This window comes from Lates calcarifer, linkage group LG4, assembly GCF_001640805.2.
Source record: "Lates calcarifer isolate ASB-BC8 linkage group LG4, TLL_Latcal_v3, whole genome shotgun sequence".
NCBI classification, from domain to species: domain Eukaryota; kingdom Metazoa; phylum Chordata; class Actinopteri; family Centropomidae; genus Lates; species Lates calcarifer.
Window position 1 is genome coordinate 24,267,562 of NC_066836.1, and position 61,563 is coordinate 24,329,124.

At 38.1% G+C, this 61,563-nt stretch overlaps 2 protein-coding genes across 2 annotated transcripts in view; both read right to left on the reverse strand.

The window, feature by feature from the left end:
• LOC108896698 (choline transporter-like protein 5-A) overlaps window positions 1-25,761 on the reverse strand; it is a 31,219-nt gene extending 5,458 nt beyond the window's left edge. The window contains exons 1-13 of the mRNA XM_018695924.2: window positions 25,674-25,761; window positions 13,005-13,053; window positions 11,046-11,119; window positions 7,497-7,581; window positions 5,193-5,277; window positions 4,813-4,941; window positions 4,478-4,538; window positions 4,024-4,147; window positions 3,402-3,485; window positions 2,046-2,158; window positions 1,040-1,171; window positions 391-490; window positions 160-252 (exon numbers count right to left, since the gene is read on the reverse strand). Coding sequence (XP_018551440.1) covers window positions 160-252; window positions 391-490; window positions 1,040-1,171; window positions 2,046-2,158; window positions 3,402-3,485; window positions 4,024-4,147; window positions 4,478-4,538; window positions 4,813-4,941; window positions 5,193-5,277; window positions 7,497-7,581; window positions 11,046-11,119; window positions 13,005-13,053; window positions 25,674-25,761 — 1,217 coding nt within the window. The remainder of the gene's footprint in view (window positions 1-159; window positions 253-390; window positions 491-1,039; window positions 1,172-2,045; window positions 2,159-3,401; window positions 3,486-4,023; window positions 4,148-4,477; window positions 4,539-4,812; window positions 4,942-5,192; window positions 5,278-7,496; window positions 7,582-11,045; window positions 11,120-13,004; window positions 13,054-25,673) is intronic.
• A 6,693-nt stretch (window positions 25,762-32,454) lies between these two features.
• Window positions 32,455-60,365, reverse strand: LOC108896706 (epidermal retinol dehydrogenase 2-like). The gene is given in 7 exon segments (XM_018695946.2): window positions 32,455-34,404; window positions 50,362-50,487; window positions 54,559-54,703; window positions 57,444-57,543; window positions 57,997-58,128; window positions 60,028-60,156; window positions 60,158-60,365. Coding segments are annotated over 7 exon segments (921 nt in total). The 5' UTR covers window positions 60,350-60,365; the 3' UTR covers window positions 32,455-34,307.
• Between the last annotated feature and the right edge of the window lie 1,198 nt (window positions 60,366-61,563).

Consider the following 61,563-nt stretch of genomic DNA (forward strand, 5'->3'; position numbering starts at 1 on the left):
AAACTGGTTAGAAAGCTAGTGATATAGAAACTTTATCATAAATGTGACTTCTGCAAATGAATCCTTAAACTCTGAACCACAAAAAGTCAAACATGAAATGTAGAATGTGTTCCTGTTTCCATTCAGCCTCTTGTTGCTTGTGACCACTCTGAAGGATACACAGCAGTCACTGCCCAGTAGGAGATGCAAATAGTCAATAAGAGAAAGGTGACAACTGGAAAGAATAGTGTGGACATGATGTGTCCAATGGCTCTGCAACACAAAGAACAAACAGCTGTGATTATACAATATATTTTCATAAAAAAAAGAATAATTTAAAGGACAATCACACATCTAGTTTTTGTGATGTTGCTTTGCTGTTGCTGTTTTTGCTGCCTTCAGAGGTCATACTTGCTAGCCTCTCTGAGCAGGGCAATAGCCACTTGGACTCTTCTCCTTAAGAATATCAACATCGCCAAGAAGGAAGCTTCCGTTACTCCCAGAGACACCACTGACAAACACAGACAACAGATAGTTTAAGTTCACATTTTCATGACTAAGGTAGTTGCAGTTTCATTTGTTGCGTTTTTACCCTCTGCCTTCCCCCAAGTGAAATTCAGTCGTGACAAATTATTTGATTCCCATCAAAATAATTTAGTGATCTCAGTCTGAATTACTACAGCTCCCTTCCACACCTATCCATACAATAAAGAATGTATATAATTTGATATCTTGTTGGACGTGCAAAATATGGAGGAGAATTTGCTAAATCACAACCACAGATTAAAACAAAACCATTTTTTAAAACATATTTAGTGCACAAGTTATAACTTCTTGCCCTGTTGTTGGACTGTTGTTGGTTGGAATAACTAGTAACTTGAATGTCCATGAGTGAGTGAGTGATAGAGTGATTTTAACATTAACATAAACAGAACGTTCAAGCTCTTTTAAATGTTACAGAGATCTTAATTAAAGAACACGGACACTAAATATATAAACAGAAGAATCTGGATAATACTGATGGACAGATTCCCTGTGCAATCTGACGAAACAGACTTACATAAAATGATCCATGTCTGTCTGAGTTGAAGATAGACCTGAAGGTCAGTCTGCAGGCCGACTTCTACAATGGCAACCTCAGAGCCTGGTCTGTGTTTGAGCTGGGACCACTCCACAGAGCAGTACCACATACCTGTACACACACACATACACATTCAGTGAGGACTTTGAAAAGAAAAATGGTAATGGGAGGTTTCATAATTATCTTCACTGCCAGTGCAGGAATGATTCCTAAAAGCCAGTAATAAATTAGCATCAGATTAAATTAGATTAGATTAAATTAAATAGATTGTTCAGTAGATGTCTGAAATAAGGTCTGTGGTTAACACAAGCTCAAGACATTTTCACATTTTATTCTTTAACAGAACATATGTCACTAAATACCACACTTGATGTTTTTAAGCTTTCGTGTGTTTAAAAAAATGCAGAGGATGTCAACGTCATAATGCCAAAGTTTAAAGTGATCTACTGACCAGCCCACCTTTACAGCCTTGTTGCATTTATACTCTCCTGCAAACTGTTACATACATTCTAAGAAAGGCTTTTGTAGAGGAGGTAACTGCTCTAAATCAAATAGCTGTTTTGAAGCTTAGTGGTGATGACATTGAAGTCATATGAACATGGTGTAGTTGGTCTATAGCCTAACATTAGCTTCAAAAATCATAACAGTGCTGTTCACTTGTTAAGATCATCTTGCTGAACAACATCTTAAACTTTTGTTTATCACAAAGTTTATTTTCTGAAATAATCAAAAAGCTAGTTGAAAGATCCTATTAGTTCCCACTTACAAGTTTTAAATCTATTCTTAACAAGGAGTACACTCAATGGAAAAATCCCATTGGCTTTTTGTCGAGGGAATTAGGGTGATGTTAACTTCTGGGTTGGCCTATAAAAATATGTCATCCCTGCACCAGTGCAGTTCACTGATCATTTTTAGTATAAAAACAGTAAGATGTAAGATTCTTTTAGAGATCCCTTTAAAACAACGTTAAGCCCTGAGTACTCACCATATGCCAGCAGCAGTATGACAGTGATGATGGTAGTCCACAACAGCAACCCAGCTGTGAACCTCAGCAGCAGGATGAAGACCAGACTAACAGCCAAGGATATCAGCAGGCCTCTGTCACAGTGTTTTAAAAAGTACAGGGAAAAACAAAAAAAAATCATGTACTTTAAAGCAGCAACTAGATGATAAAATGTAGTCTGAGAGTAGCAAGAGAATAGGGGTGTAAAAAGCTATTATCTGCATCTCTACCTGTCAGCTTCACAATAGTCTAATATCTGTATTCTTATTTAAACCCAACTGGACCAGAAGAGTTGAAAATTTGTTGCATATCTCTTATTTATTAACAGTATCAGTGTTAAATTGTTGTAACTTGTCATCTGCTGTGTCAGGTGAAGGGCATCAATTCCACTGTGCTTGCAAACCTTTGTTTTCGGGTCTTTGTCTATAAAAACCTATACAGAATCAACAACGACAGAGTACTGACATTGTGTATTACATTAGCTACAGTGAAGAACAGGCTATGTCTTATGTAGTTAGCTAACTAGTTTGATGACATTAGCAAATTTAGCGAACAAATAATGGCAGGCCCAAACCGCTTAATGTTATGATGCACAGTTCTAGATAGCTGTGAATTTGAGCTTTGATTAGTGCTAGTCTAATAAATGTTATCTATAGCAGTCCCAGAAACCTACTCCTAGATGCCTAGCATTAGATAATGTGGTAACACTTTATAATAATGGTACAAATCATATACTGAAGTAATGCTACGTGACTCACGATGATTTAACTTCATGCATTATTTACCACAGGATGTATCATGAAATCCTGTCGCTCACATTAACAGATGATCAATTCACTGCGACTTTATGTGATTAGTTCAAACACATTTGCTCAGCCTCTTTGATAATATCTCTCATATTTCTATGAGAATTCTTCCCTTGCACAATGTAGTCTAATGTATTTCTATTTTACAAACGGCACACATGTTTAATTCTATTAATTTTGTACATATTGTGTATAGTATTGTCTGTCTGTTTTAGTATATTGTGTTTTTATCATTTTTGATTATTATGATAATCACCTCAGTGTCTTAGATAACTGTTAGCAACATTAGCCAGGCACTCAGTGTAGTGCCAGCACAGATTGATACAGTTGCTATTACTCTTTTTTAAACTGTTTGGAGGAGCTGCCAAAAACTGAATGAGACTGACACACACTGTGTTGTTAAAGCTTAACTCAAATATTAATATAAATATTGACAAAATATTAAGTGCGGACTAAATATCTCTGAGACGAGATTAGTTGCTGGGCTTTTACACAAATGCTGTTTTTCACTGTGTGTTGTTTGTATAGTTACATGAGTATCCATGCCCATGACTTGGAATAATCTTCCATTATCTTCATGCCCATCTCCTTAGTGTCCATTAGTCCTGTTATACCCCTGCATGGAGGAGAGAGAATGAGTGTTAATATGTAGACAAATGTTGAAATTCAACAATAAGTTAAAAGGGTCTGGAACAGAGAGAGAACACAGAGACTGGTCCCATCAGTGTTATATCAAAGACAAACATATAATCAAAAAAGATTTAAAAAATAGTTGGATCTGTGTACATCAGCTGGACGCTAACACTCAACTATATGCATATCTGGCCTGTTGTACAAAGGACTGTAAACTACCTACAGTAATACTTAATCACATCCCCTCTCTGCCTTACAAACTACAAAATAACACATTTGTTTCTGACAAAACACAGATGAGTTCTATGTGGTAGTCAAAATAGAAAACTGTAGAAGGTCTACTGTCACTATTTTACCAGTCAGTGAGTGACAAAAAGTAAGTAGTTGTCTGGGGTGAATTTTTTATTTTTATTTTTTGATAAAATGCCATTAGTTTAGCAGTGCTGTTGAGTGATTACTGTCACATCAAAACAGCTAAACAAAGAAGTTTTAAAAAGATTTAAAAGAAGAAGTATCAGTACTTGGCAGCATGTTGGAGTTCAGCAACACTGCGTGGCATTTCCAGAGCATCTTTAAACCTGGTTCTGTTAGCCACAGTCACAGTCCCATTCAGAGTGATGAAGTCTGGTAGACATCTCTGCAGAACTGACACATACACACACAAACTCTTTTACAAATTTTAGTGCATTATAGATAAAAATATTGAGGTGAGAGTGACCTGAAATTTTGAGAACTCATACTAATACACATTTGCACTATGGTTTTCCACTGTCCAATTTTCTATTGCTTAACTATTTTCAGGAAAAAAAAAGCTCAGAATAATGACTCATAAGCAAAGTCTTCCTCTGAAACTGCGTTACAGGATCGTAATCAATTACGATTACAATTATATTACCTGCTTTTAAATTGTAAACATTGACATAATTAGTTGAAGTTTTGCCTTAGTTGTGGGAGAAAGAGACGTCTAAGTCTTACATGGTCGACTAGGTATGATCATGGAGGGACAGTCCTCATCACGTAGAACCTGAGATACTGGCTGGAAGAAACAGAGCGAGACAGGGATTCAGGGTTACAACCAGATTATCATCACCAGAGACACAGACATTTGGTTCTGAGGTCACTGTAGTGGACTCTTTTTGGTTATACCTTGAGATTCCATCCTCATAATTTCAAACAGGACCCACTTTGACTCTTACAACACTGTATTACTGCACTGTATTCTGTACATTACTGTTTTTTTTTTGTTTAACCACAGTTTATCACACGTGTACATGTTTGTAAAAAGTAAATGTATGTGTCAGTATTGGTACCTTGTCAGGGTTATTAAATCCAGGCTTGCAGAACTGTTTATAGTATTGCCAGTAACTCTTGTTGAGTTTGTGTTGCAGTTGCATCTCAGTGTAGGTGGCAAACTTGTCTGGGCACTGTGACACACACATCTGGAAGAAAATCAACACAGACACTATGTGTTTATTTAGCGAAGATATGAACATATGGATCACACTGATACATTAGATTCATCAACGGCAGTGCAAATTTGCAGTCAGCTAAACACCAAGCTGCCTTCAGAGACTATACAGCCTCTGAAGGCAGCTTGGTGACCATCACAATCCTAAAGTTAATGACCATTAGACAATACAGTGTTACTGCAGCAGATACACATATACATAATTATCAGTTGACAGAGTACCTGAGTTGTAGGGCATTGTAGGTTGATGAGTATAGTTGGGTTGGTACATTTTAAGATGTTGAAATAGAATAGGATGGGTTTCTTCCTGCAAAAAAAGTGCTAATGTTAAATCATGTGCATTCAGTATATAATCAGACAGTGACATTGAACAAGTCCAGAGTTATCCTGCAGTTAAATGTCATTTCACCAGAGTTTTGCAGGGTAGAAGCACCTACAGTATAAACACTGTTGGCTGACCTCCTGGTCTGTCAAAATCTAGATTTTAATGGTCCCTGTTGATGGCTCAATCTCACAACCTTGTGTTTGCAGCCACCCTGTTCATATCACCAGAATTGTACTTGAAATGACTGTAAACTGTGTCCTAAAGTTAAAAAAAAAAAGAAAAAGAAAAAGAAAAAAATGAAAACTGAAAATTGAAAATTGAAAATTGAAATCTGAAAATAAAATTGAAACTGAGTGTTGGAAGCAGCAAGTACAACAGAATCTCTAAATTATCTGAATGCACCCTCTACATCAGACAGGAAGTTAGTAATTGTCTTTTGGCTGTTGATTTGGCCAGCTGATCAAGATGGTCAACAGCTCTCTGAGTTATAAATAATATAACAACATTTTTAGACCCAGTGTGACTTACACTTCCCAAGGATGTCAGTATCTTCAATGCAAATAAATATCCATAAATCTGCTCAGAAATCAGAAAAAAGACACCTCTTAAAACTATCAAAATTATCTAAGGGGTGGCCACAGTGTCAACCCCTGACATACAGAATCAAGATGAACCTGTATGTTACTGTCAGTAACAATATGGCAGAACACAACTCTTCAGCATGTAACAACAAGAAATCACCGGTAGATGGCAGTGCAAGCTAGGGAAACAAACTGTGTATGTCTGTGTTACTTCTCCAGTGTTTAGGGGTATATCTCTCAGTCACATATCACACTGCTGACAAACACACACTGTTATCACTGTCCTGCTGCCTGACAAGAAGACACTTTCATTTGTCACTGTAGTAGCATCAGCTTCTTTTTGGGCACATGGAGAATCAAATGTCATCAGGGACAATGCTTAGCTTTTAGTTTTCCTTCCATAGAGGCTTTGTAAATATGTGCTGTGTCCTGAATTCATCAAAACAACTTGATAAAGTCCCATACCAAAGACTGATTCACATGCAGCCAAGAAATGCAGCTCTCTTTTACCAGAACTTGGAGGACACAACCAGTATGTTTTTAGCAGCCTTCATGCATGTCTGTGTACACTGTGGGATTAGTGGATTCATGTTGTTACTCACAGAGATACAGAGACTAACCTGCTACACTATTTGTCAGTATGTTAAAACGAAAGAAGAGAACAAAACTGTAAATTTAGATTTCATGAAACTTGGCCCAGTTATTACTGATACCACTTTAGAGGACCGCTATGTGCAGATTATTTGGGGAATAGGTAAAGGTTCACTCTGGTTCTGAGGCTCTCTGAAAAATCCAACATATGATAATTCTGTTTTTTTCAACATCTAGATTAATGTTTAAGCAAAACCATTTTAACTGCCTGAAAAGCCATTTTAACTGCCAACTGTATCCAAAATATTCTCAGTTATGATATTTATTATGTATTCACGACATTGCATCTACATTATACAGTACCACTGATGCTAATTTCTTTGTTAAGAATTGCCAAATTGTTATATGATGATGCCAGAAGATACTTTTAGACTATAAAAATAAAGTTTCATATTCATTCAGTTCGTATTTCTGAGTCTAAAAAAATCAGAATCTTTTCTAAAAAACCTCTTCAACAATCACTGAGTTATCAGCATTTAATTATGTATGATGTTGTGAATTCTGGGGGGTATTTTCCAAACCATGTTCACTACTGTTAGTATTAGTGCTACTACTTTTCACCACTGTTCACCTGTAATTCAAGATCAGCCATTGTGGTCAGAGATGTGGTCCATCTCTGATGGAATGGAGCTTCCTCTCTGTCCGCAGCTTTGTGAAATCTGTATTAAAACCCTTACCCTACACTTATTAGTCAGTCAGTTGGTTAGTTTATTGAACCGCACGCAATTATTACATTTACACAAAAGCATTAGGTTTACAAAATATTTCACACACAATACAGTTCTGTCAACACGTAGAAGAAAGACTAACATTGTCGTGTTTCAGTGTCTTCAGGCAGATAGACACAACATGACTAAGACTCTAATGAGTTTGGTTTAATGGCATTCAGCATTCTGTGACTTCTTATGTATGCTGAACCCCAGACTAACAAAGGAATCTGGTGTGTTTAGTATAATAACAGTCACTTACGCATTGGAAGTTCCCTTCTGACCACAGAACTGGCCATAGCTGTCTGTTGGATAAAGTACCTTCCTGGGGTCCCCATGTAACCAGGCTGGACAGACAGAGCATACAAAACACATTAGTAACAGACACATTACATCAAATCAAAATGTAAAATCTGTATGAAATGTAAAATAAAATGTACATGGAGTTATTTTAAAGAGATAAGCTTTCTGCTTCATGCAGACACTCATACTGATTTTGTAGTTTTTCTATGCAAACAATATGGAAGATAAAAACTGACTATCCTCCTTGGCTCCTTCAAGACCTGCCCATCCAGCATCTTTGCATTTTACAGATTACTAGTACCTTGCTCATCAATGAAACATTCATATATCTACAATGCAGCAAAATGGTTGATGTTATTAATGGCAGTGTAATGAGTGAAGAGAGACGAGATTGTGTTTATATTTTACATTTTCTGCATGAGTATGTGTGCCGCTGATGAAAGGAAGGATGAGAAAAAAGAGATGGAGGCTACAAAGTACAGACAGGGGGTATGCATGAGAGAGTGAGGGTGATGTCATTGGGAATGATGTCATCCATGTCTGGTAGTAGCAGTGCTGGAGTGAAGTGATTTTGGAAACAGTCTTTGTTCTAGTAGGTGTGCACCTGTGAGTGTGACCATTTTGTATGTGCACGCACTATTCAGTCACCCATACAACCACGTGCAGTATATGCACACAGGTAAAAGTGTGTGTGTGTGTGTGTGTGTGTGTGTGTGTATGTGTGGTTAGTGCATGCATGTCTGTGTACACTGTGGGATTAGTGGATTCATATCCTCTTTATAGGATGATGTTATCAGTAACCCCACTTGCACACATTAGAAACAGGAGCAGTTGAGTTAGCAGGAGTAGGAGTAGTAGTAGGAACTGCTATCCAGTAGTAGTAGTACCAGACAATTCTAGCTCTAGCTGTGTCTGCCTATCTGTAATCATATATACCCAAATGATAGAAAAAAGCAAGTAGGAGAGAAATAGGTGGTAAGGTCTGCAGTTCTGTCTGTGATGGTTTCAATCAGAAACATTACACACTGAAAGTGTGAAAAATTTAGCTGTAATACTGAATAGTTTGGACGTTTTTGCCCATGTCATGTAAAAGCAAAAAGAAATGAGATCAGCAATGGTGACCTCACCCCTGGGTGACATCATACTAGTAAATGGGATTTAAGGACTGTCTGTAGAGACAGGGATGATCTTATACTCATCCACTGCTGAAGCAGAAGCTCTGCCTGCTGTTTGAGAATAGACTAAACAACACAGTGCAACTAGACCTTCAGGAGTTTCTTATATTAAAACTGCCTTTAGGGAGGTTGATAATAACACACAGCAAATCTAGCTTTTCTGTCTTTGCCAAAGACTTGAGTTGACCCAGAATACAAGTGAACACAGAGAGCAGGAGGAGGTTTAACCAGCTGAGACTCAGTAGGGGAACTCAGCGGTTGGCTGAGATGCAAATGTTTTTCTTGACACACAAAAAAAGAAAATCTTAACTCCAGGTCCACTCACTGGGATTTCTCAGAGCTGTCAACAACACTTCACTGTAGAGATAACTCAGGTGTCGTCACGTGACCCAATTATGGAACTTTGGTCACATGTAAGGGGGAGAAAGTAACCTTAACCATGGCTTGATCTGGAAGAGTTGGCCACCATAATTTCAAAATCAAATCCTTGGGTAATGCTCTGATGTGTCTGAACAGTATCAGAGTTTTAGCATGTCAGCCCATGAGCGAGAGAAGGTGCATGATGTAGAAACTGGACTCCACTTATGGTTTCATATGGGACTGTGAACTCCAGAAAATCACTTTTCTTACAGCTCTCACATGAAATGCTTTAATGCAGCTTCCTCCTTGACTTCCTGCTGTGACTTCAGGAGCCACTGAGAATATCAGTCAGCTTTGGCAACAAAGAGATTTCCTTCGCCGTTTTATTGTCTTCCCCACTGCCTCGATTTTTCACACCTTGTGTGAAAGGACAAAATATAGATAAGCCTCCAAATGACGTGCTGTCTCTCCCTTTCTCACTTTCTCTCTCCTCTCTTTTCTTAGTCTCTCTATTTTTCTCTTCCCCTCCAAACCACTATCTACTTGCACAATCAATTTGACTGTGGCACAGAGAGAGAGGAGTTAAATCAAGGAAACCAGTGCTCTCCACAGTGAAAGGTTGAAAGCCAACTGACAAGGGAGACAGAGAGAGAGAGAGAGAGAGAATGAGAGGAGAGAAAAAGAGAGAAACGTCTTCTGGTCCATATCTGCAGAGGCATGATCAACGATTTCATTTGAATATTTGCAGTTTTTAACCCATGGAACCCAACCCAACCGGTCAAGGCAGATGGCTGCCCACCCTGAGTCTGGTTCTGTTCGAGGTTTCTGCCTCTTAAAAGGAAGTTTTTCCTTGCCACTGTCTCCTAGTGCTGCTCATGGTGGGATCTGTTGGGTCTCTCTCTGTAATTACCTATTTTAAAGAGTATGCTCTAGACCTGCTCTGTATGAAAAGAAATGTGTATATTTCTCTCCTCTGACACTTAAGTAAATAAATAAATAAGTACATAATTAAAAAAAAAAATATCTGTGAGAACAACAAACTGGGAGAGAACAAGCAAAGCAAATGACATCAGAAAGCTCAGCTGTAATTAGTCGGGATAGTGTTATTAGTGACATGAATAATGAGCAGCATTCTCGCTTTCAGATCTTAACTTTTAAAGCTGCATCAGTTGATTTTTGGCCACATGGGGGCAGCAGAGCAAGCTGTAAGCAGCATCTGACAAATGATCATGTGGGGTGCATCATTTTCTCACTTGTACAGTTCATATCAGAGCACATTCATTTGTAGTTTCAGGAAACAAAGGTCTAAATCCGAATTGGATGTTCTATCTTTGCTAACATTACTGCTTCAAACAGCCTCTGAAGTGATCCTGAATGGAGATCATGGCAACATATTGTGCAGCTTTAGAATACAGACACATGCATTAACAATGTGTTATTAGAGGACCTTTTAGTCTCCCTGAATATTTTTGGGGAAAAGTGCTGTTTTTGTCCTTGATGATCATGAATAAATTATCATTGCATTATAAGCATTGATTTAAATTACAGGATCTGCTCAGGTAAAACCTGGGGAGTTTCATGGATGTAGAGCATCCTATATGTTTCTGTTTAAACCAGTGAATACTGGATATCTGATATATCATTCGAAGTGAGTATTTGTATACATGTGTTTCCAGCTGCTACACAGGTGTGAGAACATTCACCTATAGAGGTCAGAGCAGACCTGCTTTCTTTCCTACAAGACTAAATGGAATTGCTATTTTATAAATGCATGCAAACACACTTATAGTACCATGGTGTGTGTGGCTCAGAGTGAGAGATCAAGAGGAAACAAGACCATATGTGTGTATATAGTCACTAGAGAATACAGTGCAAGAAGAATCTGATCAAAGAGGCTTTTCCCCACACTCAGGGTTTGTGTGTGTGTGTGTGTGTGTGTGTGTGTGTGTGTGTGTGTGTGTGTATGCACTCACCCACTATCCCCAGGGCCACATATGAGAGGATGACAATGATGAAGATCAAACAACATAAGACATCAGTGCAATTTCTGGAAAGACAGAGAAGCAGTGAATTGTAAACCACTGAAGCAAGATTCATAAAAAGTCTGTTTATACTTTTGGATCCATGATTGTTATTCTGCCTATTTGCCACTGTATACAGCAGACAAAGATTTTGTCTGTTCAGATACAGATTGACCTGTGTAAAGTCATCATGAGGGGAACGTTGCAGTGTTTAGAGTACTGATGGTGAAGAGGAAACATGACAGATAATACATTTATTGCTATACTTCAGTTCTTCATTCTTTAATTACTTCAGCCTGTGGCGCTGGTGTGGACAAGATAAAGAAAGAAAAAAGAACTGAGAGGAACAGTGTCTGGGCAGAGCAAGAGAGCTTAGAGTTTAATGAAGAAGAGGGAGAGAGGAGTTATTACTCTTCAGGAAAAGAATGAGAGAGGAATTAAAGAGAGAATAAGAAGAATAAGAGAATAATTGCAGATTTCCACACAGTGGGACAGTTGAAAAGATCCAATTATAGATCAACATTATATGAGTTTGTGAATTTGTGGATGTGTGACCAGCTACCACACTGTGTTTGTGCTAATAATGACATCTGAAATCAGATTTCTGGTTGATATAAAATAAGAATAATAATTTAATTCCACTACAGATTAATTCATCAGAAATTCATTTAATATAAGGAAGTATAACAAAGCCTGCGTTAAAACTGGGGAGTGGATTTGAAAGATAAGTTGCATCATTAGAAATGTCGAATTTATCACATTCTCTTTTCTGTAATCTGTGTCTCACAGGTCCCCAAGACCTGCAAACTTTTATCATTAGAAACATGACATGAAACACTAAACTGCAGATGTACAGTCCCTTACTGTTGCATACTGTGCATTCTATGTTAAAACATAGAATTAAAAGCCACTGGTATATCATCTTGGCTGTGATACTCTATAATACTTTATATTTATGGCTATACAAGCAACAAGCAAACTTATGGTTTGGAGAAAAACTCAGTTGGCCAGGTCATGGTATTTCTAAATACCATATGAATATAAGTACCATAGAACTGAACAGTTCTAATTGACTGGTGGGGAGTTCCAAGGCATTTAACCTCTTATGGGTTCAGAAACACCTGAAGATATTGGTAATTGAAAATAGGGAGAAAATGTAAGGGCTATAATTTCTACATTATTTATCTGATGTGGATGTAGACATTTAAAATCCAATCTGACAGAGTGCAGAGCCTAAAAATAAATGAATAAAAAGTCATTGACTGTGCACATGTGATTGGCAGTAGTCAACATGATATCCCGCCCCTCTCTGCTGGATATTTAACAGAAAATGCTACATGATGCTCTCAATTATTCAGAAAATTATTAAATACATTCACTGTGTGCATATTTTATCTTCACCTCAAAAGATCCCATTCTCTTTGAAAGTCAATCATCTATCCTATTAACTTACTTCTTTAACTACCTGACATCAAGGCCATCAGTGGTGCATTTCTTCCCCTCTTAAAACCTGGCAGAAACTGATAAATGTAAGTGCCTGGAAACAGAATATACAGCACGGTGGTGGAACTGAAGGGTGGAAGCTCTTTCATCCATTTCCCCTTGACTACAGTCAGTGCGAAGAGCTCACCCTCACAACTGGAGGAAATGTCTAAATCAAATGTTCTTTTACTGTTTCTTAAGTAAAATCTTAACAAGAATGAGATCATGTAATAGTAAGTTTCAAACATGTAAAAGAGGTGTTTGTGAACTAAGCACTTTAAACAATTTATTGCTCTTCAACGTCAGTTAAAGAACAATAAAAGGTCTGTTTCCATATTTTGATGGTTGTGGGTGGGAGTGGTTTGATACATAGGCTATTGATACATAGACTCTGCTACTTTATATGCAAAGAAGGAGGTGTGGAGTTACCTTCTGCGGACTGGACCTCTGAAGGAAGGATCAAACTTATGTGGTTCTCCTGGAAAAAAACAAAATAAATAAAACCTTTAATGACTTAAGAACAAACCAAACCAAATCCACACCATCTCACCAGTCCATGGCAGGGCAACAACCATTCACACTCACATTCACATGTATGAGCAATTTAGAGTCAGCAGTTAACCTGCATGTTGGTCTGTGGGAGGAAACTGGAGAACCTGAAGAGAACCCACACAGGCACAGGGAGAACATGCAAACTCCACACAGAGAAGCCCCGGGTTCGAACTGGGGCTCAAACCCAGAACCTTCTCGCTGTGAGGCGACAGTGCTAACCACTGCACCAACAATTATTTTCATTATTAACACATCTGAGATTTAGTTTCTTTATTAACTGATTAATTGTAATGAAATATTAGATCAGTTTATTTGACCAACAGCCCCAAATAAAAAATAAAAAAAGATAGAGAAAAGATGGTATAAAAAGATACCAGTAAAAGCTGGTATTAGTGAACTTTTGACCTTTTATCATCAGTCATCAAAATAGTTAGCAATTAATTTGCTGTCAGTCAAGTAAGATATAAATCAACATTTCAGCTGTAGAAGACTGGTTAGTTTCTGGATGCCTGAGGAAGAATGAAATGAATACCTGGACAGTGAAAAACTGATAATATTGCAGGAGTGGTTTGAGAAATTTTGATGAAGTGATAAATTAAATTTGCCATAACATGATGCGTTAGAAAAAGGTCAAAATAATAGACTTGTTTATCCTTCAGTCCATGTTCCTTATTCCTGCTGCTCCGTGGGTTGGACATTTAGGGGACATACTGCTTAACATTCTTAAAGATCATCTTTCAGTCAAAATGATCCTATAAGTAACATAGCTCCTCAGCTCAACTGATACATGACAATGTATCTGCCTCAACAAATAAACTCCTGTCTCTGATTGCATTGTCCAGCACTCACTGTTGTGATTCTTGTCCACATACCTGCTGAAGGTTGTGCAGCCCAAAAGTTAAATCAGTGAACCAGTAGTAAGTGAGAAAGAGGGATGAAGGGTGAAAGGATGCAGAGGGAGGTTCAGACAGCTCATATTTTCCTTTGTCTCAGCCACTAACAAGGGACACCAAAAGACACAAGCAATTCAATTTTAAAACAAAATTTTAGAGTTAATTTAGATACTTTTGTATTACACAAATAGTGTCATCATGATCATATTTAGTATCTTTACTATTCCTTCTGCCATTAATAACTACAGGAAGAACCCTGATAATCCCACCACTGATATTCTCCAACTCCTTCTGCTAACAAATTCAATTCAGGTTGGGGCAGCAACTCACTGAAAACTACAGACTACTATCTAGTGTTCAAAAGAGTTGTCCATCCTGTGTATGTGAATTTGTGAGTCAGTCAGTCAGTGTCCCATTCAGTAGGTCACTAACTTTGTAGATAATAATAAGAGAACAACCTCTTTCCCACTCTTCAGTCACATGATGACATCTGAAATCCCTGTAGAATTTTCTACAGGACACATTAATTACAACAAAACACTGTGTCTGTCCTTGAAGTCTAACACATGTTGAATGCATTTCCTTCATAATTTTTTTAGAAATGTTTAGAGCCTTTTTCTTCAGGATTTTCTTCACTTTTAAAGGAATAGCTGATAGTGTAGAAGCAGACAGAGAATGAGAAAAGAGAGAGGGACGTGCAACAAAGGTCCTTAGTATCAAACAAATCTATGGCATTCCCAAGTTCCATCCATCCATCCATTATTTATACTGCTTATCCTTAAGGGTTGTGGGGTGCTGGAGTTGGGTGAGAGGTAGGATATGTGCTGGACAGATCACCAGTCCATCGCAGGGCCAACAGATATAGACAAACAACCATTCACACTCACATTCACACCTACGGGACAGTTTAGAGTCACCAGTTAACCTGCATGTCTTTGGACTGTGGGAGGAAGCTGGAGAACCTGGAGAGAACCCACACAGACACAGAGAGAACATGGAAACTCTACACAAACCTCCAGGTGAACCTGGGAATGTTCTTGCTGTGAGGTGACGGTGCTAACCATTGCACCCAAAGTGTTCTATATTAAATAGAAGAATAATTATGAAATAAATAATCTGTTTAATTATGAAGTGTTATTTTATCCTTTTTATGTTCATAACATAGTTTCATCTTATTTCATCATAGACATTTTTAGATTTCAAAATGCCCTTTTTCAAAATGCTGGTTTTATTTCATTATGGCATTTCTTATTTCAGTTTTTATTTCATCAAGCCACTTGTCATCAGTGGCAAAGCCCCTGCCCTGCTACCTTTTAGCCAATCAGAACAACAACTGCTACCAGAATTAGCCAGTTAGCACAATGGCTAACATCTGTTAGCCAGATCAGCAACAATTAAATCAGTCACAGCACACAGACACAGAAACAGGCCAGCCATGTTGTGGGAGGGGATTTGGAGTTGGAGGACAGCAGTGTCAGAGAGGAGAATGTTGTCTAAGATAAGAACAGTATTAGACGACCATTCACACCCTGTCCATGATGTGCTGGTCAGCCATAGAGGCACATTTTGCAATAGACTAATCCCACTACGTTGCACCACAGAGCACTACAGAAAATCATTCCTGCCAGTGGCCATCAACCTATTCAACTCCTCCCTCTGAGGATCAATCTGTCAGTTGATTGAACCCTGGACACTTTCTCCACCTATCTGCAATAATCTGCTAACTATCCCGTACTGATGGGGTATAGGCTGTACTGATGGGGTATAAGCTAAATAGCACTGTCACCTCACAGCAAGAAGGTTCTGGGTTCAGGCTTTTCTGTGTAGAGTTTCCATGTTCTCCCTGTGTCTGTGTGGATTCTCTCCAGTTCTCTGGCTTTCTCCCACAGTCCACAGACATGCAGGTTAACTGGTGACTGTGAAAAGTTGGTTGTCTACATGTGTTGGCCTTGTGATGGACTGGTGATCTGTCCAGGGTGTACCCCACCTCTTGCCCAATGTCAGCTGGGATAGGCTCCAGAATGAATTAATGAATTAGTATTATTTGTTTTCTTTCCCTACAGTTATGTACAGACAACTGTAACTGTAACACTGAAGGCCTGATGATTCTCAGGCAATACTTCAGATATGAGGAGCATCTCTTTCTAAGGGTGATTATGGATGTTTTTTTGACTTCCTGAGGATATCAAGAAGGGTAAGTCTTTTTGGCACATTACTTAAACATCACATCTGTGTGATTGGAACATACTACTAAATAAATAAATAAAACTTAATCTTAAACTTAAATGAATCTTGTATACTGTATAATGCAACATAATTGGTGACACATCTTTTAAGGATGTACAAATGTGCCTAATGCATAATGTAGTCTAATGTAATTTATGTGACTTTTTGCTTTGAGAGTTTATTTGGACAGCTGAGGTTTACAGCTGAACATGCAAATGAGAGTGTAATTTATTCTCTCTCTTCTCTCTTTGACTCTTTGAATATGTTTCTTTTTCCTCCCTCCTTCACAGAGACGCTGAGTGTTGTTGAAGATATAGATATGGAAATGAGATGTTGCTTGTCAAGATTTAAACATCAGCTGCATCATACTTCATATTCACAACACACCCACCCACACACACATAATGACAACACAGGCACATACACACATAATGAAAGAGACGTGCACACACACACACACACACACACACACACACACACACACACACACACACTTTCTCTCAAGTTTACATCTCAGGGCTAACAGGAAATATTTAGAAGGAGGACAATGTTTCATCCTTCTGCTTCCTGTCAGCCATCAAAGTCACGGCTTGTTACGTAATGTCCAATCAGAGCCCATGTTGTTTTCCTCAGCAAAACTGACTTCCTGTCTGGCAAAGCAGTGGTAGACTAGCTGAAAGTGTACTTTATTACTCCTGCATCCAACTTCATTTTCTTCTTCATCTTGTTTTTCTAAGAGATTTACAGTGGTGAAATATAACCGTTTTGTATTTTCATTCCTCCTGTTCTGTTCTCACTGCATACACATATCATGAGTTCTTACAGTGCTATTATTAAAATATCAGTATTCACCATGGTCATATTTATATTGTTTTCTTTTTTAAATCCTTAAAATAGTTTGATCATGCTTTAGCTGCTACGAGTGGACAGTGTTTTACAAGATCACATACTGTCTTAAACTTAAATAAAACACATAGTGAAGATTTTACAGAGAACATTTTGAGACTTGCCTGATTTATTTTAGTAATTACAATGTTTCTTCATTATGTTGAAAAATAATCCAGCATTACATTTCCTTCAAAATGTATTTGCAGTAGCAACAAAATAGTATGTATTTATTTATTTATATATATATATATATATAACTAACTACGGCAAACTCAACTTAGGCTTAGTTTAATATATTCATCCTCATTTATTTGAATATACAAATTACACTGAGGTTGCTGTTAATTCCACTTGGCTGCTGCTTGTAAACGGAACACACACACACACACACACACACACTGTAATAGCAGTGATATGTGATGATTTACAGTCAGGTCTCCTCCTCTGCTCTGAACTAGGTCAGTCCCACATCAATAGGGAATCCTCTCTTTTCTGTTTCTCTTTTGCTCACTTATTTTTTCTCTTTCTCTCTGTATAGGCATAAAGGCAGTAGAACAATCTTTGATGAAACAAAGCACAGAAAAGGGCAACTGGCAATTTCATCACTGCAGTCTTCCAACATGGGTTTGGTGTATGCAGAGGGTTTTGATCCCTCGCTCCCAACACCTTTACAGGGATCAGTGCGGAATCAGACTCAGGTTAGGGGAGTTTGATTCTGGTTCTGAGAGGCCTGGAAATATTCTTCAACATTGTACTGTACCTCCAGCTCTGTAACTTGTCATACATTGAGATGAATAAGATGCCACTCCAAACTGGCTTCAAGGATGAGGTGTGTCAGCATCCTGTCAGTCAGAGGAATGATTGTGTTTGGCCCTCTGATATTTGTTCATCTGATGTTCACAGTTCTGTTCAGGCTTGATTTTTATTTGACATTGCCTCATAAGAGTGCTCTGAACTGTCATTTTTTTTTGTGGAAATCTGCAATAATTAGCATTTTTTTGTAAAATGCTATTTTTTTTTAACAAATATTGTAGGGACTGCAGAGAGTGCATCATTTTATTTCACTGGTGCATTTTGGTGCCAAATAATAGGTCAAGGAAAGTGCTGTGCTGGTTAGTCAAATATGCGCAAGTGCACTTTAGATCCTGGTAGAATACAATACTTTGTAACATGAAATCATCATTCTTGAGACAGAGGATAAAATGACTCTCTGGTCTCATGAAATAAATAAACCTGTGCAGTGTTTTGGTGCCTAATATGTCTTCATTCTTATGGAAGATTTAAAATGCCTAAATAAAAACTAATCAATCAAAGGAATAAAGTAAAAAACAATACACATTGTCATTTCCTGTTTTATCATATTTTAACATTTGTTAAATCACAATTATTTAGCTTTTTGTCTTTGATAATTCATTTTTTCCCATTGTGACATAAATTTTCCACGCCACGTTAAAATCAAAATGATGAGGTGTACCGCATCTCAGCGCTGTCCAGCAGAGGGCAGCATAGACCTGCTAAAAATAATGCAAGGCACTGTCATTACTTTCATAAGGAGGTGCAAGAAAACTTTTTATTAAACTTATTAAACACACTGTTGATGCCATCATGAAGAACAATCAACTGTCCAATCACAGATCGGGGGAGGATGTTACTGTCGCTGACATGAGCTGATGACAGCCAGCCTTTCACATTTCAAATATTCCATTTGCACAGTACTCTTAGATCTGTTCCTCAAACTGGTTTTCCAGCAAAGACTCTGCTGTTGCTTTTTTTTGCTTTTTTAGTGCCGTGCTGTTTGTTGTATGAATGCCTGGGGATAGACACAGACATACAGAGAGAAATAAGTGAGTATTGTTTGAATGAAAGAAGCGGTTTGAGATACTCCTATCAGACACACACACACACATACACACACACACTTTGCAGAGTGACTACTAGTTTACAAGGGAAGCACAAGAGACAGAATCTAAAATGAAGACAGCCCCTGATGTTGCCTGTCAGACAGTCCTTCCGAGAATCAGTGAGGGCTTAAGTGTGTGTGTGTGTGTGTGTGTAGGATTTGTCTAAGAAGAGAAACAATTGATAAAAAGACAGAAAGGACAGAGAGGTGGGAAGGGGGGGGGGAATGAGATGGAAATATATTCATATTATTCAGCAGTAAAAAAGAGGAAATTTCAAGGAGCAGTGGAGTGAAGGGGTGAGAGAGGAGGAGATATGAGAGATAGAAAGAAGACGACACAGGAAGGGCAGGGTTATATAATGTGTTGATGGCCTTCATACCTCTCAAAGTACAAACCAAGAAGACTCAAAAAACCACATACACAATCATACACATACACAATCAATGTTTCTCAAAAAACTTGTGAGTGACTTGAGTGTGTGTTTAGATTGTTAGACATACAGTACATGTTGCCAACCATGGAAAGTGCACCAAGTATTCTCACTGACACCAGTGAGTTCTGACCTGATGTGAAGACAGTGTTGTTATGCTGATGTAGCTCAGGTCAGGTTCAACAGATGCTTATTTTATTTTATGGAGCAAGTTTTAATCTTAGGCGGCACGGTGATGCAGTGGTTAGCACTGTTGCCTCACAGCAAGAGGGTTCTGGTTCACCCGGGGCTTCTCTGTGTGGAGTTTGCATGTTCTCCCTGTTCCTGTGTGGGTTCTCTCCAGGTACTCTGGCTTCCTCCCACAGTCCAAACACATGCAGGTTAACTGGTGACCCCTGCAATGGACTGGCGATCTGTACAGGGTGTACCCCACCTCTTGCCCAATGTCAGCTGAGATAGGCTCCAGCCCCCCCGCGACCCTTAACAGATAAGCGGTATGGATGGATGGGTGGAAGTTTTAATCTAGTTTATAATTTTTATATAACCTGAATTATACCACATGACATATTTGCAAAAAATTTGACCTGTTGGTGCTTAGCAAACACAATCAAAAACAAAAGAAGATGTGAAAATTGAAACATTACTGAAAGAACTAAAGAATCTGACAATAACATTTTGAATAAGCAGATAGATCAGACAGAAACAAGCACATCTCCATACCTAGTCTTAGGTGAACCATGCCTGACACAGCAAACACTAGAGAAGTTTATCTGTGAACACACTCCTCTCTCTCCTCTCTGAGAGGCCATCTGGTGAACATAATGGAACACTTACTGGCAGAAGATATTTCCCTAAGCAGTTGGCATGGACCAAAAACAGAGCTAAAAGAACAATGATTACAGAAACCAAACACTGTCAATGTATGTGAGTGTTTTATCACTTCTACACTTGAAACTGTACTGTCTAATGACAAAGACATTTTATCATAATAAGTTAGAATTTTCAGTTTTAAAGTCACGATGTTCACATTGAACTGTACTATTTATAGACCACCTACAATTGAGCTCCCAGTGAATTTACTCTTTGCACCTAAATATGAAATACATACAACAGATGTTTTTTCCTCTTGTACTGATACATACATACATACATACATAACACACATACATAAATACAGTGAATAAATATGTATCTTTGAAATGTTTTTTAATCATCAGGTTTGTGTAAAGGTTGTAAATTGGCCTTAATTCTATAATAACATAGTGAATCAAACTGTAAATTCTCAAGTTGCACTAATGTAATTCATCTGCAGAATAATCAGAAAACAGAACCCTGAATAGCTGTCTGTCTGTTATCTTGCTTAAGATCTCTTTTCCCTTCCTATCATCTTCATCACACACACACACACACACACACACCACACACACACACACACACACCACACACACACACACACAATGTGCTGACAGTCTGTGACTCCAGTGGCAGATCAGTTATGTAACATATACAGAGGGAGAAATCTGAACTTGAGATCTTTCTCTCACCCTCCACCCCCACCCCCAAATCAAGTACTGTACTGTCAGAATCCAAGATCAGTGCTACTACTACTGCATGTATGTGTTTGTGTGTGTGTGTGCCAGTTCAGCTTTCTTTAGATCTGTTTTCATTGTGAGATCCCACAGATTGATTGGAGACTATCTGCTTGTGCTCAAACCCACAATTTTTAAAGTCTGTCGTAAAACAACAGTCTGACTGAGATCACTTCATATCTGTTTTGTATAAAAAATGTTAATGTGAAGCTTCAGCAGTCACATTTAGCCAAATCAAGTGGGTGTCTGTGGGGGAGTTTAATTCTTTAGATTAATCTGTGGAATATACTCACTTCATTTGTCTAACTCTGTTGAAACTTCTTCAGAGAGACTTTGGAATGCATTTTCACACACATCACAGACCTTATCCCCCATCACTTAGACTGGAAACACATCAAGAAGGGATCTTTTGATAGCCAAGAAGAATGATTACAGCAAGTAAAAACTGTTAAATGTAAATCTTAATTGACAAGAACTTAACAGCAACAGGGACAGTGATTAGAATTAAAAGTCAAAGGAACTAGTAAACGACAACAATATTAGTGAGAGGAGAAAGTGTTTTCAGCAGACAGGTCAGTGTGGCATGACTCTGTTGTACTGATTGAATTGATGCCGTGGAAATAGATATATTGAATTTCAAAATGTGTTGACTTTGCATCAACAGCAAATCTAAAGAGAGGTGGATCAGAAAACAGAGAGGCTTCTCACCAAAACTATAACCTGGATGACTGAGAATCTTCACAGACGACATTAAAAATCTTTTCTTGTTCACAAGGACATTTTCTGCAGCTTCTAGCTGTTTGAAAGATTTCAGTTTGGTCGTAAGGCCCATCACAGTACAGAAACAGGTCTAGTCAGAATGAACAGTGATGCAAAAACCTCTCTGTGCTTGTCCTATTAGGCCTCGGTGCTGTATTTGCTGTATTTGGTTTATCTCTGTTTAACATGAATGACTCACAACTTACAGCTGATCTAAGATTAAATTGAGATTTTAGCTATCACAGCAAAAGCTGAGTAAGAGAACCTGTCTGAAGACTTGAAGTCATTACACTGAGCAACTGGTAAAAAACCTCAGTGTCACCTGAAGTTTAAGTATCTCATTGGAACTGTGACTTTTGTCTCTAGCAGGCTGGAATATTGTAATACTCTTGAGTCTGGTGTGTCTTAAACCCCATGTGGGCAGGATTAACAGAACAGGGAGAGGTGGGGAATTGAGTGGTCACTGCACTCCTCAGTAATTTAACAGGGTTCTGGGCAGCATTTCAGCTTTCAAGAAATTACTGCATATGACAAAGATACTGTATGAGGTGACTTTGAATCAAAACCCATTATTTTCTAAGTCATTACTCTTAACACACACAAAACACATTATTCAAATTACACTTCCTGAGGTTAGCAATATGTCTGATGTCCATCGAGGATAAACATCCAAAAATCTTAGAAATCATAGAAAAAGACAGTCCAGAACATGTCTTACTATCATCACATGTTGAAGTTTTCCTCAGTATCAATACCAGCACCTACCTGTGGCTGACTTTACAACAGCCCATTTAATGAGCTTTCACAGGATCTGACTCCTGTGTCAGCGTGTTGAGCTAACGTTAGCAGCAGCTCGGTTATCAGGCCATGAAACTACTAAAACAATAGCTCTTGCGAAGACCATTAAGCAACAAAAGCAAAAACATATGTTGACTATGTTTACTGTGTAGATTAATCGACTAATCACATCCTAGTATTTACTGATGTATTTTATGTAGTACAATAAAATGTGAAAATGTCTTGAGATGGTGATAAAACCACAGACTTCATCTCAGCCATCTGACCAAGAACCCATTGCCTTTGGGACCAGAGAAGTGCAAACATGCTAACTTACTTACTTTTAGGACTCATTCCTGCACCGCTCTATTGTGGAAGGACCAATGAGTTCACAGAAAAACAGTAGGTGATTGCTACTGTAATTACTAGAGAAAAGCATCCAGTGCAGATGGCATTTAAGAAAACTTTTGAAGGTTCTTAAATCATTGAATGGCTTTACTCCATCTTATCTGTCTGATATGGCCAGGATAGGTGCCTGTTAGGTCACTTATGTCCTCTGAACTATGTAACTGTAAAGAGTTAAAAGGATTCTAAATCTTCAGACACATCTTTTTAACATTGTTTTCTCCTGAAGTGTTTTTCTTTGAGAATAATTTTGCATTACCTTGTGTTTTTGTAATGTATCTTTATCCTGTTTCAATGCATTTATACACAGCCCCTGACAAGTCACAGTGGGAATTTTATCTGAAATTCTTTTTGTCTTTTGGACAAGTTTGCCAAACATTAAGTGAGGTAAGGCAAAAACAATGCAAAGGAACACAATATTTATTGTGAGAAAACACAAAAGCAGTATTTTGTACTGTTTTTAGCATCAAAGTCATTTCCCTGCTTAGTTTTCCACCTTTTAAAAACCACTGCACTCTTCTACTCAACATGTTATACGTTGTACTCCACGTCTTACCTCTGCACCTCTCTACTTCACAGACCTTCTCCCTAGTCTGAGAACTTGAAATTCAACTATCAAGAGAACCAGAATACAAAGACACTATGAAGTTCATATTCTAAGCACTGGTCCCATTGGCACTGTACTGTGTTCTATACTTTGAAACCAACTCAGTGTGAGTAGTTGTCTCTAATGACTGGAGACTTTTAAATGACTCTGAAAGTCTGAAAACTCTTCAAGAAACTACAGAGAAGATGCTGGAGCTATTTCCTGAATGGAGGTGCACAATGACATCTGTAGTGACAAATTACTTTAAGTCCTGCCCTGCAACATAACTTGCTAAAGTTGTGCGCTTTACTTCATATGCTTTGACAGGGATGGGGCACTTTTTAATAAATGATGTAATATTGTTATTTATTTCATAGTCATATTTTCCAGTTCCTGTAACAAAACACACACATGTTGTGTTTTCAGGGTACTGTCACACCAAATCTGCCTGCTTTGATTCAAATAAACAGTTTTAACAGTTTAGGCTGGTGTGAAAGCTGTCAATCAGACTCTGGTCCTGACAAACCAACCCTGGCCCGAGACTATATGAGAAGGAGGGTCTCTGTTTTTGCTGTGTATAAACAAATGCACCAACCACAGTATTTTATGATAATATATAATTAATCAGTTCAGGAAGTCATTTTAAATGATCTGTATGTACTTCTGCAAATCATTTGGTAACCATGGTAATACATGGATTTTCTCTGATTATAGTAACAGTCAAATGCATTTACAGCCTATGTGTCAAGCTTTATACTACTCCCTGTACTCTGACAAAAGACTGACTTAGCAATCCAACAGTGATCCAGCAGTGACAGTGCTGTACTAGTCATCCATTTTCATCCTGTCCCATATTCCATATTCACACACATCACTTTAAAGCCACTGGAATTCATGTGAACACACACACACACACACACACACACACACACACACACGGGTAAGAAAGTAGAATAGTATCACTAATAAATGCAAAATGCAACTTTGGTTATATGTCAAAATCTTCTCTATTATTAAGCATATATAAATTATTCTTTTTTTGTCAAACTGGTACTGTAGGCAGTTCATATAGGAGAAGAAAGGCTGAGTGAGAAGCATCCTTGTTGAAAAAAAAAAACAGACCTGAGGGCAGCTGATGGCATTAGTGGACAGTAATACTCAGCTAATCTTTATCCTGCCGCTGACCAAAATAGCCACAGCCTGCTCAGTACAACCAGCAACACATTTGTTGGCATTGTTGTTATTGGCTATTTCTAAACTACTCATCAGGCATCTGCAGCATTGACATGTTAAAAACAAAAACTGTGACATTTTCATCTGAAGACCACATCACACAGCGTCCTCTGAGTTGGTCACTGTTGACTACAGTAGGAACGATGATGTCAGTCAAGACTAAATCACTTGTTACTAAAAGTGAAAATCAGTATAAGCCACAGTAAAGCACAGGGGCTGCAGGTTGTTTGCCAAATACAATTATAGTTTTTGTTTTTGATAATGTACAGCAGCCTGTGTGTTTGACTGTGGCCTTGTTTTCAGCATCAATACATGATCACTGGAGATAAAATATTTGAGATCAAATCATTATTGTGTTTTTCATATGTCAACATAAACTTCTCTTTAAAAAATATTTTCTAAATAACAAGTATGAAGTCTTTTATAGGCACTGTTCATCTCTACAGCTTTCAGTGCTGGATATTAAAACTTTAACTTCATCCAGTCAGCGAGGGAATCCATACCAACTGTTTTTGCAAACCTGCCCATAACAAGGAGGGTTTATTTATAAGTCAACAGCCCTCCTCCACAACATGCCTGCAGTCAGCGCAGTGTCTGCAAGATGAAAGGAAGGGACAGAGATACCAGATCATACTTTTTATGCCTAATGACATTGATGTTATTTGTCTACAAGCTGAGCTGAGCTCTGAAAACACTCACACTGTGGTTTGGTTGCAATCTCTTATATAATAATAACCCATGCAAATAATAATGTTAATTAAACTACTAATACGCCTGGTCATAACACTGAGGAAAGCTGCCTATTGTTAACAGTGTCCGCAGTGACGCTGTCAGCCGTCAGGACCGGTCCGGTACTCACCGTAGTAGGGACCCGGTGTTGCAGCTCCAGCGGCTCTCTCGCCCTGAACGGCGGCTGAGCTGCTCGGGATGTACCGGTGAGGCGCCATGGCGCTGTCCAACAAAGGAAAAGATGAATGAAGAGGCAGCTGAATGTGCAGTAGTTTATAGTAACCCCCCCCCCCCCCCCGGCTGCTCAACGTCACACCTACTCCAACACTCTCCGGGGAAACGTCACGCCAAATAGTAAAACCGGCATCTGATCATGTTCTGAACCCGACTACACCTACCACCATACCCCCTATCCACCAGGATATATTCAGTCATAATAATCATACTGATTAACTGTACACTATATTATATATGTGATGGATGTATCAACATGTAGATGGATGGATCGGATTTTTTTTTCTTGTCTCGTCATCATCCCTTATTATGATGCTACACCTACACTGAAGTCATTGACCCGTAGACTGGAGTGAGTCCACACCTCTGTGGTCTTAACCAACCACTTAAACATTGGGCTCCACTGTAGCCACTGTCTCTCCCTGGTCAGCTCAGTTTGGTCAGCACTGCCCCCTGCAGGTACAACAGCAGTAACACACTTGGTCATGTCCTGCAGACTTAACTACAGCTAACTACCAGGCTGTATGGTTTAATGCAGAGTAAATTTCACAGAAAACAGTTACCAGACTGTTGAGTCATGGTGGAAGTCGAACATTTGTCAGCAAATTCTAACTTAGTAGAGTCAGTAGATATACAGCAAATTTTAATCAAATCTCATGAAGATTTTGAAAACTTTGAAATAGAATTACAGATATTTTAATGAGCCCTGTGATTGATTGGTGATCTGTCCGGACAGTGTCAGCTGGGATAGGCTCCAGCCCCCCCACAACCCTTAAAGGATGAGCGGTATACATAATGGATGGATGGATGGATGGATGGATATCTTTATGTATAGAATGTTAATAATATGAATATCCCCTTAGTATAATTGCCTATGTCAAGAGTGTGACTTTTTTAGTTTTAATTTGCCTAAGTTATTTAATTCTCTCATGTTCCATGTTTGACTGACCTTGTTGTTTGTATGTCAATAGGCATCTGTTGTTATAACTGTTTTGATTAAAATTGTTAGTAAATATCATATATTCAACAAGTGGTTTAGTTTTTTGTGTTTCCTGAAAAATCTGAAAAAATGACTTATTATGACTTATTATTATTTTAAGAGGGTGACGAAATGTAACATTACTGTCTTAAAACTTAATCAAGCAAAAGCATTCTTCCAGAGGCTTTAGGAAGGATGGATGGATTGAAAACAGGGCTCTCACCCAGGAGACTGGGGCATAAAATCCCATTTTAACTACTGACTTATTAACTTTTTATTTTTATTTCAAATCCTAGAAGTTTGCCTTTACCTTGAGAAACTAAAATAGGTAAAAACTGAAAATATTTAGTTAACTATAGTACCAGTCAAAAAGTTTGGACACACCTTCTCATTCAGTGGTTTTGCTTTATTTTTAGTATTTTCCACATTGTAGATTAATACTGAAGACATCAAAACTATGAAGGAACATGTATGGAATTACGTAGTAAACAAAAAAGTGTTAAACAAACCAGAATATGTTTTAGAGTTTAGATTCTTTGAAATCTAAAATGCTTTGATGACAGCTTTCACTCTTGGCATTCTCTCAGTCAGATTCATGAGGTATTCACCTGGAATGGTTTTCCAACAGTCTTGAAGGAGTTCCCAGAAGTGCAGAGCACTTGTTGGCTGCTTTTCCTTCATTCTACAGTCCAACTCATCCCAAACCATCTGCCCCATGGAGGGCAGGTCATCTGACGCAGCACTCCATCACTCTACTTCTTGGTCAAATAGCCCTTACATAGCCAGGAAGTGTGTTTGGAGTCAAGCTAATGATGCTCCCACTAAGCTCAAACCAGATGGAATGGCATGTTGCTGCAGAGTGCTGTGGTAGCCATGCTGGTTAAGTGTGCTGGTAACAGAGTCACGAGCAAAGTCCATTCCAGTCCATTCTCAAAGCCTCTCTGGCAGAAAGTCACACACACACACACACACACCCAAAAAAACAAGGCAAGTGAAAAAACTTTTTTTTTTTTTTTTACTTGTCTCTCAGAACAGAATGGTGAAAAAAATAACTAAACTTGTGCCTGGAAAAAAAAAATCACTTGCCTCTCAGGGCTTGAAAAAACTTTACTGCATATTAAATTCAAGGATTCAAGGATTCAAGGAGCTTTATTGTCATTCCAACACATGTGAACATGAGGTGAAACGAAATAGGATACTCTGGTCCTGGTGCAAGCCAATTACAGAATAAATAACTAACTAAGTATAAAATAGAATATGCAGTAATATCACTATAGAAAAAGGAAATAAATGAAATGACATAACAACAATATCCAAAGTCCTTACCATTGAGGTAGTGTGCAAAAAGTTAAAGTGACATAAACAATATGTGCAGATATGTTTGTCAGTGGGTGTCGGGGGTGTGGTGGGGGGGTTGCAGGGGCTACAGGGGTCCTCCAGAATTCAGCAGTCTCACAGTTTCCAGGAAGAAGCTGTTCCTCAGTCTGGTGGTCCTGCTCTTAATGCTCCGTAGCCTCCTGCCTGAGGGGAGAGGGGAAAACAGAGTGTGTGCGGGGTGAGTGGGGTCCTTCAGGATGCAGGCGGCCCGTTTTCTTCATCTGGTGGTGTAGATGTCCGTGGTGGTGGACAGGCTGCGTCCCACAGTCCTCTGTGCAGCTTTCACCACCCTCTGCAGCTGCCGTGCCACACGATGATGCAGGAGGACAGGACGCTCTCCACCACACATCTGTAGAAGGAGGTCAGGACTAAGGAAGTAGAGGCGCTTATGTTTTTAATGTAATTAATTGAAAAAGAAAAAGGAAATAGAATTAGAGAGGATTGAAGCTAAATTTTTCTCTCTGCATGTCCTACGATGGGTTCAGATGGAGAGGGATGTCACACCGAGTGCTGCCACATGGTGGCATTAGCAGTACACACACAGCAAGTAAGAACTTTCGGCACAATCCTTGAATGACAATCATGATTCTTACACCACAATTTAATATTGTACATTTAAAGCTTTTTATCACAGTAATGTGTACACTTCTCACAGATTTCACACAGATGTCTAATATATGACTGTTATCTTAATTTGGTCTTGTTTTTTTGTTTAGTATTTTGTCCTTTTTGTTGTTGCTCTCAGTCATAAAAGCCACACTTGGGTGGTCGTTGTATAAATCCCTTCATGCTGCAGACAGAAATGTTTTAGTCATCTGGTACAGTAGTGTCATATCAGAGACTTGGTGACAGGTAAATCATTCTCTATTTCTTGGGGCCACCAATGACATTTTGCCATGTTTAGCCTTACAGTTGCAATTCTTGAACTATCTGTTCAGTTTTACACAGGCAGCACAATTCCTGATCAGCTCATGAAAGAAGGAAGCTGGGTAAGTATAGTGTAGTCAGAGAGAGAGGTGATGGACTGAAGAAGGCATGCTGCTTATGAGGACATCACACCATAAATTAATTTAATTGAATTAATTTAGTTAAATGTATTGACTGATTTGTGACCTTCATTGGTCAAATAAAATGCTAACGTTAAACGGCATGATTAAAAATTTTACAATTGGTTTTGCACATTTCTCTATTCAAAGTATTAGTCAGGTCAGCTCTTCAACCCAACTAGAATATACCTTTGAATGGTTAGTCAAACAAATTCCATAGGATGGCAGTAGCAGTCCAGCTAAGAGACAGACTAATCACTGTGCAGTGAAACTGAGCTTCCCTCCACGTCTTCCTCTGCTCCCAGTCAGCAGGGGCTTTTAACTAATAGCTGTAATAGGTCCCCACTTTCTTTGTACGGTGCCATTCTTTAGCCAGTTTTTCAAATACATTCTCAGCTCCTGTCCCAGGTATACACTGCAGTTCTAACACTGTTTAATGTCAGATTTACATTATCATTGGCAGGTCCACTTTGAGCAATGTTTGTCACAGCTATCCTGTCATTTTCCTCAATGAATTCACAAACTGTGAACTCTATAAGCCCCGATTCGAAACACATACAACATTAGATCTTAGAGATCTAGATACAACAATAAAAAAGCATAACACAGACGGATGGAGCTACAGCAACAAATGGTCCTGGCAGGATCAGTAGAATAATAGTGAGAAACATCAGGTTATAATGGCTGTTCTGTACACCTGCATGACTATGATTGGATATCAATTGATCAACTTAGAGCCAAGCAGCTAATGAATAAGCCCCGATGGTGAAGCATGGATGACATAGCTCACACCGGTGCTTTTTCTGAACTTACACTAAATTCACTCTAAATTTTCTCAGAGAAGAAAGGCATGGATCGGACAATACCCAACATCACAGTCAGATGACCACACCTAGCTGTGATGTCACACTGCACATTTGAGTGTTGTGTGTTCTGTATGTTGTGGACAGAACACACACTGGATGGCAGCACACAAATAATTTTTGGCCCGGATGTAGTTATTCTAAAGATTTTAGTAAAATGGGATGTCTGAATAAACTATGCCTCACTATGTAATATTATATAAGAAACCATATGAGAAACAGGCTGTATGAACTGTTCAGCTGTTCTGAATAAAATATCAACAACAGGAAAGAAACCATGACTGTTGTACAGTTTTTAGATAAAAGAATAGAAAGACAGTGATGTTGTGTAATGTGTCAATCACAAAAGGCCTGTGGAGCCTGCAGTGGTAGTGTGTGTGTGTGTGGCAGCAGTTCAGTAACTGGCTCAGCATGGTCTTCTTTGTGATTGTTGCATTTCTGCACAGTGGTCAGTTGCTGCTGCTGCTTCTTTCATGATCCTCTTGAAACCTCAAGATCCTCCTCTGAGACTGTCACTGTTTCCCATTCGTGCAGACTGTGTGTGGTTGCACACATTTGAGGAAACTATCAGAGACCAACTCAGTAGCTGCTGTATGTAGCAGAAAAATGTAGCTTTCTTTCATTGAAACCTGGAGGTCACATCCAGTGCATCTTTCACAGCCCAAAATGTACTGTAGTCTCACTGTTCAGGCAGGCTTTGTACATTCATAAAATTTGGAAATATTTCTTGACTAAATCAAATTAATCAGCTAGCTTCTATGAAGTTATTTAGCTATAATTCTCCTGTTAATGCTCATCCAGCTGATTTGGTTCTTCAAAAGCAGATTTGATGGCAACACTTTGTATTTTAGAATAGGAAACATATTCTGACTTACAGAGACTTCATTTAGACTTATTTACTAACACAGAATAGACCATAATTATCAAGTGTTAATAAGGGAGAATTACTGTTCTCGTGTTACTGCTACCTTATAAGGTCCATACTGAACAAAGCACATTAAGATCATAAGTCATGTACAACGACTGCCTTACTTATTATCAATAAGCAGTAATTAGGAGGTTATTGAGGGAAAACTCTTAGTTAATGGACTAGTAACTGTAGAATATGATGCAGTAGTAAGGGATAAATAAGTACTTAATAATGACCAATAAAGAGTTAACAGGTGATTAAATATAGCCTAAAATCAAGTGTTACAGGTTTGATTTGTTAATCTTGGTTGAATTTGTCCTGAATAATGGTGTTGTCTTATTTTTAAGTAAAGCCACATAGCTAAGGTATTCAGGAGAGCTTGTGTGGGACAGACCAAACATTTTACCTTAAACACACTAAATATGAAACAAAACACTGCCAGAAAAGCAGATTAGAAGTGCTGTGATTACAGGGTATGAAACTTGTAAAAAGTGTACTTAAGCACTTAAAGCAAATTTCACACATGTTCATGTTCAGTTCTTGTAACTAAATGCCATGTTTTCTGGTTTCACTCTTCTGGTAACAGAAACATTTAATTCTTGCTCTTAATATCTTAAACTTTCTATTCAGCTCTTTAATGTAAAAATAAAATGATGTGGCTATGAAGAGATCTTGATGACTTCTCTTTAATAAGCTATATGTTCATTCATCTATTCAGTATCATTGCATAATTATAATTCACAGGTTCTGGTCTAAAATCACAATTAAATTAGCAGCATATAATGATATTTTGTAGATTACAGTATCAAGAAGGTCAGTCAAGTCGGAAATTAGTTCATTGTGTGGGGATCACTAAACAGTATTGGTTCTGATCCTAACTGTAAATGAACCTGGCCTTTTGCTCTCTTTTGAACTTAATGGATTGATACTCTAACAACAGCTATAACTGGTACTCACCGTTTCATTGGCTGTTTGAAGGCTATGTCCCTAAGATAACACTCATTTTACATCCACATAAGAGATGATGAGAATGTATCATTTTTTTGGCTTTTGTGAGAAAGAGCAGGACACTGATATGAAAATGTGGTAAATCATACGCCTGCTAGGTCCTTCTGCAGAGGCAGTCCTGAAGCTGCGGCAGGTTGTGGCTGAGTGTGTTTTGAAAAGGAAAGATTTGTTTTGCTCATCATGTTGTTTTATCCTTTTAGATTTGTATCTTAAAAAAAAAAAAAAACACAGAATAACTTTGACAATCAAAGGACAACCAGTAAGTACTCCTTGATTCAAACTAATGTTTGTAGCAATAACAATATAAGTCTTATTATGATAATCATTAATCACTGAATTTAATTATGACCAAACAAGGCTTTACACTGACTAATAACATGAGGGGACTGTGATTTTTTAGGATAAGAGGATAAGATAAAGTATAAGGTTGTCTTATGGGAAATATGACGTAACTCACTTCAGTCATAATGTTGAAAACGAGACTCAACTCAACATTTGAAATGGGAAAATTTAATGATCAGAATTTTCCAAATTACAGTTCCAGGAAGTTCACTTTCAAACACAATTGCTACATTACTGACATTCCTTTTACTGATTTGATTACAGTATTTTCTTTTTGAGTTCTTTAAAGGTTTACATGATTAAGGCAACAGGTGTATACTGTTCATTACAATGTATTAGGTAAATCACTAAATTTATACTGAAGATGAGAAATTAATACAAATTACATATGATGGCATTCAGTTACAGACACATTAATAATGACACAAAGCTGAATAATGATTTATAATAGACATGTACCCAGCTACATGTATTATAATCTTCATAATATTTCTCTAATATTACAGACAGTATAAGTGAGAGTGTTAATGGTAGTAAATGTGCTTTAAAAGTTTGAGGATAGGACCATTAAAATCTAAGTGGAAATTAATATGCTGTGCAAAATATGGCAAATCAAAAAACAGAGGAAAAAAACAAAGAATGATTACTTCAGGGTATTTCAGAATTTTGGAAATGTTGAAAGAGTTATTTCACACATTAATGAAGATATAATATTCAAGCTCTGAATGACTTTTCTAACACAGTGCTACCTAGATCAAGACCATGGCCACATATAGGCATTATTGAAATGTTTAAGTACAATTGTTAGTATTGCTAGAAAACTAGACTACAAGGTGAAAAGAAGAAAGAGGACGACACTACAAGAAGAAAAGTTAAGTGGTCTCAATTCATACATTAACTAGCTGTAACAGGCTAGCCAAGTACTAGCTAATTACAGCTAATGTTTTAACAGTCAGTATAGTTACTGTTTGCAAACACAGACATTAAGAACAATCAAGCTTTCAGACTCATGAGATTAAAACAGAGTGGTCTGGACGAACAAGCTTCATAAAGTGAGGTATCACATATCTAAGAAACCCTTTACAAAGGGTTCACTATACCTGAGTATGAGTGCCTGGCCCCGGTGCTTGGATTTTAACAACAAAACTTTTTAACCCATAAAACCCAAAAATAATGAGGCTTCTTCAGTTGTCAGCATTGGTAAACTGTCACTGTTATGTTACCATAGTCACGAACAAAGGAGAAGGGTTTACCCATGAGAGGAATTTATATGGTTATTTCTCTTTAAAGCTGAAGAAGTGCTTATTCAGTTCCACTGAATCACCACTTCACACTTGGCAAAGTGGCTCCTATCAAATAATATTTCTGTCTATTACTCTGTTTTGAAGCAATAGCAGTTGTGGCTACAGTATGAGTTTCTGTGGTTTGGCATTTGCTGTGGAGGAACACAGCACAAAGCACAAACATGTCATAACACAGAGAGGACACATTTACACTGAATTAGGGAGTTTCAGAACAACATCATAATTGAGGTAAGCGTTTGACCTGGCTGTTCATGGACGTCCCTGATGATACATCTTTATATCATCAGGATTGGTCTTCAGAGGTCAGAAACACTGGCTGGCTGAATTCATGACCACTTGCAAAAATGTTTGACACCAACACGGAAACTTAAAAATGTCCATAACCCATCAGGAGGGGTCCATCTATCACCTGTCAATCTTTGAAAACACATATTTTAGTGTTATTTTGAAAACAAGCACATTGAGGATATTTATACTTAAAGATGGATTATACAGTGTTAGATATAGAGAAACTATTAGGTATTCAATATTTGTATTCAATTTGTGGTTAATCCAACCTTTGCCACTACTGCTCTGCCCTACTCTCTGCTATTACACTTGTACATTAGGAAGATTAAAATTAAGAGGCGTTGATATGGATGGCTTCAGTACACCTTTGTCTCCTTCCATTTCAGTCATCCTTCACTTCTTATTCTCCTCTCTCACTCCTGTTTTCTGGAGCGTCCCCTGAACTTGTCCATGAGGTTGAAAGCTCCCAGGTACTGCCCCAGCAGAATGCCCTGCTTCATGGGGAGGATGCTGTGAAGAGAAACACAACAAAGAAATCAGCTGCTAATTAAGACTTTTTGACTGGTCCTTGTGCTTTCAAAATTTCAGGCTTGCTAGCTGGGGGTTGGGTTTAGATTTAAAAACAAGTTTAGATGCCATAAGACAAGATTCAACCTTGTTGAGCGTTGGGTTTGAGTTTTAAATAGATTAACTGCAGTATGATAAGATCATGCCTGCGCCTTATCTCCAAGGTGGAGACTACTTTATCTCTGTTTATTCTGGTGAACCAACATAATATAAGTGTTAATTATTCACAACAATAAAATTACACAAGTATTATTCAGAAAACACCCAAATGTACCTTGTTCTGTCACCAGTGCTTCAACAAATATACTTAAATTAACTATTTAATGAACAAATCATCCATCACATCAACCATCACATGTGCCCAAATTCAAAATCAGCCAATTACAGACAAAACCGAGATAATTACTTTTGGTGCAGAAGATTATTATCTGTAATATCTTTGTATCTGTTCAAAATTCCCAGTAAGTTAAGGCTGGTTTCTGGCTTTGTAAAAGGAGAGCTGCCCTAAAATGCCAATGATGTCAACTGGTGATTCAAGTGAAGCAGTGTCAGCAACACCAACAAACACAATGATTACAATTCTACAGCTGTTGTTACAGTGTTGTGATTTTGCTACAGCTCTTATTTGGGACTCTGACTGGCTTCTGCTTCCACTGTTAGAGTCAGTATTGTTACCTTATCAAGGATAGTCCACTATTTCTATGTTGAGGTGGCATTTAGAATGCCATTTAAAAACTGAGATGAGAAATTAGAGTGAGGGAAACTACTTCAGTAACTAGCGCTTCCTCCTATTACACAGCGCTTTAGAAAACATTATTTTATGGGAAATATACTGTTTGTTTCTGTGGTTTGATCAGTAGTAGCCACTACAGTTGAGCACCAATTTAAAAGTAAACAAACATTCCAGGAGTGGATGCCTCTGTCAGTGCCAACAATAAGAGTGAATTTCTCAAACAGCTCCTAATGGAACAATGTATTTGTGCTAATGTAAATAGGCTTTGTTCAATAATTTGTTAGATCCAGAGTGATGCCTTCCTGCATCGCTTCCTAAATCAGCCCATGTTAGCAGCTTTTGGATGACTAACAATCCTCTGACTAACAATGACTGTCTTCAAAGAGAGAGAAGAGACAGGGCTAGATAATACAACAACACATTATTAAAAGCTTGAATACAATGGCTTTTATGTAAAATGAACAGAGGTGACAGGCGAGGCACTATCTCCATTTGTGTGAGCTGTGTTCCAGAGACGAAAAGCTTTCTAATAGAGAATAATGGCTCTGTCCTCAGACAAATGGACCAGAGAAAGAAAAAAGAACAAGGAGAAAAAACATCTCCAGAAAGCTCTCTTATCAAACATAATTAAAGGGCAAAAGAACTGAGCTGAGGCTCTGAGGGTTTTAGCTCTCTGAGGCACGAAGATCAGAAACGCTTTCATTTCCATTACCAATCTTACTGCAGAGATATTACACATTTTATTCATTTGAGTCAAGTGATGGTTAACTGGCATCAGTTAAGAGTCAGTTAGAGAATCTACTGTGTTACTTTATGGGAAATGTAGGCACCGTGACTAAGCCTACCTGACTCTTAAAAAGGGTGTGTCAGTTTATACGGACCTCCAGTCAGTGTGATAAAAACGACAATATGCTTACATGATCCCCAGACTGTGTGTGGCTCAGACAACTTCAACCCAACTCTACAACCCAATTTGTCAAAACAAACTAATTTTTAAGCAAGCAGTGTTTTCATAAAGTGACAACATATTCAAAGGTGAGATTGGAACTGACTGCCCTCACCACAGGTTAATGTGAAATACATACTTGTCTGCCTAAAGCTCACACGACTCTGCTCCCAAAATATCCTAGAAATAACTGGCAGAGCAAGAACTCTTCAAGGCAACTGGAGTGTATCTGGCTTGGAGTGGGACAGTACCTGGGCCATGTTTCACAAGTTCATGAGATTGGAAGCTAAAAAATTCCTGAGGTTACAAAAGGTGAGAAGAAAAAATAGAAAATTAAGAGGAAAGAAAAAAAACCTGTCTTTGGAACATTCATTTTGAAAATAAGAAATAGAACGACATCTTGTTATATGTAATGTCTCATTTAACTAGGAAAACTGTAAATTAACATTCGTAAAAATATATTTTCTAATTTCACTTATTTGAACAAAATACAGTAAATGTGACAAACTATATGCTACTTCATTAATGAATCTAAGCGAATCAGCATTAAGAAGTTGATTACTGTATTAACCAACAAACATACATTTAGGTCAAATGAGTTACCTATCTACCTCTTGACTAACTCAGGTGAAAAGGAGGTAGTGAGAAGAGAGAGGAAAAGAGAGAAAAAATAAAGCTACAGAAAAATAATGTGAATAGGAAAGGACCAGGAATAATGATGAAAGAGCAAGAGAGGAAGAATGATGATGATGTGACGTAGTGGTGAGGAGATGAGAGAGGGATAGATGACGAGGGGAGATAAGAAGAATCATGAAAGTGAAGACAGCACACAGAGAGTCACTGAGCTACCCCAGAGGTCTAACAGAGAGGAGACCACTTGTCAAGCAATCAGAAGGCCTTTGTTCACAGTGGTGGTCAAGGTGGGTGTCTGCTGACTAGCCGAACCTGATGAAACTCTCCATGAAGAAGCCTGGACCTCACATACATCTGCTGTGGAACTGCGTTCTGGCTAAAAGCTAAAAGCATTCATCTCATTCTGCTGCCTGCTCTCTGACCACTCTGAGTAGTTTGGGGCAGGATGGGGGATAGATAGGACTTGATTGTGTAGTGAAAGTGGTGTGCTTCTTGGCAACATGGAGCTGAGATACTGCTGAAAGATCACATGTTAAATATACTATTCATGACTGAGGAGTTTGCTTCTCTCCTGGAGGCCAATGATACAAATGTCTGCCTAGTGCTGTGACAAAATGGAAATAGCTGTTCTAAAAGAAAGAAAAACTAATCTGACTTTACCTTTAAAATTAAAAACACAAAAATTTAAAACACTTTAAAACAGTAAACTTTGGCCTGGAACCTGGAAGCCATGCCAGCAACACCATAAAAAAAAGCTTAAGACTGAATGAATGTCCAATCAAATCCCAATCCTGAGCACTGTGTAGACCTGATGTGCAAGAAAAAACACATGGAAACAATGTATTTAGAAGTACAGAAGCCCAGATTTAATAATTGTAGACTGTAGTTTAACATGGTTACCTCAGCATTAAACAATATACATGTATATAATCTATGAAAAATATACTGAACTGCTACTATTGGGAGGAGGAGGAGGAGAGATTGTTGTGGTGGCTCAGAGTTTGATGGTGGCTCTGAAACAATGAGCAGTCTATCCAAAAATGAAAACACAGGCTGTTAAAATGTTGATTCTACATGCAAAAGCTAAACTTAGTCTATTTTTACTGACACCCTGTTGCTGTGATTGCATTATTAAGTGTATCTGACTAAACCTGTCTGCACCCTTACAGGCTGCTGCTGTTGTATTTTGATAAGCAGCCTTTTTTTAAATGTAGATGTAACCAGTGTATGAGGATGTAGAGGATGTATGTTCCATCCTATCAAACTGCATGGACACACCTTGTTGTTCCACTAATAGCCCATCAGTATGATCTCAGAGACAGCAAGGATCCCGCAGCACCCACACTTGAATCCTCAACTGTGAACTGATGCTGAAATAAAATAAATGACTCAGAAATGAATTCCATCTTAGTGTAAAATGTTTAAACTCACTGAAATATAAAGCTACAAAACCTTCACTAGAAGTTAGCAAAAACAAAATAAACCGAAATTATAGAGCACCTCAGACTCACTCCCACAGTAGTTAGTTACAGCTTGATGCTGCACTACTTCAGATCCTTCTGACAAAATCATTGGCAGAGGATCACAGACCTCAGACCTCAGACCCAGCTCTTCACACACATCAGGCAGCATGGCTTCAGACATTAGGATTTAGTGGTTACTGTCCTGCACTTCTCCAAACACCATTTTCTATTTGCTGAATGATAAAAGGACTGATTTTATTCATTCATTTTATTCATTAGAGTTTTAGGAGGAACAGAACAGCAGACTTTAAATGTACTGATTAGCCTATATGTATAGTTTTTTTTGTCACCCTACCACAGCTTCCAAGTAATGAAGATTGATGTTATATGTTATATATACCTCATGACTAACCCATCAGAATCACATATCCAGACAAAGACTGTAAGGGAACCTTTTTCAGGTGAGTGTGTCAAACCACACCAATAATATGATTACATGATTTGGTTTTACATGCATTGTTTTATGTATAAAAAAGCTGCAAATGTTGTCTTGGTAATAGTTAAATAACTGTGGAGGAGGAAATGATGAACTTGAATTATACTGTAGGTTAACTTCATATGATATTTTGTGTTGTCTGATAAGCTGCTTTAGGCAAGTGAAAAATGATGCGCCTCACTCCCTCGCCTGCAGGTAACAAGTGTTAAATATTTCCATTATTTTAACACTGGGTCAGCCATGTTGTAAGAGATCTAAGCTAAATGTAAACAGATTATGATGATTTATCTAGTGCAGCTCCTATACAAAATACAGTGAGACACTTCACAAGCTGCTTTGGGGCTGCTCTCTGCATCAACATGAGTAAAAATGAGGGAGCAACTTTATGACTCCATAAAAGGGAACGGCATGTTGAATTCAATGAGGTTGGAAGACACTATGTGCTTATTGAGGCGACACCAAGGATAAGCTGCAATCCAACCGCGATGGAGCACACTTTTAAGTGCTACCATTGTATTAACAAACACAAATAAACCAGTCCTGATATGCAAAACCGGTGGAGTCGACCTTTAAGCGACAATAAACTGACTATCAATAGGGTGATGAACTGACATTTCTAAATCAGATAAGAGATGTACCTTTATTTATCCTCTGTAGGAATTGGCAGCTCATTAAAAACAGCTCCAAGTGAGTAAAAAAAGGAAATAAATCCACAAATATTCATTATAGAGTTCAGTCTCCATGAAATGTTATGCTTAATTTATACACAAGGTGTATGGTTATACATATAACTACACATAAAGCAGTAGTTGAAATCACACAATTGTAGGTGGTGTGTACTCGAAACAGATTTGTTCTACATCAGCTAAAAAACAGCTCCTGACAAGAACATTATCATGCTTCATAAGTTGTATATAGCCAGACACTTGTGCCCACTGCCATAAAGACACCCAGTATCTCTATAAAACTGATGGTCTTTGATGGCTCCAACTGCCGGAGCTATATAAAAGGCAGCTTGAGGCCTGTGTTTGGTTCCACTGAAGGTCATAAACACTCAGTAGACAGAGAGCAGCCAGCTGATTTACTTCTCATATTATGTCTGTGTTCATTGTTTCTGCTGGGTGTTTGTCCAGTTTGTACCCACTCAACTATGCATTTGAAAACAGTTTCAAATGGATCACCTTAGATGTTCCCTGGGTGTGCAGCAATTTTGCTCCTAGATCCATCAATCCATCCACGCTTTATTGATCCATTCAGTGATGCTTCTGTCATTGTGGCAGAAACATGCAGGTTGGCAATCTAAATGTTTTCCTCCTTTGCTGCCATGAAGTAAAAGCATTACAAAAAAAACATCAGAGAACTAGCTGTCAGAGAGCACAGTGGTTGAACATCAGACACAATGACTGGCTGTCAGTCACAGCTGCCAGCTGACTGATACTTACATAGAATACATAGATACTATACATAGAACCATGCTGACTGGCCTCTGAAGCTATTTACACCAGTTTTTAACAGATCCTGTATTGCAGGAATGCTTCAACTAGGGGTGTGAATCTCCGTGGTGTTACTAATGTTATGACCCCAGCATTGAAGAACACCCTCTCCTCTACAATGAAAGTACCAAGGAGATCCACCATTATTCACAATGTTGTATGGACACAATATTTGAGAAAAAGACTGCTGCTTTGCTTTTGATATTTCAACAGTGTTAAAGGAGATCAATGCTAAAACTGTGGAAAACTACTCTCATAATGTTAGCTAATCTTTTATTTCAAACCATGAATCAATGCAAAGTGGTAGAAGAACCCAGTCCCCCCCCCCCCCCATCCCTAAAGCAATCTGCTAAGACACGTGTGTCAAACTCAAGGCCCGCATGACAAAATCTATTTACCATTAGAGCTGGCCGCCGGTATATCGCACACACCACCATAATACTACAAATCCCACAATGCACTGCCCGTGCATCAGCATGTCAATAACGGGCCAGGAAAGCGCACCCCACTCCATCATCAGCAGTCTTATGGTATTACACATCGCTTGTGCCAACTTTCAACTATTCTTCTCCCCAAAAAATGGCTCAGAGTAGTGAACATCATAGAGCAGCAAATGGTGCTTTGACGCATTTTCAGTTTTTAATGCAGTTTCATTTTTACATTTTATTTTCTCTTGCTACTACAGGACATTTGATTTTTCTTTGAAGTCAATCACTTTTGGCTGTTGTTGCCTGTAGAAAATGTTTTCACTTGAAATTATTCTGGAAAAACTGCAGATAGAGCCATAAGAAATTAATGAAACTGGTGTTATTTCTTTTATTTTTATTTATTGTTTTTATTTCATTTATTTCATAATTTATGTTTATAGGCAATAATCTATAGGCCTTCTTAGTGCCAGGTTCAATATGTGCAAAAAGGTTGTTTCAGTAAGTTTTTAATAAATGTTGAACCTGTCCGGCCCTTGACTTGTAGCAATTTTTTAAATTTCGGCCCGCTGTGTATTTGAGTTTGACACCCCTGTGCTAAGAGATAATGAAGATTTAAAATGAAGGTGAAATGAGGCAGGTGTAAGACATTGGATGACCAAAACGTATGATCACTTTTTAAGATGTGGGAGAACACACAGTACAATTAGAGAGACTAATTTTTGTGGATATATTATATATTATATATGTTGAAACCCAAGGCTGGATCACCAGTCTGGCATTTACCGAGCCGAGGGAAGCAAAAAGTCCCATAATCCCTAGGACTATGGACTACATTCTGTTCCATTCAAATAATGAGAAAAAATAATCAATAACATATAAAAATACATTTTTGGAATCTATGAATTCATACACACAAATACTCTCTCCTATTAACATCCAGTTATGGATTCTGCATCTCTACAGCCAAGGCACTGCACTAATTCAATATTAAGCAATATTAAGTTTCCAGTCTCATAAACCTTCACACTGATTGCCACTATTCCCATTATGTGAACTGTTCTGAAATGTTCTGCCCAGCTCCTACTGTGTGCTTAGTCAGCCTCAGGGATCTCCTTTTGACTTGAACCATCCACACTTTCTCACAATGTTTCCTTGTTTTCCATCTATGCCTAGATTGGTCTGTTATTATCTTCTGTTCTCTAGTTATATGATTCATTGATTTGGGTAGGTTGCTTTTAATTTCCTGTTCTTGTCTCATTCCTTTGTTTATTTCCTCTGTTTAAAGCCCCTGCTTGTGATAAAAGGTTGTATAAATAAATGAACTTGGACCTGAACTTGATTACACCTGCAGAGAGTCAGCACTTTACTAAATGTGTATAAAGATAATGAGATAAATAAATGGAGGGAATTTAGAGAAGAAAAATAGACTAAAGGGGGATGCTTTTAGAAGTGAAGTGAAAATTGAAAAAGGTCCACACACGCCCCGACACTGCTCAGTGACTCATTGCACACTGATCAAGATATAAAAAAGGTCCGGCTGAGATGGCCTCAGGTTACGTTTCCTCATTTATCAAAACTGCCTACACACAGTGTCATAACTGTGCTCATGACCGTTTCAAAGCAAAATGTGGGATTTATCAATTTGTGGTAATGCTCGAGAATGTGAGTCAATGTTAGCAGGCACAGTGTCAACTAGGCTTATTCACTGTGTTGGGTGAAAAATGAAAAAAAAAAAAACCCAAAGATTACAGAGATAGAATGGACCTGGAGAAAGACTTTCTCAGATGATGACCTCAAAAGCCTGTTTTATTGGACATCTGAACACAATAAGACACTACAGAGGAACAGGAATGTGATTTCTGTAACTTTCCTGTTATACATTGACTCAACATGCTATGTGATGAGAAATGAGTTCAAGATCATTCTCATGCACTCAAAGTCTTCTAAACGACATTAGGAAAACTCTAAACATTAATTTATATGCTTGTTATTCAAAGTGGCTTTGGGCCTAGCCACTGTACCATAAGATCCTGCTGATAACAGGGTCATCCTTCCCGCAGGTTCTCACAGGGAGCTTCTGAAGTTCTGCTAGAGTGACCATTGGGTCCTTGGCAACCCTCCTGACCAAGGCCCTTCATCCGTTCGACCAGACAGCCAACTCCACAAAGAGTCCCAGTGGTTGTAAAATACCCCCATCTCAGAATTATTGAGGCCACTGTGTTCCTGGGAACACTCAAAGCTTTAGAAATGGTTTGATACCATTACCCTGATCTACGCATCACCATAAATTCCTTGTATGTGCAAACTTACTTGGCAATAAAGTCTGATTCTGATTTTATAGTGGAGGTCTATAAGAGTTTTTAGACTTCATTGCGTTATTTTTAGCATGTTTTGATATGCAGTGTGAATGGTGAGACTATACACACGTGTGACTTTATAAACTATGTCCAATCAATTTGCCACATTCTAGATACATCTCAAAGATAATCAAAGCACACAGGATGCAATCTGAAGTAGCATAGCAAAGGTTCTGAATACCTTTGTTAATGAAAGAATTCAGCTTTTGATTTCTAGTATTTCTGCAAAAAATTCTAAAAACATGTTTTCACTTTGTCAGTATGGGTGGGGTGCAGGAGTGCAGACTGGGCAAAAATGGCAATTCTCTCCATTTACAATTAAATCTACAACACAATGAAGTGTGTGAAGGGGTGTGAATACTTTCTGGAGCCACTGTACTAGTAGAGCTGCGCATCATTTCCAGAGCTGAAGATATTCTGACAGACCTGGATCGTAAATTCCTCCAGGGACACTATAAATAGGCTATAGTGAATTCTAGAGATTCTGAAGAGATGTATTCAGTGATATGTACACTATTTTCTGCTTGGGAAATTTGGGAAATATGTAACAATAGTAGAGAAAATATCTATTTACATACACGATTACATCCACTGTTGCCTGTCAGTGTGTTGTGCTCAGTCAATATATCTTTCATGGTGGAACTGCAGGTTATCAAAAGAATGCTGCACATGGCCTTCGCCTCTAATTAATTGGTGTCAATCCAAACATTATCAACCTTACACCGCTCCACCTCTTAACTCTGTTTCCATGCAAAAACACAGCTCTAGCCTCCACAGTGACGCTTTCTGAGGCCTGTGTGCATTTGGGTAAACATGTTGCTGTTAAGGATGAGGCTAACCTGTAGCTTTTATCTCTGATAGTTTAAGTGGCATCCAATGATGAAAACCTCTAATAATCTGTGAAGCTTAAGAAGGAGAATTTTAAACACGTTTAGACAGTTTTCATTACTTTGTCCACTGTAGACTCTTGTTGGGTGAATTCACAGATTGCAGCAACTCCAATCAATGTATTGATCATATTTCTAAAAACTGTGCTATCATAACTGGAGTCAGTCATAATTCTTCTTGGGGACAGCAACAGTCACTAAAGAGTTTCAGTTGATCAGGTGACGGTTCAGTGCCTTGCTCAGAGGTACCTCAACAGCAGTTTGCAGCAGCAGTTAAGAGGGAGGGCTCATTTACTCCCGCTACAAAGATTTTATAAGTCTGATCAAGAAATCAGAGACCTTTCAGTAACACATTACACCCCTATTAAGATGTTACTCTTCTAATATTTCTATTATTATAATATAATAGAATCATTATGAGTTTAAGTGCTGCTAGATAAAACAATCACTTCAAATTATCATTCAAAATCATTTGAATGTTAAACACACCTATGCCACAACTGTAGCCGATGAGATGTGAGAATGAGATCATAAAATAGAATTCCAATTGATGACAAATCTTTATTAAACACTTTTCTATCTTAGCCTTTGCAGAGAAAAATGATTAACAAGACACAATAATCAAGCACATTTTAGTGCTTAAATCTTAACTTACTGGATGTAAGCAGCGTGAAAAATAACAGACCATTTATTCAACTGACTAACATTCAATGAAAATCTGTACAAGCTCTTTCAAAACCAGAGAACGTGTCTGAGAGTCATGATAATACATCACCTGTAGCTACTCTACAGATAATGATAACTGGCTTGACATATATTGAAAACTTGTGAGCTTTACAGCCCATATCATCATTCCACTGTACACAAGCCTGTCGTAGCACAAACAAACAATAAAGCACCCCCAAGCTGCTTGAGGTCACAAATCTACAAAAGTCAGTTTTCCTGTACTGTTTGTCTCTTGGTGACATTACAAACTGGTCTGGGTTTGTATCTAGTTAATAGTGAAGACTGTTTAAGGATAATTCTGGGATTTTTGAACCTGGGTCATTTTTTATCCATGTTTTTGGGTGTAAATGGTTGATAGGGACAGAAATCCTTGGAATTGGTGCAGTATTGAACAAGAAGAATGTACCCTGCAGCTGGGGAATAGCACTTTAATGGAATCCTAAGGGGCTATTTTCCACATCAAAGTAAATCCACAAAAGTGCTTGTTTTTGCCACTGACAGGCTTGGTTTGCTGTTCTATATCTGACAACATTATGGATAGGATTACTACAGAGATAGACATTTTTGTTAGAGTAAGATTGTTTTCATTTAACCAAAAAAATCAGTGTTATATCACTATCAGACTCTTTAGACAAGAACTGTAATTTTACCTCACAAAGCATGGGAGTTGCTGGTCAACAGTTACTGTGTTGTACTTTTACTTATGTGAAGGATCTGAATAAATATATTAACAATCTGAGCCTGTCAGTGGCAAAAACAAGTATTTTAGTGGATTATTTTGGTGGAAATAGCCCCATATGATTACATTGCAGGGCTGTTTTGCAGCTGCCATTCTTGCTCAATACTGCACTGATTTTATGAATTTGTGTCAAAAAAACAAAACAAAACAAAACAAAAAAACTTAGGAAAATAAGGCTCAGGTTCAAAATCACAGCATTATCAGTATAGCATTTAGTATCTAAATGCACCCAACAGTCTGAGGTCAAAATGAACCTTGCTGTCAGCTCCGTTCTACAGAGCACTGTCCCCATGAATCGATAGAGAACAATAACCCTGGCAATACCATCACTTTGAAAAGGTGTCCTCAGGCTGAGAGAGTGTTGCTTGCTAAAGCCACAACCAATATAAAAACAGTGCTCTCCATACTTGACACAAAGTTTATACAAAGTCTGAGTACTAGAGACAAAGACCTTAAAGGATAATTCTGATTTATTACTACATTTTTTCTTATTGTTTGTCCATTTCTATCAGTCATAACATTTGGCAGTGCTTTGGCTGCCTCAATTCACTAGCAAGCTAACACTAGACTACAGATTTGTTGTGGCAGTTATGTTAAGGTAAGCAAGTTGTATTTAGGCAGCAAACAACCTTAGTTTTGTTAATTATTTCTCCATCTTTGCTGTTGAATTGAAACTCCTTCCATATATTACTTCTTGGGTAGTTTGGAGTTAAAATCATCTATTCAGAAATATTCAATTTTACTTGCATATTTAGAGGCTTAAATAATCTGAACAGACTATATAAACTATTGTGGATAAACTGTTGGCTTGGTTCATAACCTGACTGACTATGTTTCTTAATCTACCAGACATGGATTGTAGGGATGTTGCGGTGTTGTTGCATGTTGATGGTGAAAATAATACCTTTGCAACAACAACAAAAAAACACAATACAAAGTTGCCAGGATTTGCAGTGTCCATCCAGTATTTTTGCTTGTATTCTTTTTATTACTTGTAAATTTGACTCTCAACTTTGTCTATCTGGCATGGATATAAATAAACAAAGAAAAGAGATGTGAAGTGTATAGAGCTATGGTAGCATATAGTCTGGGTACATGCCAACTTGCTGAATCACATTTCAGTCCTGACTTCCTCATCCTCACACAAGACACAAAACATTTAATCAACCATCATTGTAGACCTTGGAGCTACCGAATTGCCTTCATTTTGATAGGCAGATGTGTAGAGAAATTGTTCAAAATGTCTGCAGATTGTAACGTTGAATGTGTGTTAGTGCAATTTGCGGTGCAGACTGAGGTTAGTGTGGCAGTTTCCCTCGACTGACAATCCCAGGTAAGAGCCAAGTAAGGAGGTCACTTTCCACTGTAGAACACTGAAGAGGATGATGGAGGGACAAGATGAGGACAGGGAAGAAATATATAAAATATTCAAATCTGACTTTGCTTCTGTCATAGCTACAGGCATTGCATTTCAATTAATCATGATACAGTATCTCTTTTCAATGGACTGATGGCAGTGGATACAACTGGTACATTCCAAATTCTGTCACTGATATTGATTGCACTTGTTTTTCTAAAAATTAAAATCATATTTCTCATACAGCATCTAGAGGATGTTGGTCCCTGCCTTGCCTCTCTGTCTTATATCTTTTCACTTCATGATCAACGATCAACAGCTTCTTCACAATGAGCATTACAGCCTCAGTGAGCCACTAGTATGGCTATAGATTCTAGTCTTAGATCTAGTCCTACATCTAGTCTTAAAAATGAATAAAATGAAAGTTATGAAGTCAACTACAGTTCCATGAATCCTGGATAACCACCAGAGGCGGTGCTTTATGTACTGGATCTCTGTCTCATGCATACGCAGGCTGCGTATTCTATGCTAACAATGTCACTTGTGACCCTAGATGACCTAAGAGACGTTATATCACCTGGTGTTATCCGGGTTCCACCTCAGACATGACTAGCTCACAGACAAAGTGTTCAGTTCACTGACACGCTTGCTGGCAAGAAGAAATAGGATTTTGAGACCCATCTAAGCCCTGCCTGCGCCGGAGGGTCAAAGGGAGGCAAGCATAGAGCATCTAACACTAGCGGGTTTTAGGGCACTCTGCACCACATCATGCCTACGAACTTAGTTGTTCAAAATCACTGTAAACCACTCCCTCTGGGGGCCTTTTGCTTTAATTTATGTACTCAGGACTATGTACCCTTATGTACCCTTCAAAATAAACTCAATTCAACTGGAAGAAGAGCCTGCAGGAGACTTGTCTCTTTCAAACATACAAGTAAGTGGTTGCAAAGATTTGACAGTCAGCACCTAAAGAATTAAAAACCACGTTGAAAATCTGCAATGAAAAGATTACTGCAAATTTTCCATGCAGTTAAAGTTGATGAGTAGAGGAAGAATTTTAGCTTTAAAATAAACCAAACTGCAATTTGAAATTCAGCTTCAAACTTTGTCAGGATTGTTAACAATTAGCAGTAAGGTGATACAATATAAAATAGAAAAGCAATCTAATGAAAAGGGTTTAATAAAAACATCCAACACCTAACAAAGTTTCAAACTGACCCATGACACACCAAACATGGACCAACTACACTGGCTTAAAGAACAGTGGTAACAAACAAAAGCTCATCAACACAGATAGACATAGAGGTTGTTGTTGGAGATGGTTAATGGCAAAGAGGTACAGGCTGAAAATTACCACTTGAATCAGCACCTCTGTGACCCATCTCAATAAAAATTGTACGTCATAAACAGCAACATGCAATTCATGGGCAGGGCTGCCATTACAAGACCAATTGTAACCAAGGCCAACGCACAAAAACACATAACCTGGTGTAACAGGCACAGAACTCTGGTCAGTGGAAAATGTTTGGATGAGTCATCCTTAACTCTGTTTGCCACACTCATACTGGCTTTCATTTGGAGAGAACCAACGGGTTCCTTCAACCCACCTACATATTAAACATGGTATGGACAGTGGGTCTAATTTAATCTCTGCATGGGTACAAAAGCCAAGTGATCTAAGCTGTAATGTAATGTTAACTTACAATGCACCAATATTCCAGGATGATAACGCCCATACACACCAGTAAAAACATTAAACAGTTCATGTCAGTACGAAGTGAAACACTTTCTATGGTCTAATCACTAAGACTCTTACATAGATGCATGTCCACTGTGGTTTTGAATTAGCACCAACAGAACACAGGCATCAGTGCGAAAGTATTGTCCTGCAGTTGCTATTTATTTTAATGGCTGCTGTATTCATCAACTAACAAAGTGAACGCCATTACAACTATAGCTAAAACCACTGATAATGAGCAATCTTTTCCATTATGTTTCCAGGATATAAATATCATAGCTATGAAGATGATTTACAAGCTAAATGTAAATTTAGACCACATGTTCTTTTCAGGCTGACCTCTGATCCTTCATTTGACCTAAAAACTTAGGGTCATGTCAGGAAGCAGGGGATGGGGATAAGTCTCACTGCTGAGCAAGGCTATGAAAAAAGAAAATACTAGTCTGAGGGCAGTCACATATGTTACTCAGAACCTCAAGTGCTATACTGTACATTCATCAGTTATATGAATTAAATACTTCATACTGTTTACTTAATATAACTACTATTCAACAACAGACAGAGACTAGATAGTAAACTAAAATTCATCTGAGTATAACAGTCAGTAGCACCAGAGTTAAGCTTCAATCCACAAATATGCTACACTAAAGTTGGACGCTTCCACCATCACACTACAAATTCAATGTATTATAAACTCACTAACTCCTTTAGGTATCAACTAAAGAGCATGTTGTCTACATGTAGACATATAACAATGCAATTAATCTTTTTAAAAAAAAATCCCAATAACAATGTGTGATGTCAACAGCTATGTGATGTGCAAAGAGTGAGGTGCCTCTAAAGAGAGAATACTGCAATAAGCTAATGATCAGCTAATGACATATTGTGTGGAAATGGTATTATCAATATTTACTGTATGATTCAAAGAAAACATGTGATATGTGTTAAAGGTCACCGTGTGAGAGTAGATGTTAGTGTTCACTGAATACAATGCGTACTTTGTGTAATCCATATTAAAATGTGAAAAAGACACAGAATTTTTAAAAACTAATACAAGGAAGTGTTAGGAAATAATGGTGTAAAAATAAAAGATAACTTAGTTTTTATCATGTATGCACTTTGAATGGTTCTCTGGTTTCTTTGTCAACAAATAAACTCTGCTGCCTTGGATACTGCTGTCTCCTGATAATTTTTGAACACCTGAATCTGGCTGAAGATTTCTGATTGCGGCCCAGTGGTTTGGGACCCTAAACCCAATCCACGTCAATGTGAAAGGTGAACTAAAAAAATTCATCTTTTGCTTGCACCCAACGCTACAGAATGAATACAGGACTTAGACACAAGCACAGTTCTAAATGAATGACGATGTTGCTGCCTGTGCTGGATGTGTAAATACACAAATGTTTGCTATATCAACTTAATAAAGTGATAATCTGTCAGCATTCAGATTATTCTACTGCCTCTAAGTGGCCAAATAATTAATTAATGCAGGTTCTGTCATCTGCAACCGCTTTGTTACTTGTTTTGTTTCATACAATACTTACAATGCAGGTATTGTCCTTATGCTGGTATCTATTTTTGGTACAGTCAGTTAACAGGTAGTATTTATGACCTGTGATCCAGACAGTATACAGACAGATCTGTGATGAAATAATCTGTATTGTATGGTAGGCTATTTATGAAACTCAATATACAGTAAGTGATCACAGATCATTACCATCCAGGTATCAGTTAAGACCAAGCAAAATTATTTGGCAGTGTCAGTTACTAGTGAGACTTCAAAATGATTACACTATTGACTCAGGAGATATAAACTACTCAGTGACAATGAGTTCTGTATGTAGAAAGATGTGAGCAATGTCAGTGCAGATATGTGGAAGAGAACAGAAAAAGTAGACACTAACTTCTTGAGAGCAGCAATGAGGTATATGCTCTTGGGCAGCAGTAGGTAGACCTGGTCTGTGAGCACAGCATGGATGATCTTCTTGGCTACATAGTCTGGATTCAGGATTGGCAGCAGTGATGGCCACCTGATGAAAACAAGAAAAACAATTAAGATCCAACTACTAACAGTAAACCACATACCAACAAATAGTAAGTTTCCCGTTTGCCCTGCAAGAGATGATATATATACCTCTGGCATAAATTCAAGCTAACTGACAAAATTTGATTGTCAGTTGGGTGTTAAGTAAAGACTGCACACGACCTTCGCTTTTTTTGGACAAGTTCACGGCTAGCTTGCCCAATTAACGTACATGTAATCATTTAGATCGAGGGAGAGTTAGGGAGGTAAGGTAAAGATGCACATGCAATAATTTATCCAAGGAAGGCCACTTACGTACGACGACGAAGGGCACAGACAACTTTTTTATGTATTTATGACGTTTTGTGGTTATTTTAAGGACCTCAGTGTACAAATGTGAGAAGTAGGAAGTGACAGGCCAGGTGTTCAGTGTTGGCATAAAGCATGTGTCCTTTTGGCTTCAGGGGCCTGTTGGATGGATGAAGGCAGGAAGACAGAAATAAAGATGGACACAAGTCTCCAAACACTTTTAAAATCTGACCCCAGGACATCTGGGAATGTACCACAATGACCCTGCAATGGTGTGTGTTGTGTGTGTGTGTTTCTATGGATAGGTAAAAATAGAAAGACACTGCCAGTCTAATGTCTAGCAGTCTACCATCACCAAAAAGACCTCTGGCATTATTTTGTGTTCCTGTTAAATAGTTAGTGGCTTTTTCTCTTTGCTCCATTTATCCATCTGTCTGTGTGGGTTTAAAGATAGATAAAGTTTGCATTATATAGGCAAAATTCACTGGTTCCTACTGTAGACAGAAATCTGCCTATAACAAATAAATAGTTTTATATTTTAGACCGGACGTTTTAAGGCTCAGTCATTTACTACAACAGCTGGTCACCAGCTCTCTTGCCACCCAAACAGTTAACCTGAAAATAACTAGAAATTAGCCGTTACCACTGTTGGTGAATTAAAGTACTTGCTGACGTGCACAGAGCTGTGTCCATGATGCACCACCCTTTTACACCCAACTGAGCTGTCATAGACACACGGTGACAGTTATAACTACTGTAACTGAATAAGTGAAACAGGCACGGACATCCAGTAATTTTTATTGCTCAATGACAGATTAAAAATAATAAAATAAATATGAATTAGATCAGATTATATTGTGGCCTGATACAATATGACATCAGATATCTGAATGTCCATCAGTTACATGGTGCCTGAATCATATAGCTAGGCTTGTTGGAGATTTGAAGTCGGGCACAGATACAGAGTATAATAAGAGGTAATATTAATGCACAAAACCTAGAATTAGTATTATTACAATCTCCTATGAGACCAAGGGGAGGCACCCTGGCTGTCCCAGGATCAGCACCTTGAGCAGTGATTATGATGCACTCTGCAAAATAAATGATCCAACTGTAAAGCTCACTGTAGGTCTATGATCCAGAAGCCTGCAGGCAGATGAAGACATTGTTTGGAAAATAACACTGCTTTCAAACAATTTGAATTTCCCCTTCCACGAGTATATCTTGCATAAATTTCACAACAAGTTAGAAACAGTAAATGTTCTTTGTGGTGGCCAGGCATGTGACACATGCAGGTCTGAATGATAACTATTGGTTAATGTACGTTTACTCTGTTCCCTTTGAATGCTGCTGTTAAAGGAGAATAGCTTTGAAATTAAATTTCAAACAGCGTTGCATTCCAGTTCTAAGCAGGGTCATACATAATTATATAATTAGTTACAGAACACCTTGATATTTTTGTAACACCACCACGGGATAGCTTGTGTGTTGAGAACTGGAACTAGCTAATAGGCCACATTGTAAAATAGATTTTACAGAGCAACAGTGTCACAACTGATTTTCATCATGACATTTCTAAACCTTTTGTGATTTAACTTTTTTAGAAAACTTGCAAGAATGGAAACACATTTTTCTAATCCCTTTACGTTCCCAGGTTTTTCATAACCATATGAACCCTGAATTAAAGGCTCCAGTCTCAGTGCCTGGTCTGTGGGGTTTATGATTCTGACCAGAGGCAAGTGGAGATGTTGGGGCATTGATGAAATGTGGTCTCTGCAGTGCATGCAAGTTGAGCAAGAAGCAAAGTTTTGAACGTACTAAGGTTTACTGAGGTCTTCATGGCACCTGAACCACTGAAATCATTTTAATGTGAACAGAGGTCACAGAGTTGAGTTTGCAGCAAACAGCAGCAATGACAAAAATGAGCAAACAAGAAAACAGAGAGATTCCACACCAAATGATGATGACAAACCTTAAAGGAAAAATTAGAAATGGAGGCTCATCTCCACTAATAACCTAAAAACTAAATAAAGGCTCGGCTTTCTTGGTGTATTGTAACCCTACTGCTCTATTTCACGCTCCATAAAAATATTACATTTCATCTTTCTCTCAGTCCCACTCTTTTTATATTCTGAATCATTTCCTGGATTCATTTTCATTTCATTTTCTTCCCCCTGGAGCTCTGTGGCTTTCAGGGCTGTCATTACAAATAAGACTTTATGCGTAACTGAATTGCCAAGTTACATAAACTATAATTTTCAACCCTCCCCTTTACTCCTCTTCCCTCGTTCACCTCCTCTTCTCCTCTGCTATGGCAAGTTAGTCAATCTCACACCAGTCTGTGCACCGGCCAGGATATAAAGCCCAGAGCAAGCACTGCTTAATGACTTTCTGTATGGCCTCACCCAGACAGAAACACATACACCTCCCTCAATAAAGCCAGGACAAGAAAATCTATAGGAGAGTATTAACATTGGCCATGTGATTATTAAAGCCAATGACTGAGAACAGTGATGGAAAATTTCTACATAAAGAAAGAAAAAAGAGCAGAGAACATTATTTGAAAAGAGATGGAGATAACTTGTGTGAATGGTCCATTTAAGCCAAGCCAAGCTAAGCTGAGGTGATAATAGCCAATCATTTGAAGCCACTAGAGTGATCCAAAGAGAGCACTATTGACTGTGATCAAAGAAGCATCATCATTATAGTTTATGGCGTCATTTGAAATGTGATTAGTACTGATGACTGAAAAACTGGTGACCTCATAGCTGCAGCTCTCCTAAGAAATAATGTTAGGGATGTCATTGTGGGTGCCAATACACCTAACCACAACTGTCAGTGCCAAAAGCTTCAACTAAGGAGAGAGCAGACATCCAGTTTAATTAGCACTAGTACCAGAAAAGGCAGCACACTAATCTGTCTGCTCCTGCTGCTTGTGTTTCTTGACAAGACATCAAAACATGATTTGTGCAGACAGCTGGCTAGTTAACATTAACTACTGAGCAGATCATGAAGCAGGTTAAGGGGGTTACCTCGCAAAGTTGAGCTCACTTTTAGTCTGATTAAATCAACATGGTAACCTATGCTGTGCAGGAAAACTGTTTTTAGTGACAGGTAAGACAAAGAAATTGGCATAAACAGCAGAACCAGTGCTTTCCATGATTATGTCTGAAGCAGAACATTGCTTTGCTTGTTATCATTATTATTATTATTGCAAAATACATCACTCTACATTTTAAAAAGTGCCTCTGATAATCACCAGGATTAGAGGTGACCACTGTGATAAATGTTTGCCCTCTGTAGCCTCTATTGCATAGACATTACTGGACAAAAATCATTACTGCTGTCAGTAAGTTCATAGTAATTTATAAATTAAACATATCAGATAGACTTTATCGGGCATTAATGTGTTTTATCCATTTCTTTTGCATCTGTAATTTTCCTCTGTGGCACAAACAATGTTCTGCTAACTCTAATTCATAACATATATTTTTAAAAAATCATTTTTTTTAACATGAAACAGAAGGACATGAATGTAAAATATATATTTTCTATAAACTAGATTACAGATAATTTTGAGATGGTAATCCCAACACATTATCTAGCTTTACACTTAACCATACTTCTATTTTTATAATTGCTTTTTAATCTATTTTACTATTGACTTTTTGCCATTGCAAATAACCTAATTTTGCCACAATGGGAACTTTATTATATTGTAAATATTCTGCAGTTGAGCTTGTTGATGAAATCATGAAAAGAGACCTACTTGGTTTGACATCCATCGAACATTCCAGTGTTGATGAAGTACGGACACACAATGGTGGTCTTGATGCCATCTTTTCCAGTTGCCAGTAGCTCCAGACCAACTGACTCTGCAAAACCTACTGCTCCAAACTTACTAGCACAGTAGTCTGCAGGGAGAAGGGTCAGAGATACAGGAAAAAGCAAGTGAAAAGGATAATCAATCGTAAGGAGTCACAGAGGTCAGTTAATGCTCTTGTTTGTTGTTTTACCTCAAGTATCGTTCAGAAAGGACACATTCCAAAAGGATAGTAAATTACTAATTACTTTGCATATTTGCTGCCGACCGTCATTTTACCCTTGAGTTTCAATCATTCAGATTCAGATTTAATAATCTTACCCATTAAGATAGACACCTGATTCCTTTTAATTACAGATGATTAAAAAGCCATATGTAAAGTTCCGCCCCAAAGAACAGACAGTGTGCATTTTGTTTTGCTTATTTAAACTGAAGACAGGCTGACATGGAATTGGAGTTGCAGGGTCAAAATTTCAATGTGCACCAGTCTACATGTTAACTGCACCTGTTTTAACAGGTCTGCATATAAAGACACCCACCCTACTTTAAGCAGAATCACAAACTAGATCAGGGCCTGAAGAGTGGACAGAGGGCCAAAACAGAAATGATTTGAGTATGGATGTGATCAAAGACAAAGATACAGCTATATCAGATGCTGTTTCAATCAGTCAAAAGGAAGAACTCTGTATGGCTGTTTGTATTTCAGTCAACTATGAGGTTTTGTTAGGTGTACTTCCACTGGGAAACACTGCATCTGCCCAGTTTTTTGTTTTTTGTTGGAAGAGAACTCAAAGTCACCTCCCTTCCACATGCACCACATGCATAGCTATCAAGTAACATGTTTGCTGATCACAGTACAGCGATTATTTACAATAATGATTTTGTGCCATGGCCACATCTGTTACATAATCTAACCCAAGCAGGCAGGTGATAAAGGCCCATAAATCTTCCTGACAAATACAGGTGAGAGGGCAACTCAGTCTTTAAGTGTAATATTCTCTGGTGCAGTCCATCACACAGTGGTCAGCTTATGCCTAAGGAGAGCAAGGTTTTCTCAAGACAAAGTTCAATTAAATACCAGTCACTGAACAGAAAGTTCCAATTAAAAAACAAGACAAGAAATGACATTTACTACAAAACTACAGGTCCAAAAATCATTCCATGTCTCCACTTCTAGATTACTGAAAGTGTTAGACTGAAAAAAAGGTTGGGTGAAGATTTTTTTGTACCATCAATTTTTAAGAATAAACTGTGGCAATCTCACATTGGTAAGCCAATTACCCTTTATAAGATCTGAGGTCTATTGAAAAACTCATCAAAGAAGGCAATCAAAACTGGTTTCCAATGTTCTACTTACTGTGATATACATAGAACTACTGCTTCTGAACAGAAAAGGTTCTTTATGAGTTAATCTTAAAAATACTTTTTGTAACTAATTGAACTCTTTACAAATGCCATTTTGAAGTTACCTTCAATACAACAAAACAATCTCAAAAATACTAAGTGCTAAAACAAAAAAAAATTTATTCAAAATGATGTGCAAATTTAGCAGGTTTATTGCACAAGGAACAAGGAGTTTTTACTCATATTGCACTTGAACTGGGGTACTCTGAATCTCTGGTCTGAAGGAAGAGTTTCAAACTCACAGTGACAGGGGTGTTCTTTGCTGTCTAGTTTAGAACTATCCTTGCAGAGGACCTGCTGGTCAAAGATAGCCTATCACCTTGCTAGCCACTTTCTCATATGGCTCTGTAGCTATATTTTGGGGGCGGTGCATGTCAGGCCACAACGTAGGGTACGTGGCTATGCAGTACCTACAACACACCTATGGCATGATAAAAGTTCAAAAGCAGTTTTGAATCATAACAGCAGGATTTTACAGACCGGGTTTATGTCACTAATTTAGAGACTAAACAGCTCTGTTTGTTAATCTAAATCAGCTCTGCTTGAATCACTTGCTGACAGTTCTGTCAGTATGAATATTTCATTGAGGCTGTTGCCTGCTGTTTGTTTACTTTGTGCTGCTTAGAGTTTGAGTCACTCACAACACTGAGTCAGAAAACAGTTCTACTGGTTGAAAAGACCACAATGAAGTGTTTGTGCACCCAGAGCACAATGGATTACAATAAATATTGGATTGGAAATTGATCAGATTTACACAACCTTTAACCAGTCAGTTAAAAAAATGTTGTGACTGGCCCTGGCAGGATTCACACAGAAGAGTCAAGGACATCCCTATCTCAGTCCTTATCAGTCCCCTAACACTTAAGTTATGACCGTCTTTACAGTGCCTTCAGAAAGTATTCAGAGTCCTTCACTTTTGCACATTTGTGTTGTAGATCTATTTGTACATAGATAAAATTACCACTTATGCCCATCAATCTACATGTCATGATAAAGTGTAAACGTTTCAATAAAGACATGAAAGATAAAAAAAAAAATGTGTTATTATGTTAGGCACATTATATTTGTCAATACCCTTGACTTGAGATGAAGATCAGATCACATTTTATGACAAATTCATGCAGAAAACTATGAAATTCCCAAAAGTTCACAAACTTTTTCTTGCCACTGTACATAACACGCTACTGGAGGGTTAAGACAAAACAAAATAGAATAGGCTAACATGAGCACAACGTCAAACTGAATGAATGAGGTGACATTAAACCATATGATTACAAAATTTCACCAGAATTATATAATTTTTTCTTCTGATAAAATCTTATGATCACCAGATGATTTTCAAAGATGCTGTAATCATGTAAAAATTGTACATCTAGGTGCTTCATGGAATGACATGCATTATGTGATTAAGAGGAGAAAACACACACCTGCCAATCCATTAACTCCTATGAGTCCAGCAGAGCTGGCAATGCTGACAAGATGGCCGTGATTGTTGGCAATCATAGCAGGAAGGAAGGCCTTGTAGGTCTGAGCAGAGAGAGACAGAAAACAAATGAATCAAAAAACAATATATGGAAACCTTAAGAGGCAGGGATTCAATTCTACTTCTACTTCCAGGGATAACAGACAACCATATTCTGAGTACAGCATTTAAATTTACTGTTGTTATAATGATTATTCTGACCAAAAAAAAAAAAAAAACTGAATAAAGTTAATCAGCATTCAAGTGCCATTTAGTCCACACTCATCTTGACTTGATATTCACTTAATATATCCATTAATCAATTAAAATAATAACTAGAAAATCTATAATTATTCTGGTGGAGCACAAAAACTGAATGGAGATGCTAACTGGGAAGTTGTTAAATTTAACACTACAACATTTTTTTCAGACAAAGTCTCCATAAGAAACTGCTCAGACAACACAGTAACAAAAGTGACAACAAAGTTAAGCTGACAAGATCGCTGTGACTTACTGACCCAGAAGTGAGCCATAGTGTTGACCTCCATTGTCTTCTCAATCAGGGAATCAGGAGCATCCATGAACTTCTTTCCTGTCACGATCCCAGCATTGTTCACCAGGATGCTGACATCACCCACCTCTCGCTTTACCTGCATGGAGCACAGGAAAATGTCAGTCATGTATGATACAACTTTGTAAAGATATTCCCAAGGGCAAACAGAGTTCTTGAGAGACTGCTTTAAATCTTTAGACCATTTACAGGTGTTGTTGATAAGCCTCTTGATTCAAATAGTGAAGATCTTGGTTCAAAAGTATTACAATGATCAGCTTATTACTGATATGATATGAAGGAAGCAGCAGACACAGACACTGGCTGCTGAGAGCACCAGACCAAACAGATAAGTGAAATTGTGGCCTGTCATAGAGTTACTGACACATTAATTAATTCATTAATTAACATTAATTTGCAGCTTATCTGACCGGGCCTTGGTGTTTGTCATTCTAACGAGTGAAAGTGACATAAGTACCTGTTAAAATGAGAATCTTCTCATGTGGTATGAACTTGATGTGAGACTCCTGATAGATTTGTCTCTGACTTCTACAAATTAGCATTTCCTCTTTATCCCAAAGCAGTTGTCAGTTACTGCTCCAGGACATAAAAAACACATTGCCTTGATGTCAAGGCACAGGTTAGCTGAGCACAGGCATCTGTTCTTATTTATCTGACTTTAGCAGATGAAACTGTAGATATTATGTACTACAAGATTATCTGCAAGTCCTGCTACACCCAGTCTATCTTTAATGACTGACTGATCTGAGCTGAACTTTTTTAATAAACAACTTCACATTTTGCACAGATAAGATACTGCTGTTTTAAGCTCCCAACAAACACACATATGCTTATAATGGCCCAAGCCACAGCATTGGGCTCTGTATGTTTCTGGGCAGTTGACCTTAAAGTAGTTCAGATCCTGCTCTCTTTGTTCACTTGGGTCTAGCTGTTACAGCACCTGCCCACATTTCGTGTATTAAGCCAACAAAATGTCTGTTTACTCAACAGTCATCCCACCCCTGCCCGAGGGATATACACACACACACACACACACACACACACACACACACGCTTGAGCTGACTTTTGAAGAAATAGTAGTTGTATTTTCTGTAGGATTTAAGCATTAATTGTAATCAAAACATTATTCAGATGGCCATATCATGGCACACTGAACAATCACACAGTGTCCTTTCGCAGGTACCACCCTGATTTATATATAAATACTCAGGTTTCTGTTCATTTGTCTAACGTGTTATAAATAATGCAGTATTATAAAACAGACCTGCAATACATCAGACATTCATGACAGATACAATCTTCACTCTTGGAACTGTGTTCTTGATTCTATGTCATGTCACAGGTTGTTACTTGTGTGAACTATTTATAACTATACTATAATTGTCCAAAAAATAAAATAGCAGAATGTCATCTGATATGGACCTACTCTGAGTAGAGGTATGTGGGGTTACTTTGTAGCAACCTATAGTCATGTGCATGTGATTTAATGAGGGTAAACAGCTGCCTGTAATGACATTGTGCCCTGGCTTGGCACTTCTCAAATCAAAGGCTGCAGATTTTGCAAACACGCGTCTGCTGCCTTCAGATGGCTGTAGGGATTTAATGAACTAATGAAAGGAGAAGCTGTTCACATACAGTATGAGGCAGGTGTGGACAACAGATACAGTAAGAATCACTCATACTGATTTATAGACCAATACACACAGACTGATTTACTGACGTTAACTGCCTCTCTTCCCCCTGAAACTGCTCGTTTAAACACTGTCCGTTCATCTTACTATTCTTGTTTCTTGCTGTTGTCGCATTCCAACATTACTTTAATGGATACAGTGTTGCTCTAACTGATGGAAATGATGGCTAAACCATTTTTATCAGCTGGCATAAATCCAACAACAATGCATTAAAATAAGGCCAGCAGGGTGCAGCTAGCTGAGTACAGCAAGCCAAGCATGGTATGGTATGGTATGGTAACCTTACCTGGTCAGCCACTCTGTACACCTCATTCTTGTCACTGCAGTCACACAGATAGTAGTGGACTCTGCTGGCTCCACTCTGTTTAGCCAGTTGAGCGGTTTCCTTCATGCCCTCCTGGTTAATATCCCACAAACACCAGCACAGTGCCAAGAGCTGCAAACTCCTGGGCCATGAGGCGACCAAATCCCGCTACCTGCCCTGTGATCAGCACCACTTCACCAGCTACGTTCTTCTTCCTCCTGGGTACAAAGAGGTGGATGAAAGACTCCACATTGTACCAGATGGACAACAGGAGGACTTGGATTGTTTCCAGGAAGAAATTCATAATGGATCTAGGAAGGAATAGAAAAAAAGAAAGAGGATACATTATAGAGTGGAGTGAACTTAAGTAACAGGTTTAAACATGCAAATGTTAATGTTTACTTTTTCTACCCTCAGTCAATTGTGTTATCGATCAGTTCTCAATTTTCCAGGTTTTTTTTCTGACAGTGTGTTTATATAACAGGTCTAAACCACCTCCACTGACAACATAAACATGTGTGTCAGTTGATTCTACTGATCTGAGGTGGGCAAGTACTTTGTATTATATATGTCTGTGCTAAATATTAGCAAATTTACAACTCTGATCAAGTGCATGTATCAATACTGGGCACATTAATTAGCTTTTAGCAACATCTGAATCTAAATATGATCACAGCTGCAGGGCTGTTATCAAAACCTGGGCACACATTATGTATTTGTATTGACTGTACATTGTGTTGTATCATACTACACATTTGTGTGCGGTCACACTGACCATAAACACAAACCTCTGGTCAGTTTTGTCCAGTGACAATTCCAGTAAAGTTTATTCAAACAAGATGACTGCATCCTTAACAATGCTGAAGGGTAAGGGTCTGTCCCAATACCCACATTGGCTCATGGCATTCATGAGCGCACAAATAGTGGGCAAGTGCGTGTGTGGAAAAAAGCCAACACACAGTACCACTTAACTCACACTTAATGCACAGTTCTCCTAACACTGCTTCAAAGTGGTATTCAGAGCTAAGTGTATCCCATAATTCACCACAGTGTATGGCTGCACTTCAGTCCAGCTGATGGTGGTAGTGTGCCTATAAGCTGATTTTAGGACTGATAATAGATCAACAGAAAAGAAGAAACTGAAATTAATGACATGTTGGACTTTGAAGCATGAATATTATTATTCCTGTCCAAACACACAGTAATGGCAGAACCTCCACAGATGGTTATCATGTTATATTAACAATCTGCTCTTCTTGCTACTGATAAGAAAAATATTGCACATCCGACACTGTCAAGATAAATATTAATTACAATATCCCTTTCTGAGAGGATTTTAAGAAATATGATCCAGTCTTGGAAATTTTAATCAGATAACTCTATTTAATGTTTTTATTAATTGTATTACTTGTCTGAGTTCTTTATTTATTAAGCTCATTTCCAGCTCTATATCTTTATTCTGGGACGGCACAAGAGTAGCTTTGAATGATTCAAAGTTCTAAAAAGGTCCTTACTTAT